This window comes from Ursus maritimus, unplaced genomic scaffold (assembly GCF_017311325.1).
Source record: "Ursus maritimus isolate PB19 unplaced genomic scaffold, ASM1731132v1 scaffold_12, whole genome shotgun sequence".
In the NCBI taxonomy this organism is placed as follows: domain Eukaryota; kingdom Metazoa; phylum Chordata; class Mammalia; order Carnivora; family Ursidae; genus Ursus; species Ursus maritimus.
In genome coordinates this window covers 52036881-52108969 of record NW_024423564.1, presented here as the reverse complement: position 1 = coordinate 52108969, position 72089 = coordinate 52036881, and positions in this window count along the sequence as shown.

The following is a 72089-nucleotide window of genomic DNA, read 5'->3' as shown; positions in this document are numbered from 1 at the left end:
AAGGCAGGAACATATTGTCACTTTGCCACCAGAAGAGGCAGCAGGCCTGGATTTGGCCGTAGACCCCAGCAGAGCACTTAACATGATTATTATTGTCATTGTCATTACCATGTGCACCTGCAGAAATGTAAGGGATTGGACCCTCCAGGTACAATGGCTTGGTTATAACTCCTAACACACATTCAAGTTAAAGGAGCAAAGCAAGCTGTTCTTTTCAGGAACATGATTGATAGGGTGTGGCAGAGAAGGTGGTAGACTAGGAGCCAGGAAATCTGCGTTCTCATCGGAACTCATTTACAGACTCACTGTGTGACCCTGGTTAAATCCCTTAGCCTTTCTGTGTCTTGGTTTCCACACCTGTAAAATGGACTGGTAACAGTTGCCCCGCCCCTGTTGGGCCGTGGACGTTAGTAGATGAGGTAGGGTGGGCAAAAGTCAATGCTCATGGAAAAACCAAAGGAGTGTTACAAATATGCTTTTTTATATTAAAAATTATAGGGTCTTAAGCAGTAGGCGGGAAAGAGAAGGTGTCTTATGAGCTCCTACTTTGGTTTATATCTCTCTGGAGGATTTTTATGACTCTCAGCCTAGTCTGATTCATGGCATGTGTAGAACTCCTATGGAAGTTAACTTTGTGCTATTCAAGAACTGGCCACCTCAGCCTCTACTTGACCAATGGAAACCTTCAGACTCTAACTGCTTGTCCTTCCTTACACTGAGGTGGGGAGAGGGTGAAGCAGAGGGAAGGTAACATTTATGAGTTATTTTACTTAATCTTTACAACACTCGTAGAGGAAGGTATTACTGCAGTTTTACAGATGAGACACCTAAAGCTCAGACGGACTCATTTGCCCGGGGTTTCGTTTTGTTCTTCTTAGTAAAAGATAAGCCTTTTCAACTCTGTAGCTCTAAAGATGTGATTTCTACCCTTTCACAAGACTATAAAGTTAGCAAGCTCTGGTGTCTGGTTAATAGTTTGTCCCGTGCATGCTATTCCAGAGGTAGATACCATGAGTTTAGGGTGGAGCCACGAATTTTGTGCTAAACACCCATGCCTTTGCTACAGAGTTAGACAAGCGTTGCAGAATGCTCTGAATTGAAAATCCACAGACTTTCATAAGGGCTTCTACAGCTCGCCTCTCCTAGGGATATGGGAGGGCTGTAACTGAAGGCAGTGGCTCGTTCTTTTTAGTATTTGAGGAGGCGGATGATAATGATGGGTTTTTACTGAGTCATTTTCATGTGCCCTGCAGGACCAAGCTCCTTCCTCAGGTCATTCACGTAAATCCTCACAGAGCCCTGTGAGGTTGGTGGTTTTGTTGCCCATGTTTCAGAGAAGAAGCTGGAGACTCAGAGAGCTAAGAAACCTTTGTAAGGCCCAGCAACTCCCAGGTGGGCCAGCCTGGGCTGTAGTCCTGGTCTTTTAGGTCCTCACTGTCATGCTCATTTCTGCCTACCCCCGTATCCAATGGGTTAACCCCTGTCATTGACCATCCGGGTTTAGAAATTGGCAATGGCTCTCAGTGGGAAAGAGCTACTTGAAGCAGCTACCACCGCCATTACTACTAGAACAACTGCCAGCTTGCTGTTTTGCTGGTAGGGTCCCCTTGGTGGGTCCTGTCACATCCCATCACTTCACAGGGCATGTGAGATCACAGGGCTGAAAAAACTCTGGGCGAATGCTGTAAAACAGATTGCACGTGACACCTGCCCTTGGATTTCGCAGCGTGGGACTTCAGCCCCACTGAGCTCACAGAATGCTTAATTTACCATCAGAGGACTTAGATCCCTGAAAGGGCTTCCTGCAGACAGTATGACTTTGCAACCTCCCCTGGAGCAGGATCCCCGACTCTGTGGAATCTTGAAAGGCACCAGTCACCGGAGGCACACATCCTAGCCTTGTTTGGGCTATTTACTGAATCTCTCTTAGCCTCAGTTTGTTCGTCTGTTAAGTGGGGGTAATGATAGTTATTGTGAGGGTTAAATGAGCCAGTGGTGCCAGATCCACGGTAGGTGCACAAAGAGACTGCTGTAGCTTCTTTTCTTCTGGTTCCATCAAGCCTGATTTTTCTCTTTGTTTTCACTTATAATCCAACAACACATTCTGTCACTTTATCTCCAAATGATGCCTTAAATCTCCTTTTCTGTACCCAGCTATCACCTTAGTCTAAACCAGTTTTATCTGTAGCCCCAATTCCTAACTTCCTACCTGGCCTCGCACTTGTACTCCAGTTTGACAGAACATTTGGAGTGATTTTATTAAAATACGGGATTATCCATTCTTTTCCTTAACCCCTTCCCTCCTCGATGGCTTCCCATTGCACTTAGACTCAATCTGTCCCCTGTCCCCTACCAATCATTGTGTGGTATGCACCCTGCCCCCTGCCCCACAGTCACCACCAGCCCCTCTACCCCTGTGCTCCAGTCATGGTTCCATGAATGTGCCCAGCTCAGTGGGCTGAGGGCCTTGCTATTTGTCCCCTCTGCCAGAGATGCTGTTTCCCAAGATCTCTGCATAGCTGGAAATGTTTTGTCATTTAAGAGTAGCCTCCCAACTTCTCAATAGAAAGTCACCATGTCCCCTCCTACAATTATTTTCTAACATGCTACTTTGTTTTAATTTTCTTCATGTACTCATCACGACCTGAAATTTTCTTGTTCATTTGTTTAATCATTTGTAGTTTATCTCCCTCAACAAGAAGGTAAATTCCATGACTCTGCTCATGATTCCACCTCTAGTTCTTAGAAAACTGCCTGAGAGAGATGAGCTACTCAGCAAACATCTACTGATTGAATGAGTAAATGTTATCTTTATTATAAATTAAAAATAGACATAAACAAGCTGAAAAATAAGAGGAAGTCTGTCAGGATTTCTTTTCAACCTGAGGTTTGGAATCTGGTGGTCATGGATAGGCCTAATGGGCATGAGTGAGTGGAGGAATCAGCCCATCTTCAGAGCAGGGAGGGTGTGGTAGGAGGGCATCTCCTTCAGCCCCCTGCCTCCAACCGCTATTGTTTATTTATTGAGTTATTCAACAAGAACTTGTTGTGTGCTGGACTGTGTGCTGAAGTCTGGCCTTACAGCAACTGACCATGAGAGATCTAGGCTAGACCTTGACCGAGCTGACCGTTGGTCCAAGACGACTGGCACAGAGCACAGACATTTTCAGAAGAAACAAGTATTCGACAAGGAGAACTGTGCAGAAGCCCAAGGAGGATTTTGTAGTAGGGTCTGCTCTGGAGGATCAGGGAGGCCTCTGCAAGGGAGTGAGGTTTGAACCAAACCTCAAGGGTGTCTAACTCTACCCACGCTTTCTCACGAATTTCTTAGAATCAGCCCTTGTGGAGGGTGCAAAGTTGTGCAGGGGGGCCAGCAAAGGGAGTGTGCTTTTTTGGGAATTCTTCCACCCAGAAGACACCTTTTTCTCTCTTCTAGTTATAAAATAGCCCATAGGTAGTAACGTTGGCTGTGCAGGGATGGTGATCTCCTCATTGCATGTGAGGGACACTGAGGCTTGGTGAAGTAGGTTAGTGTGTCCAGTTCATGCCACCAGTAAGTGGTGGATTAGGCCCCACGTCTTCATGACTCCCAAGCCCCACGTTCTGTTAGACAACTTTAGGTGTACCTACTCCTTAGGGATCATGAAGGATTTATGGTTCAAGATATCCCCTCTTGTTGATTTAGTTTCCTCAACTGCTTGGCCTGTTCTGGATTTTTAGGAGTTAAAAAGTTGGCTGATGCTCCTTTCAGTCCTAACAGAATGTCTCAATATCCATAGTCCTTGGAGATCTCCTGGCAAGTGAGAAACCAAAATGCAAGTAGGTCCTTTTTTGCCAGCCAGCCTAGTGATTTGGCACACTGGACCTGAGTGGTTTTGAACCTTGAGGCTGCCTCTGAGTACCTGTATCCCCAGCCCTGTGCAAGCCACCAAAACTCTCTGTAAAATGGCCAATACAATCTTATAGAGTGGGTTGGGGAAATGCTCATGAAATTGATCTTGAAGTACTTGGCAATTGCAAGTTTCATGAGAATCCCTGCTAAGAATAATTAACTTATTTTGGAGGATGGATTTACTTAGGAAAGCTCCATCTGCAATGAGGGTGGGCCCCTCTTTCCTGTTGCTCCTGGCACGTGTTCTTCTCTGAGTAACACTTGCAGCAGTCTGGGTGGTTTGTCTGCTTAGAGCCATGCAGAAAAATTGGTGGGAAAAGCCAACAGGCCATTGGCACTTAGAAACTGGGGTTGGCACCAGTCACAGTGAGAGTCATTGCTTTTATTAGCAACTTCGTCATTTTACAGCAGGGCAAGGCAGAAGTGCCGAACGTGCAGACTCACGACGCTAATGTGGCGCTTAGGCTACGAGGAGCAGATACCTCCAGCATCCCACAGAAGTCCCTAATTATAGACATAGCACACCTTTCACTAATGTGGTGCTAAGACCTCATTTATATTCTTGCCTCTAGAAAGACTTACTGTCCGTCTCTCCTAGGTCACACGGTGTGGTGTTTGAATTCTAGTTCTGCCACTTACTAGCTATGTGGCTTTGTGGTCACAGACCAGTCTCTGTGTTCTCATTTGTAACACAGGGATGTGAATGGCATCCACCTCACAGAGTTGTTTTTAGGAATAGGCAGGTTAATACAGGTAAAGCACTTAGAACAGCGTCTGGCACATAGTAAGTGCTCAATGGCCAATTGGCTCTCACTGACATTAAACTGTGGCATGGATCTCCATACTGCATCTCTCATTCCTTCCTCAGAGGCCTGTAGGGAACTCCTGGAGAATCTTAGCAGTGTAGCCCACCGCTCTAACAATGAGGGGAAACAATGTGCCCTCACATAGGCCCCTGTTAGAGACCAAAGCTCATAAAAGTCAGAAGGAAGGGCTTGGAAATGTAACACAGCTGGGGAGTCCCAGATGAAAAGGATACATTTTAAAAGACCCATTACAGTTTATACCAAACACACTCATAGGCAGATTGACACTTCCTGCCTCAGGGATGTAGGGTGTTGACCCTTTGTAGTCCTCCCACCTCCATCTCAAGTATCACTTCCTCTAGGAAGCCTTCCTAGAATTCTCCTTGCACAGTCAGCAGTTTTCTGTTTTTTTTTTTTTCTTTTTTCTTTTTCCTTTTTTTTTTTTTTTGTGGGGTGGGGGTGGGTTGCTTCCATAAAACCTTGATTTTAACCTCATTGAGACTGGGATTGTTTGCTTGTCTGACTTGCATATTAGAGTAGGAGCTTCTTGAGGGCAGAGACCCTGGCAAGCGGTCTAGGGGATATCGTGTAGTTCTCACATTGCCACGTCCCCTAGTGCTTGGATATGTTTGTTGAATGAAAAAGTAAAGTAAATGGTAAATAATGAAATGAGAGCTAACACCTACTGAGTGCTTTTTGAAGAGCAGTTCTTAGTCCTCCTTTGCCATAATGGTAACTAACGTTGACTGAGGGCTTCCTTTAGATCTGTATGCTTTCCCTTCAGTAGTAGATCATGTGATTCTCCTAACTGCCCTGGAAGGAAGTCTATTAGTGTTGCCATTTTATTTAATTAATTTATATTCTGAGAGAAAGAGTGCATGAGCATGGGGGAGAGGCAGAGGGAGAGGGAGAAGCAGATTCCCTACTGAGCAGGGAGCCCGATGCAGGGCTCGATCCTGGGACCCTGGGATCATGACCTGAACCAAAGGCAGATGCCTAACCGACTGAGCCACCCAGGCGCCGCTAGTGTTGCCGTGTTATAGGTGAAGAGACAGGGCACAGCGATGTGTGAGAGCTCAGACTGGAATCCTCAGCCAACGATCTGATTCAGAACCTGCCTTTAGCAGCAACATAAACTGTCTCTCGTTGCGAGACTTCGAAGAGAACTTTAGAATTTTTAAAGGGTCCTCCTCCCTCACTTTGAAGCCAGGGATTCTGGCTTATTGGACCCTGCTACATACTGACCTAAGTTAATTTATCCGTTCAAGGGTGGTTACGTTCTTTTTGGTTGGTTTGGGGACTACGTTTCCTCCCAGCAACCTGTGTGACAGTGGAAGCAAGTCATAGCCTACATTTTTCACAGTATAAGCATTTGTTAACCAGCAAGCAGAAAAGCCATCATAAACCCTTTCCTTTAGGTGAATTTCTGTGAAATTCCTTCTCTCTGTCCTGGAGGCCCATTGACCATACTTGCATAAGAAGTTTAGGCAGAGACAAGCATAATAATATTCTAGTCTCAGAGTTGGCCAGTCCTCTGGCTCATCGGGTGATAGACTCCCAGTGTTGGGGACACCGGATCTCAGAATTGTGGACCTAGGTGCTACTCCCAAGTCCCCTTCACGCTAGAGTAGAGATACCCATACAGTGAGACAAGCCAATCAAATTTCTTGAGTGTTGCTCATTTTAGCAATGGAGAATTTTTTTCTTATGGATGGCCCTTATTAGTTAATGCTCATTAATTACTCCTGTGCAGATTTAGACAATATTTGAAGTGATTACAGTTCATCCTTTATATTCTAATTAACCATCTCTCAGTGTGAATTCCTGATTAGGGTACTTGAGATGTTAATAATCACTCCCCCTAGACCATAGATCTTGTTTAGGCTACGTGAATGTTAATCATCCATCCCTCAGAGGTAGATTAAATTTAACTTAGAAACATGCATATATCTTGGGGGCCTGGGTGGCGCAGTCGGATGAGCATCCGACTTGTGGTTTCGGCTCAGGTCGTGATCTCAGGGTTGTGAAATCGAGCCCCACATCAGGCTGCATGCTCAGCACTGAATCTGCTTGTGATTCGCCCTCTCCCTCTGCCCTTCCCACTCGTGCTTTCTCTTTCTAAAATAAATAAATCTTTAAAAAAAAGAGAAACATTTATATCTCACTGTCATTATTGTAGGGCTTAAAATGAATCACAGACAATATGACAGCTTTGCTCAGAGATTGTATAGTGGAAAGAGGTGGGCTTTGAGGTCAGGCAGGATTTGAACCTGTGTTCAGCTGACTCTGTGGCTCTTGCTGTGGAGGAGGGGCTGTGCATGGATGTTTTCCAGCTGCCTTGAGAAACCTAGCCTTCTGCTGGGTATTCATGCCAGCGATTTTTACCTGAAGCTTGAAGACTGGACCTGGGTTTTGGAAGGGCAGGTATGGGGCCAGAAAGAGCTGGTGGTGTGGGCAGTGACAGCTCTAAACCTTCTTTGCCCACCTCCCTAAAACTCATTGTCTCTGCATCTCTGCTAGAATTGCCAGCAGTCCCAGAAGATGCCTTGTCCCTATCCAGTGGCAAGCCCTCTTGTTGAGGCCAGGATCACGCTAGGCTTAATTGACTTGTGTTGAAAGTTACAAGAACTGAGCCTCCCTTTATTTTTTCCTAAATTAAACACTGTGGAAGAATGAGATGATGGGAAATGACCAAGAGCCCCAGTAAAGCGTCATCATAGTGGTGATTCGTGCTGCCTCTCATAGCTGTGGGACCTTGACCAAGTTTCTGGGCCTTTCGGAGTGAGCCTCATATCCTTATATGTAAAACAAGGGCTAGTGACATTGGCCTCAAATGGTTGTGAGGGTCAATGAGATTCTCCATGTAAGTGCCTGGCACTAGGTAGGAACTTAAGCAGTGTTCCTTTACAATGCCAGAAATGAGCCTTGATAGCCTAGTGTGGGTCTCAAACGCTCATTCAGATGTCTGGCTCATAGTAGGTGCTCAGTAAGTATTTGTTCAATGAATGGATGTGGTTGCTCTGCTCTCTTTCAGAGGTTTTCCAGCTAGATTACAGAAGAGTCAAGAGGCCATTAAAAGATCCTGCCTTTTCATGGGCAAAGATGCTCACAGTTATCAAACACCAGCTACCACCAAGTGCTGTACATGTCATTGCAACAATCTTAAAAAACCTTTATTATGCCTATTTTTAAATGGAGAAATTAGAGCTCTGAAAGGCTCAGTGAGAAAGCCAAGGTCACTGACCTAAGTGGTGGGGATGGACTCTGTATCCAGAGCTGATTCCAAATCCTGTATTCCCAGCTACCATACACTTGAGAATGTTGAACCTTTATATCTCAGGTGAGACCTACCACCCACCTGAATTGAACATAGAAGACCCAGAACAAGTCCCACATCTTACAATTCTGGACGTGGGATATGTATGGCTTCTGTATGATCAGCTGCCCTAAGGAAGAAATGGAGGGGAGCAGGGTAAGGGCTGATGGGGTCCCCAGTGCTTAGAAGCTGGGCTTTGTCTCCACTTGCGTCTCCTTTCAGTTGCTGCTTTGCAGGTGTGGGATTCAGTTTGGGTTGAGGGCATTGGTGAGGAGCAATGTCAGGGAGAGCCAGAGGCAGTGATGGCAAACATAAGAGGTTTAACAATAAGGACAAGTTCAATCGCCTATGGGTGACCTACAGTGGTATGGGACCAGGTGGTTACTGTGTACCCTCCTGGTGTGAACCTAGCCCTGCCAATCACTGTATGACTTTGGACAAGGCTCAGTTTGGTCATCTGTATAATGGATCATGATGTGTATGATACCAACCTCATGGCCTCACTGTGTGGAGTCAAAATGGTCTCAGGCCATACAATTTTCAACATAGTACCTGGCTCTAGTAAGCATCTAAACAAATGTTAGGTGTTATCACTGACCAAAAGACCACATTGTACCCTGAACTTTACTTATTTCCTCAATGGATCTTGTGGGGTGATTTTTGACAGATAAAGCTGTTTACTGAATTCTTACCCCCTCACTTAGATTTAGAAGAATGGCTGGGCAGAATCCAATTTAACACATATTTAAATTTCACAGAAAGAAAACATTTGGGTTGGCTTTGGCAGGGTGTCCTTTTTAAAAAAGTTTATTTAAAATTTTTTGTTTTTGGTATGTCAGGGTCTTGAGTGACAGACAGCGTGTCTAATGTCTGGGGCTGAGAAAAGCTAGTTAGAGTCAGGCCTATGGGGTCAAATTGGCCTTTCAGACAGAGCCTGCCATAGATTTTCTGAGGATTTAGACGATGTAAGGGGAGTTAACCCATCCCACATTGTAAATTATTTTTTCAAAGGAAAAACAAGGGAGCCAAGAAACAATTTGTCATGATTCTTTTACATTTGACTCGGCAAGAACTTAGCAATCTGCCATCCATCTCCAGCTCTGTGTGATTGGGGGGAATTTTTATAAACCAAACGTTTAAAAGTAACCTGTTGGGTTTTTTTTTTTGTTGAAATGTAAAATATGATTCAGTAATCCACCCTACCCCCAACACCACCAGAGGAACGAAAACTATTGTCCGTGTTCCTTGACAGCAAGAATTAATTTTCAGCCTTTGGTTAGGGAGACAGTGAGAGGAAGTTCATGTTTATGACGTAGCTGGACCAGCCCAGGAGGTCATTTACTAACATCGGATGGGCCAAGATGCACCTCTAACCTTCTGAAGTTCAGGCCCTGTTGACCACGAAGGAAACCCTATTTGTCTTCAAAGTTCAGCATAAATACTTGAGTACCTACACTCTTCACATTCTAGGGATGAAAATATAATGATGAATAGCTGGCATGGTTACTGATGGGGCCTTAGAACTTCATACTATCGGTGATGATGATGGGAGTGGGGAGGAGGAGAAGGAGCTGCCATTCATACAGCATCCATGCCAGTCACTCTCTGCATCTTTTCTCATGTAATCATCTCATACGGCAAATGCCTGCTTGAAGCAGGTATTTTTAGCTTCATTAAATAGATACGGTAGAGAAAGTTCCCTAATATTAAGCAACTTGCCCAAGTCTCCAAAGGGAACAGATCAGCTTGGGTTTGGACCTCAATCCACCTTTTCAGACTGTGGTGGAAACCAGGATGCTTCACTGTGCTGTGATGACAGCTGATGTGTAAGGAAATCACTAGAGTATAGGGTGGTGTGTGTCAAAGCAGAGGTATCCAATGTGCCTTGGGAACATGGGTAAGAGAGGCTCACCTTTGGCTGGGATGTCGGGCATGGTCTCTTAGACGAGTTTCCACCCAAGCTGGGTCTGCGAGGTGAGTGAGGAGTTTCCACTGGTGAGGAAGGGAGGGTGTGTGTGGCTTTGCCAATAGAAGGCACAGGTAATGGGAGGTTGTGGCACACTTGGGACACGGGGGAAGTGGTCAGGTTTATTGTAAAGGATGGTAACAGATTAGGCCTAGGTGTAATGAACTAGCAAAAATCAAGTTTCTCTAATTGAAACTCCAAAAGTGGTTAAGACACTGTGATCATTACATGGTCAGGTTACCAGGAAGTCCTCTTCTCATTATTATATATAATGTCCACATACTTGATTACTGGGAAAGGAAGCCGAGACTATATTTAATCACAAACTACACAGTGTCAGCAAAGATCCTGGTACCCTGTCTTGTCACTGCACTGAGTAGCAGTAATTTATAGCTTGAAACAGCAGCTGGAGCAGGAGGGAGACTTTAAAGCAGTCAGATTTGTTGATTAACTTTGGTTAACCCAGAGGTCAAAAGCAGTCTCTGTCTAGCACATTAGATAACTTTTGAAATGCTTGACATGTTACAGGAACATCCACACTTGTGATAAAAGGAGTTATTTATGAGGTAGATGAGGTTTCAAATGTAAAAGAAAAAAAAATGTCCTGTAAATTATGAAGGCTTTGGTAACAAACCCCAGTTGGATGTGGCTGGTGTTCCTGAGAGGGTGGAAGGGAGATTAGCCAGGAATAAAATGGGAAAGTCCATTTAAGCACTAACTGGAATTCCAGTGGCATTACCTGCTGATTGAAAGTGACAGTCCAAAGAAATTTAAGTGACCATCATGGAGAAAGGATGAATGCCTTCAGCTGTCCGATTGGAGGCCTTTTGTGTTGTGAGTTGCTATGGAAAACTCTACCGGTGTTTTCCAGCTGATCTGGTATTGTCTAGAAATAAGTGAAAAAAATCAATTGGTTCCAAAGGCATTATCACAAAGCATTTATAATCTATTAATTTCCTGCCTTGGTTTATCAAAGCTAAGAAAGAAAGACGGTGTTCTAAAGTGAAAAAGTAGAAACTTCAGATTCAGCTGCTTTCTTTTTTTTTTTTTTTTTTTTTTAAAGATTTTATTTATTTATGTGACAGAGAGACAGCCAGCGAGAGAGGGAACACAGCAGGGGAGAGGGAGAGGAAGAAGCAGGCTCCCAGCCGAGGAGCCCAATGTGGGACTCGATCCCAGAACGCCAGGATCACGCCCTGGGCCGAAGGCAGACGCTTAACGACTGCGCTACCCAGGCGCCCCCCAGATTCAGCTGCTTTCTGAATTTTTTTTTTTTTTCCTACAGAGTGATCGTTGTTGTATTCAACAATAAAGTACCTGTTTTGGGGGAATAATGATTTTTTTTTTTTTTTAAACACTCTTACCTCAAATACTAGAAGGTTAACATTCTCTGGGAGACATGATTCAGTCAAGAACCGCTTTTTTGGGTAGACATTTATAGCTGCTGGAAATGTAGAAATTGATTAGGAAGAAAGAAATTGCACTTGGCACTGTTTAGACTGTTTTCTTCCTTTTCTTCTTGCCTTCCCTGTCAGCTAGTGTGCACTCAGGCCACATGCAAGGGGGTATGGTGACCTGAGAACTGGCCTTGGAATAACATATCCTGCCAATGTCACTTCCAACTGGAGACCTGGGGCAAGTGCTGTAACCCCTCTGAACCTCGGGGCCTGATCAGCCCCTACTTTAGCTCCTCGCTAGTTGTTACCAGGATGACATGAAGTTCTGTGTATAAGAATTCTCTGAATATTTGTAAGGTACCTATTTGTACCTATTCGTGCAGATGTACAGTGATGAAAGTAAGCTCTCTAAGGGCAGGGACTGTATCTGACTTAGGCCCCTCTATATTGCCATTACCAAGCACAGGGCCATTGGTTGAATAGACAAGGCAATCAGCCATTAGACGACTTGATATCATCGGTGGCCCAGTTCTTAGTACATGTCCAGGCTATTTCCTATCTGAACCTTTTGGTTGATAGTTTTTAGAGCCAGGAGCCAATGATGATGTGGTTTCTCAATTAGGATATGCCTGATAATTGGCCAAAGAAATGGACAAAGATGTTATAATTTTCTGCTTCCTTCAGGGCAGGGGTCATGTCTCATTCATTTTTCTATCTCTTAGCAATTGACAGTGTGATGTTTTGCATTTGCCACTGAACAAAAGATATTTACTAGGTGGAATTTTCCATGGCTCTGGGCCATCTCTTTGCTACTGTCTCAGACCTGTTTCCTCTTCCTGTTCTGGATTGGGTTTTGAAGCTAGTGCAGAACTTTGGCAGGGCTTTGGCTGTGGGCTTGTCCTTCTCGGGCTAGCCTACTTACTGCCAACACTGTTCTAAGTAGACCCTTCCACGGTCCACAATGTGTTTATTACATAATCTCTAACTGCTCACTTGAGAACCAACTGTTCTAACTTCTGCAGATGTCATCAAAGATTTAAAAATATATGTTATATGGCTGAATCCTTATTCACATGTGGTGACCACTTCTCATTTTCTAATGCAAGCTGCCTCAGATCACCATCTTAGACATGGCTGGCTCAGAGAAGTGAATAATCCTAATCCTGAACAGGGAAAGGGAGAAGGAGAAGCCACACTGGCAGGACAGTTGTAAATCAGAATACTAAGGTGCTCTTGGAAGGTGGGGGTTACCTGAGCCCAGAGGCAAGAAATATGACAGAGGAGGAAGTTAGTATTTTGTTGGCATGTTTTGAATGTTCATATGAGACAGATGATAAAGGAGCAACCTGCTAGGTCTGAGTTTTGACTCGTTGCTTCTTCTGGTATTTTGGTAGTTCCTGTTACCTTAGAGCCCATTTAGACAGGCTTGGGGTTGACCAAACGTTCAGAACGCTCACAACCGGTCTACTGGAATGCTCTTCTGCCTAAATACTAACCTCCAGCAGGTTCTCATCTCTCCTCCCAAATCTTAACTCCCTTTTATCCTCCTAGGCTCCGCTGGGATTTAACTCCTCAGAGAAGTCTTCCAGGATATCCCGCAGGGTGTACGTCTGGTATGGTGCTCCCAGAATCCCCTGCACCTGGACTTAGTGACTTTTCTCTAGCACCCAGCACTGTTTGTGGGGATTGCCTTTTCACTCAAGGCTCCTTTAGGCCCCGAGCATGTTGACGTGCTCTCCGCTGTTTTCCTAGCGCCCTGAGAGGTGCCTAGCACTGAGTTGCTCCATAAATGCTGATCGGATTGTTATTTCATGAAATCTCAACTTAGTCCATCATTTTAATCATGCCTTTTAAAAAGCCAGGTTTTACATTTCTGTTTGTTGTTTGTTATTTTTTTTTTTTAATTTCAGAATTTTATTAAGAAACCAATTTCAGCTTTAATTTCATTTCCTAGAATACCCTGGGTCATTGAAGAGAAAAGGGTCAGGTTAATTTTCAGGATGCCTGATCATTCCATAAAGAATTGAGAAGTGGTTCCCTTTCCATCTTATTTTCATTGTGTCTGGCATTGTTTCCCTCACTTTGCTGCACATTGGAATCATCTGAGGATCCAGACCATTAAGTGTCCAGCTCTTGATCTCAGCTTGGGTCTTGATCTCAGGGTTGTGAGTTCAAGCCCCGTGTTGGGCTCCATCTACTTAAAAAAAAAAAAAAAAATTCCAATGCCCAGCTCAGCTTCAAACCAATTAAATGAGATATCTGGGGGGCAGGAACATCAGCAATTTTTAAAGATCCTGGGTGATCCTAATGTGCAATAAAATTAGGCAAAACTGGTGTATGGATTTTTGTTGTTATTTATGAAAGTGGTGTATCAGGTATATAACAACTAAGGAGTGAAAACTTTTTTTTTCCTGAAATGCAGAGAAATGAAGTTCTGAGAAACAAGTTGTGAGAACACATTCTGCATTCTATTTTAATTCAAGAGAAAATGTCCAGAAATAAAGTTATTTTTTAGAATATCAGGAAAGTTACTACTCAAAAAAACAATATAAGTTAAAAGTAAAAGATCCAAAAGGGAGGAAAATCTCTACCGAATGGTCTTCTTTGGGATGTTTCAGAGCCTTTGCTTTAGCGTCAAGGGGTCCTGGGTTTGGATTCCATAGCTCACCAGCTCTGTGATCTTAAACAGGGGCCATTATACCTCTCTGAGCTGCAAATGTGAAAATAGAGATCAAAATACCTGATATAGATGAGTGTGATAAAGATTAGAAATCATGTCCATGGGGGATTTAGTACTAAATGTTGCCTCCTTTTCTCCTGCCTTTCCCTGTATGTTTTGAGTTAGTGGACTCGGCTCCCTTTTCCTAAGCCTTTCACTGGCAATAGGTCCACTGCAAGGGTCCCTGAGGTTTAGAGAGATTCACTTTCCCAAGCACTTTTTGAATTACCAAGGACAATTCAGTGGATGTTTGCACTTATTTTATTGTGAAGGGTGGAAGCCTGAGTGGGAAGGAAAGAAGTTAGGAGCTGGACTTGTGTGTTCTACAGGTGGGAGTGTGTTAAAGGCTCTGTTCTGATATGCCCCCCCTTCAGGAAGAGTCAGATGACAATTTTCTGTCTCTGTAGTGATTCATGAGCTGCGTAGGGAAGGCAGATTTTCATTCAGTCAGTCATCCATTCAATGATTATGTGCCAGGCTAAGAATATAAGTGTCAGTTATACCATTCCACACTCTAAAGAACCAGAGGACCTTCAGGGGGAAAAAAAAGAAAAGAAAAGAAAAGAAAAGAAAAGAAAAGAAAAGAAAAGAAAAGAAAAAGAAAAAAGGTTGATTCCATTGCTGGGGCTGGAAAGGTACAAATTAAGCCTGGAACATTTTGTTGTGCCAGAAAGTAAGCAAACTTGATTGATGTCAAGAAGATACAAGAACCAGCTTGAAGGAGTTCCTGCCAGCCAACAATTTGGTAATGAAATAAATAAGGATGGTAATGGATAACTACCCATTGAATAAAATAGAAATCCATGAGTCCATTCTGTAAGAGAGAGAGAGAGAGAGAGAGAGAGAGAGATACATAGATAATGTGGGGAAAGGGCACAATTCTTCCTTACAGTGTAGTGTCGACTGATAAATATGGAGGAAGTGGTAGATTTGGAAGGTCACCATTTTGCAACCCTACAATTGTTTGGGTAAAAATCATCAATGGATGTTAAATCTGGAGTGGGAGATTTGCTAAGGAACAGGATATTTGTATGGTCTTAAAATGTATCCGCACATATTGCTTATTGGATATTAGTGGGCAAAAGGTAACTTTAGAGAAAGTAGACACCATCTTGGCCAGATGATCAGGCTAATAGAGCCAATGAGAAACAGACAGATATCATGAGGCATCCAGATGTCCAGATCCAGGAATATGATACACTGAGAAGGGCACAGGCTCACTTATGTGGTATTCTGGCCAGGAGTGCATAATCTGAATCTAATCATGAGGAAATAGCAGACAAACCCAAGCAAGAAACATCCTGTAAAATAACTAGCCTGTTTTCTTCACAGGCCAATATCATGAAAGACAAAGGCTGGGGAATTGTCCAAGGTAGGCGTGTCTAAAGTAGGCGTGTCTAAAGAGATGTGACCATTAAATGTCACATCTGGGCTGATGTGATCCTGGGCTGGATTTTGTACTTGGAGGGGGAAAAAATGCCTTGACGGACATTATTGAGACAAATTGGAATATGGCCTCTGGATTAGATGAAAATATATATCAATATTAAATTTACTGAATTTGATCATTTCTTTGGAATATTCTTATTCTTTTTTTTTGAATTGAGATATAATTGGTGTATAACATTATGTATATTTAAGGTATACAAGGTGTTGACTCGATACGTTTATATATTGCAATATGATTACCATGGTAGAATTAGCTAACGCCTCTATCACCTCATATAATTATTGTTTCTTTTATGTGGTGAGAACATTGAAGATCTAGTTTCTCAGCAACTTTGAAGTATATAATACAGTATTGTTGACTTTAATCACTATGCTGTGCGTTAGATCTCCAGAACTTACTCATTTTCTAGCTGCAGGAGTATTCTTATTCCTAGAAAAATACATACTGAAGCCTGAGGGGGCAAAGAGACATGATCTCTACCAATGTTCTTCAGTAGTCCAGAAAAAAATAAATAACACAGAATGAGATAGCAGCTGTGGTGAAATGTTGAAGATTGACAGATCAGGCGAAAAAGGGTATATGGGAATTCTTTAAACTGTTCTGTAAATTTGAAATAATTTCAAATTGAAAGGTTTTAAAAAATATTGCGACACAGTAAATAAGTGGAACCCAGCAATCGGCCATGGCTTAGCTATGTTAGTTTGGACAAATCCTTCAGATTCTCATCCTCAGTTTCCTTGCCTTTCAAATGGGGATAACGTAATATCCATTCCTTTTGCTTTAGAGGGTTGTATGGTGACAGTCTTTCTAATTGCAAAGAGCCGTAGGCATATTTAGTGACATTTTAATCTAAACACTTCCTCGCTTCCTGGGCTCTGCATCGATCTTGAGGCTTTGGCGCCTCTGCTTTATTTACCAGTCACTTGTATTTATAAAATCCTCCCTCCCTCATGAAACTAGGACATAAGGATTATACTACTACCACTACCATTAACAACACTTGCACAGTACTCCGTAGCTTGTATAGTGTTTTCTGTGTGCGGGGCACCATTCCAGTTGCTTTACATGTGTTAGCCTCATTTAATCCTTACCCAAATCCTACTTTAGGTAGGTATGTGTTCTCCATTTTACAGAGAAGGAAACTGAGGCAAGAAGAGGAGACGGAGTTAGGATTCAAACCTAGGCAGTCTACTCTCAGTTAATGCTCTCAGCTAGACCCTTCTCCTCCTCCTCCTCCTCTTCCTCCTCCTCCCCCTCTCCCCCCCCCTTTGTTCTTCTCCTTCTTCTTTTTAAAGTAGGCTCCATGCCCAGCATGGAGCCCAGTGTGGGACTTGAACTCACACCCTGAGATCAAGACCTGAGCCAAGGTCAAGAGTGGGATGTTTAACTGACTGAGCCACCCAGGTGCCCCTTAGCTAGACCCTTCTATGGCTTCTGAAATCTGCACGCTTCCTGGCACTGTCTGGCACAGACCTGATAAATGTCTGTAGACTAAATGGTGGGGAACTGAGTGTTTTAGAAAATGTTCTAGAAATAGATGGACTGACTTAAGCTTTTCACTCTGCCTTTACTAGCTACACTCAGCTTCTCTGAGCCTCGTTTCCCATGTTTGATAAGGACAAGAAATTCTCTTCCTTTTCCTTCTTCTTTACCTTTTTCTTCTTTTCTTCCTTTTTGAACATTTCACCACTGTGAACAGTGCTTTTAACCAGGCATTCTTTCTGAATTGCTTCTATTGTGATTTTTACATTCCATTTTTAATCATGATGCATTATTGCAATTATTTGCTTTCTGTCTCCATCTAGATTAATTTTCTTGAGGGAAAGAGCCATAAAATAACCATTTTATCTTTGTATCTTTGTATCTTTGTATCATTATTGCCCAGCACGATGCATAGCCCTAGGAGCAGGGGCCATAGCACACTTTGGTGAAATTTAGGAAGCGACCCTTCCTTTGGCCAGGTGCAGCTCTGCACGCACAAGGCTTGGTCAGCCGACACCACCTCTGTATTCAGAAAAGCATCCTTTTTCTGGACAACCGCAGTCCTTTGTGAGGAGGCACAGCCTGGCAAGTGGAATATATTTTTACCTCCCACTCTTCCCCATAGCTGGGCACCGTATGTGGTCCTCAAGGTAAGTGATTGGATGCAACGGCCGTACCTATAGGCTGCTCAGGAAATGTCTGTGGAATGAATGAGCGAAAGGATAGGTGAGCAGGTGACACATCTTTTCCTGGATTCCTTTCTGCACTCAGCTATGACTCAGCCAGAGAAGTGATCCCATGGTTGCTTTATCCATAACCCCAGAGACTTACCATTATCTTCTTGGTTAGATTTTTCACACTTAATGGTGCTATCACAGGATTTACCCCTAACTGAAATTCCCAGTCTTAACTGTGAGGATGGCTGCTCCTCTGTAACGGACCTTGAGCAGAAGCCACTTGAAGCCCAAACCTGGGTCAGGGCACCAGCCCCAAATCCACACTGCCCCTCCCAGGTCAGAGCAGATGATCTCGGCATGGGTGTGGCTCAGGGCAGGCCCCTGGGCTCTGTGGCCTTGGTCTTTAAGAGGTGTGCCTCTAGAGGGGGCACCTGGGTGGCTCAGTTTGTTGAGTGTCTGAATCTTGGTTTCAGCTCAGGTCCTGAGATCAAGCCTGATGTGGGCTCTGTGCTCAGCAGGGAGTCTGCTTGAAGATTCTCTCCCTCTGCCCCTCCACGGACTCATGCGCACTTTCTCTCTCTCTTAAAAAAATAAATCTTTAAAAAAAAGAGGTGTGCAGAGAAATGGGTCCCCCAACTCTCCCCAGTGTGGTCTCCAAGTCCTTCCTCAGAAGCCACTCTCCCTAGCCGCAGGAAAGGAAACAAGTTCACTGGGTAGTTGCTGACACTGGCAGGCCAGGTGGCAGATGGGCACTCTGGCTCTGCTGGCTGGAGTCAGAGCATCCTGGTTAATTGGCTCCAGGCTGATCAGTCACACTTGCAGAGAGAACCTTGATTTTTTTTTTTTTTTAAGATTTTATTTATTTATTTGACAGAGATAGAGACAGCCAGCGAGAGAGGGAACACAAGCAGGGGGAGTGGGAGAGGAAGAAGCAGGCTCCCAGCGGAGGAGCCTGATGTGGGGCTCGATCCCATAACGCCGGGATCATGCCCTGAGCCAAAGGCAGACGCTTAACCGCTATCCACCCAGGCGCCCCGAGAGAACCTTGATTTTGTCACCTCAGGTAGAGCTATTTCTACTTTTCACTTGTGACTTATGATTATTGCTTTTCAGTTAAAATAATTTTTTTTTTAAAGTAAGCTGCATGCCCACTGTGGAGCCCGGCATGGGGCTTGAACTCACAACCCTGAGATGGAGACCTGAGCTGATATCAAAAGTCAGACGCTTAACCAACTGAACCACCCAGGCACCCTGAAAATAATTTTCTTAAGATTGCAAAATGCTAAAGCATTTGTTACAGAGAAGCTATAATAATAGACAAGCAAAAACAAAAGAAAGAATACCTGTACTCTCACTGAGTCATAACCACCGTGAATACCTGAGTTTACTCTTCACTTTCTTATAAACACACACACACACACACACACACACACGCACACACTCGCACGCGCACACACACACACACACGCACACACACACACGCGCGCACACACACACACACACACGCACACTCCATAGCCTCACCTCCATTTACTCATTGTGTTTTGGAACAGCTTGGAAACTTTGAGATTATACTGATTGGCAAAAGTGATCAAGTGATCTACAAAGGTAAAGTATTATTAATATATTGGGAATGGAGGTAAGATTATACCTTAAATTCCATAGATACATGATTCCAGGCTATCATTTCTGAAATAAACTTGCTGGAATGTCTTTCTTTTATGCCAAACGTATACTACACAAAGAATCTGCTTCCCAGGAGATTGGCTAAACCATGCACATTGTGTTCCGTCTTTATGATGAAATACAGATTTCCCATTAAAAAGAAAATCTCTTCCTTTCAGAAGGTTGAAAAAGATGATACTTACAGAAAAGGGAGGGAGAAAAAAAAAAAAAGAATCCCAGCTGGTTAAATTTAGGGTGCTGAAAGAGATCCAATTGGCAGATAATCCCTGGCCACGGGCCCACAACATTTTCATTTGATTGTGCATTGGATACATTTTCATTCATTTTAAGCCCTTGCCTTTCAGTATTTTGTTCCTTGGAGACAGGCAAACAGTATCAATAGCTCGCTTGGCCTCTATCAAATGGCTTGATTTACTTAAGTGGTCTATTTCGTTATTCCAGTAAGGAGGGACTTGTATTTGTTGACGCATTTCTGAGAACAATTGTGCAAAGAAATTTAGAGATTCTAACCGTCTTTGTCTGTCCTCTCATTGGTGGCCCTGTTTTAAACTGAAAAATGCTGGGTAAAGTGAGTGTGGGACACTGGGAAGTGGACACTCCGGCCCCACAGACGGGAGACCTGGCTTCTCACCCAGCTCTGACACTGAGACATGGACACATGGTTTAGCCTTGGCTAAATCTCCTAACTGCCTTGGATCTTATTCCTTGTCTGAAAAGTAGGGATAATTGTCTCTTCTCCGCTTTTCCCTCAGGGGTGTTCTGAGGGTAGAATGACCTAATCCAGAGGCGCTCAACCTCAGCTGCACAGTGGAATTACCTGGGGAGGTTTAAAAAATACCCTTTGCTAGGCCCCATCCAGACTGATTTTTAGGTCAGAATCCATGGGTGTGGGACCTGGGCACTGATAATTTTTTATTTCCCAGGAGATTCTAATTTGGAATCAGGGTTGAAAATCAAGGAGATTATACCCTGCATTAAGATGATGCTCTGCATCTTTCTCTCTTTCTTTTTAAAAAGATTTCTTTATTTGAGAGAGAAAGAGAGAGCACAAGCAGGGGGAGGGGCCGAGGGAGAGGGACAAGGAGACTCCCCCACTGAGCAGGGAGCCCCATGCGGGGCTCTATCCCAGGACCCCGGGATCATGATCTGAGCCAAAGTCAGACGCTTAACCGACTGAGCCACCCAGGTGCCCCTATTCTGCACCTTTCAAATGGTGTTACTCGGAAACCTTGATGAGGGGCCCATAAGGCAGTGGATTTCAAACTTTTCTGATTGTAACCTAAAAAACCCCTCACATCCCAGTATACACAGTCATTTACGCATAAACACACTCAGATTCATGGAAATAACAGCTTTCACGGAATAATGCTTTCCCTTTCTGTATGTGACTCGCTCCAACATTTTTTTTTCTTTTCTATTCCATTGCAGTTTAGACTACTCTATTTCCTTTTTTCTTTTCATGCTAGTGGAGAGCCACGGAGCAGATTTAATGATCTGCTAATGAGTACTGACTTGTAGTCTGAAAAACTCTGATGAAGAGTGGCATATTTCTGGGAAACAGGCTTACCCCCTCTTTGATGTTTATTCCCTCGAGTCCCAGGCTGGGACTCCTGGTGCTCAGATCTGCCTCCCCACCCTCCCTCCCACCGACACCTTTACCTGCTGCATCAGACATACCCATCCGGGCTGGCCTCCTTCGAAACGTATTTGGCCCTTAATTGGGTGATTTGGAGCCTTGCTTTCCCTTCCATACTGTAATCCCTGAAATGGTAGGTCTTCTACCTTAGACATTACACCTCACACAGATTGTGAAACAAACTCAACCTCCCTTGTCCATTGGACTATATATACTTCACTGAAGAGCTTCCTTCGCATAAACACAAGAGATTGCAGTTGATAGGCGCGTCTAGCCGCAGCGAGGTGGTGCTGGTGCTAATTCCCGGCTCTTTATTCTGGAGAACTGGGAGGCCCCAGGTCTAATGTGGTGAGCAAGACTGTGTCCCTCTTGTTCTGCCCAGATCCTCTTCTTCCCGTGCTTTCTGCTCCTCCTCTGTGTTGGGTGCCCTTCTGTGTAGGTTTGCTTCAGTTACAGCAAATGCTCAGCTTCTCTCTTTTCATTCATTGACAGTTTGGCCAGCCCAGCCCTGTCATCCTCTATCACATCTTTAGCCCTGACCTTGCCGTTGCTTCTCTTGGTTGGTTTGTGACTGTGGGCAGGTGCTCGACGCTTACAGTTCTCTCCCAGGACATCCTCTCTAATATGCAGCCTAATCGGACGCCCACCTGTTCCTTCTCTCTGCTTTATTTCCATGGGGGCCATAACTATTTCCAAATTTTTATACTATTTAGAAATAGTTTTCCCCCCAATGTCTGTTAACCTTTTTTTTTTGTCTGCTTAATTTGTGCTATCTTCCCTCTAACTTTGACAATGGCACAAAAACAAGTGTATTCAAATTTCCATGTATAATAACTGAACATACTGACTTGTTATTCTCATTTTCTAAAGCAATGTTCGAAGAGAGATTTTATCATTTTCCATGTATGAGAATTATATATAACAGGCTCAGAGCAGTGAGGTGACACATGGCTCTGAAGTGTAAGAGGTGGGATTTGAACCCTGGTCTTTAGCATGGCTCCTCTCTTCCACAACAGGGTTCTGTATGTCTGTGACAGGCAGTTCTGGCTTCCTCAAGGCGTTTTTTGACCGAAGATGGAAAGACTGATAGAAAGGGTGTCCTAGCGCCAGGCACGAGCCTGGTCAGGGTTGAAGTGATGTGTACCCTGATAGGCCTGAGTCCCAAAGTGGGTAGTTAGGCTTTACCAGACCTGTCACGCTTCTGAAACCTTACTTTTGGGGGTTAGCCTGTCTAAGGCTACCGTGATCGACCAACATACACCATCTTGCCTGGCAGTGGAGGCTGACTTAGGCTGGGAAAGGAACCGTGTGAAAAAATAGATCCACCTCACCCCACCCGTGCTCTGCAGGGGATGCAGGCAGCCCTCTCTCAGACGGCTAGTCTCGGCTGTCTCGGTTCCACGGTGATAGGCGTCCTGAGTAAATACTCTGATAGACTAAACACACGTTGCCCGCGTTGGCCCGGGGAGCAGCCGTCCTGGGAGCGCTCCCAGTGCAGTCCCCTGTGTGGCAGCCTGACTTGTTAATCATCCCACTGGCAGGCTGGCCAGGATGGAGATATTTAGCTTGGGACTTGTGCGTTACCCTGTATGCTAATGTGAGCATTCTTAGAGCTGTAATTTCCGTTCGGACCTCCGCGGACAGTCCTTATAGAGAATGCAGACATAAAACAATTCCTGAAATGTCAGGAAGAAATTGCATCTAATGGGGGGACCTCTGCCAAGGAAAACGTACTTCAGTTTTCAGACATTCCCATCCAAACAGGGAATTTTGAAAACTGCTCTTAGATCTGCACTGGGGCCTGAGCACTTTAATAAGCTGTAATGCCCATACCAGCTACATCCACCATGTGCCCCCCTTGGTGATGGGGCAGGAGGCAGGACGTCGTGGCCGAGACCCGTGCGAACTGGTATCACCCAGAAAGCCTTCCCAGGGCTCAAAACAAGAAGATTTACAATGGGAACAGATATAAATACCATAATGTCCAAACTGCATCTGTTACAATGCAGAACATGATCTCCAGTTGGGTCTTGAACCCCTGGCCTTCCTGATACCTGATACTGATGGCTAAGAAGCATGTCCTATAACCTTTAGAGTTTTGTGTTCAGAGACACAAAACTGTGTCTTGTGAATAGAGACCACTTAGAATAATAATAATGCATTGATAATATTTGCTATCATTATAGATGTCTATAATACGCCAGGAATAGGTACTTTACCTGCATTATCTCACTTAACCCTCTCCATTCCATGGCAGCATAAGTATTGCTGTTGTATTCATTTTACAGAGAAAACTGAAGCACAGGATGGTTGCATACTGTGCCCAAGGTCACACAGGAAGTAAATGGCTGGCCTGGAATTTAAAGATCACGCTCTAGAACTGTGCAAGGTGATCCCACTGGGATAACAGAAAAGAAAAACAAAAAAGGAAGTATTAGAACTTATATTTATCCTTATTTTTTTATTGTAGCCTATATACATTTTTAAAAAAGATTTTATTTATTGATTTATTTGTGTGTTTGAGAGAGAGATAGAGGGAGAGTGTGAGCAGGGGGAGGGGTAGTGGGAAAGGGAGAGAGAATCTCAAGCGGACTCTCTGCTGAGCACGGAGCCTGATATGGGACTCGATCCCATGACGCCGAGATCATGACCTGAGCCTAAATCAAAAGTCAGACACCCAACTGATTGATTGAGCCACCTTTACATATTTCTAATTGGCGACTATATTGTATAAAATACACTCTGATAGTACAGAACCACATAAAAGTAAGCTCTGAATAAATATACATATAATGAAGGATCGTGGTCAGATATTTTTTACTTACGGGTCAAACAAATTTGGAGATCATTGCATTTGAGCACTAAGTCCACTAGAAAGAAGAGTTTCTTTTCTTGAGAAGTAGCCGGTATTGATAATATCATGGGAGATCTGATACTTCCAGAGAGTGTAAGCTCCCTGAAGGCAGGTGTTTTTGTCTGATTGGCGTACTGCCCTATTCCCAGGACCAGACCTAATGCATGGTAGGCACTTAATATAAAAGGTGGTGATGAAATTTGGAAATGTAAGTGAACATCCCTAATGAGTAAGTTACTGCTATCACATTATAATACATTGTATGTTCAGTGACATGGCACAGTGTGTTTAATGAATTCTCCTTCACTGAGAAGGCAGAGCTGGACGTGCTGTGCAAAAACTATAGGGAATGTGGTATGATTTGTTCAACCCTGAGCAAGCACTAACCTTTTCCATGTAATGAAGGCAGGGCTGAGGGCTTTCATAGAGAAAGGGGTTATGACAAGTTAGGGGCATGGAGAAGGCAGAGGGGAAAGCCAAAATAAAGGAATCACATCCAAATTCAGTTTCATGAAGTGATTTCAGTGATCTCCTACTGCTCCTCAACTGCTCACTGATAAGCTTACTTGCCTGCTGCCCTCCCTGTATCGCCTCAGAAAAAAGGGTTTTGCCCAAGGTGAGGTACTAAGGGAAGGTCCCAGTGAGAAGGTAAGATTTGAGCCTGGCTTTGGATAGGTGGAGAAGAGGAGAGCCACATTGGAATAGTGTCTAGTGTACAAATCTGAATGTGTTTTATTCTGTGGGGTAGCCTGGTTTTATGCTCATTTTATAAATGAAGAAATGGGGGCTTGGAGTGGTGAAGCTGCTTGTCCGAGCTCACACAGCCAGTTTTCTGGTTATGGTGCTATTCTCTTTCTGCTGCACTCCATCCTGGGCTACACAGCATTCTTAGGATGTGTCTGGAATCTTTGATGATACTCGATTTCTTCTAGGTGTTAAGAGCTTATTGATTCTCTCCTTCAGCATCCTGTCTGGCTCTTTCAAAATGGAAAATGTTGCCTATCATTTCCAGAAGGGCTTATATTTCTGAAAGGGAGTAATTTGGGAACTTGAAGACTTTGGTAATCTTTTCTTTCTTGAATGCCCTAGTCCAGCCGGTGCTGTGACTTGTACAGATCAAGGAAAATCGGGCATGTATGTGTGTGCATATGTGTTTGAGTGGTGGGAGCAGATGCTTTTGTTTTTCATTATGAAACATTGATACGCAAGTAATGAATCATGGAACTTTACATCAAAAACTAGGGATGTACTGTATGGTGACTAACATAATATAATAAAAAATATTATTAAAAAGAAAAGAAACATTGATAAACCTACTCACTTATCCTGAGTTGGTCCAGTTGTTTTAACCTTTGTCTTATAAATATCTTGAAGATCCCTTTCTCTTGGAGTCCCCATAGCAGTTTCCAAATTTGGCTGCACATCTAAGTCACCTTGGGTGCTTATTAAACACACAGAATGCCCTGCCAGCCTCTGGAGATTCTAAGGCAAGGTCCCCAAATAATGGTGGTAGCCAACATCATGGGTAGACTTGAGGGCAGCCATATTGGGAACCAGTGGGCTACCCTACACTTAAAAAAGGAATTAATGATTTATGTCTCATAGAAGTTCAACTAGTCTGAAACCAGACTGTTGGAAGCAGAAAATGGCACTGAAATATCATCAAAGCTATGAAGTTAGTTGGGGGAGATCACCACTCATCATGGGGAAGGATGATGAAAATACAACCACAGATTTTCATCAAACAAATAAACAAACAGTAAGCATCATCAAATTTACTAGAAAATCCCAGAATCCACAAATATAGTATGTAAAGCCTTTGATCCTTTCTGAGTAAGTTCTTTCTGGATATTCTGCTGAAATTTTTGAGTTATTGAAATAGAAGGAACCCAGTGAGAGCCACAAATAATTTGTTGTCTTAGTTCATTAACAACAAAATGTCATGGCCCACCTTCTCAGAGGTCACAAGAAGTCACGGAAAAGAGGAGGGTTAACCACCAACTTTCTTTGCCCCTGATCTTATTTATCACTTGGGTTTTCAGAGAATGGGGAGATGGCTGTTGGGCTTGTTTTATTATGCAACAAATTTTTCAGAGCATGGCTATGTGGCAGACATTGTTCCAGGCTCCATGCACTGTTGAACTAGACAGTCTCTCATGAGTTGACATTCTTGTGGTGAAGATGGACAGTAAACAGGTAGATGAAATGTTAGTAAAGATCATATCAGTGCATGATAAAAGACATGAAGAAAACAGTGATGGAGGGGGACTGAGGAGAATTCTTCTTTAACCACTTTGAATGGAGGCTTGGCTGACAAGGGAAGTGCCATCTGAAGAAGTAGGAGAGAGTGGTCCTGGCAAGGGGAATGTGTAGTGGAGGATTTCCCAGGAAGCTCCCGAAGGTGATGCTCTTGGCTCTGCCTTACGCACCCTCCAAGTCCCTGGGAAGGGCCTTAGTTATTCTGTGTTTGTAATTTTTCTTAAAGACACACCCCACCCACCTACCCACCTACCCCTGGTTTTATAAGCTTCAGACTCCACAAAAGCTAGACCTACTCTCGGGAATGTGAAGTACAAGGGTGCTGAAGTAGGGATGAACTTGGAAGAACCTAAACGAAAACATGAAATTAGTGTTGAGAAATCTACGCTTAAGTTGGAGTGTGATGCTAGATTCATTTATTCATCCATTGGTTCACTCATTCATTCACCCATCCAACATTAACTCATTGAGTAACAGGCATTGACAACCAAAAAACAAATTAAATCCCTGTCCTACTGGAGCCTACATCCTAGTGGAGAGGGACAGAAAAAAAAGAAATAAATACATGTATAATATGCCAGATGACAATGGTAAAAAGTAGCAGGCTAAGAGGGACACAGAGTGTGTGGTGGGGAGGTAGGCAGCAGGGCTTACTGTTTTTTAAGGGATGGGCAAGGAAGGCCTCTCTTGTAGTTTCCATCCGGAATAAAATCTTTTTTTAATATAGGATACAAATATTTTTATTAACATTTGCTATATGAATTCAATCTATTTTTTATTTTACCCTTTTTTATTATATTTTGTCACTTATTAAAATGGTATTTTATTTCATTTCATTTCATTTCATTTCATTTCATTTCATTTCATTTCATGTTCAATTAGCCAGCAAATCTAAAGGAGGAAAGAGAACAGGCCGTATAGGGGAAGAATATTCCAGGCAATGGAACAGCAAATAGAAAAGCCCCAAAGCAGGCACATGCCAGGTCTTTGTGAGGAAGGCCCTAGACATAGAAGAAAGAAGGGCTAGCTTATGGAGGCCTTAGGGAAGGAATTTGGATTTCATTCAAAGAGCAGTGGGCAGCCTTTGGAGTACCAATGCTCTAGAAACCTAAGGAAGGAGAGAACATTGGGTGTCAGAGGCCTCAGAGTTGACTTCAAGTTGGGTTTAGAAGGATCCAGTAGGATAGGCTAATAAAGAGAAGCATAAAGAGAAGGCCAAGTAGGAGCCACATCAGGAGCCTGGATGAGGAACTGTGAAAGGAGACCTATTTGTGGGCCAGGTGACAGGTGAGCACTGGCTGGAGCTAGAGTTCTATGTGGGTAAGTACTGGGGATGAGGTTGCAAAGGCAAGATTTGCTTGAATCACGGAGAGCCTTGAAGCCAGGCCATGTAATTTGATATTTATAATGTGGATTCCTGGATGCCACAAGTAGAACAGTGATGACTCCAAAATTTCTGTCTAGGAACATTTTGGGGCTAGCTTTCTGGTTAGAGATAGGGGTGATGGAAAGGGGCAGAGGATTTGTCTTAGAGCCAGCAAGCAAAAGTTTTTACTAGATTGTATGTTTACTTGAGGGTGGCTTTTGGGAGGGGTGGTGGTAAAGATTTAAGGTATTACCCTAAAGCTACGCTGCATAGTAACCGCACTGTTTTTACTTGGATGACATCCCTATTTGGGGTTACTAAGGGGTAGGGGGCAATGAAAATTATGGGGGCTTAACCCTTGGCTCTTTCTTGGGAGAATGAAAATTACATAATGGAAGCTGTGCTTCAGGAAGGTTGCCAAGAGTGAGTGTGGGGAGGCATTCATTCGTTCACTCTCCAGGGTGCCAAGTGGCAGAAAAGAACTTGAACGTTCCTGAGTTCACACCCTGTTTCTACCACTTACTAGCTGTGTGACCTCAGACAGGTTTTTATTGAATTTCCTAGAACCTCAGGTGTTTTTACCTGTAAAATAACAATAATGATATCTACCTCAATGGTTGCTATGATTAGAGATAATGTGTATACACTGTCCAACCCAGGGCTTGATAGCACCAGGTGCTAAATAAGTGGTGGCTCCTATGGGGACACTGGAAGCAGGAAATAGTTACTACAGCAGCATAGATTTGCTACAATAGGGGCCTTCAGTAAGGTGGGGGGGGGTACTGCAAGCAGAGGATAGTTTTGAGAGTCTTTGAAGACCACCTTAACTAGAACTGGGACCTCAAAGGAGAGGCTGTATTCAAAGATAACATGAAGGTTTTCAGCACAGAGAATAGGGACCTATTTGTGCACCTCTCCTCCCCTCAGAGAGAGAAAGAGAGAGAGAGAGAGAGAGAGAGAGAGAGATAACTGAAAAGAAAGTAGACTGGGAAGAAGTCACAGTCCAGGTTGAATCTGAGAAGAGCCAAGAGGAGATATGTCTCCAGTTGTGGGGAGAGACAGTGGATCTCAGGAGTGGGACCTGAGCTAAGCAAATGGGTTTAGAATCATCATCACTGTGACAGAGTACTAGTCAGGATATAAATTTGGTTGCTAAAACAAAGACCCCAAACAACAGTGGCTTATACAAGAGAGAAGTGAGCATAAGCCACTCTGCGCTTTTCAGTCTCTTCTTCTTGTTCCACCTTTACTGATTTGTAGTCTTCATCCAGATGGGCCAAGATGGCTTACTAGCGTGCCTACCTTCCATCAAAAGGGAAGGGGTCACAAGGGTGGAGGAAGGGCATACCTACTTCTCACATTCCATTGGCCAGACTTCATTATATGGTCACACCTAGCTGCAAGGGAGGCTGAGAAACAGAGTCTTTGTTCTGTGGGAAGCCAGATTCCCAGCTACAATTCTACTATTTTGGAAGAGGTGCTGGGGCAAGTAACTGTCTCTGCCATAGGTACTGTTAAACAAAGACCAGAGGATAGGTGAGGTCATGAAGAAAAATGTGAGATGGGAGTAATGAGATGGACTTTTTAGTTAGACTCTCTGTTATGGCAATGGAGGGATCTAAGAAGCTAACAGAAGAACATGGCAGATGGACCAGTAGGCAAAGCAGGCTGGTGTAGTTTGAGGGATGGAACAGTGGACTGCTGTGTCAGATCCCACAGAGTCCAAGGGAATTGGCCTGGTGATTAGTAGCTCACTGGGGAACATTCTTGGTGGTGGGGGGGGGGTGGGAACGGGCAACGTCTAACTGTAGAGGTAAAGCTTGGACAAGTGGAGGCAGCGGGTGAGTCCTCCTGGAGAGGTTTGGCAGTCAGAAGGACCTCGGAAGAAGCTGGAACCCCAGGGGCCAGCCAGGTTAAGTGAAATTAAGTTCACATGTCTGAAGGGGTTTACAGATATTAATTTTACTTTTTTTTTTTTTAATTGGGAAGAGGCTTTTAGAAAAGAAAAAAATCCTCTTAACTGAAAGGAACTAATCCTTTTAGGGAGTTTGCTAATGTAGACATAAATTTTTTTCTTTGGCAGTTTTTTTTTCTCTCCCATCTCCTTCAGATAATCTTATCTCAATTTTGAATCAGAAATCTTATTTATAGCTTTTCTAAAGAGAATTATTTCAGTGGGGCCAGATTCTTTGCCCTTTGGGCTTATTTTCTTTTTAAAAACAGATAAGTTATCCCTCCTTTTTCTTCGGAGAGACAGTTAAAGTATTAATTTAAAAACAATGATTGTGAGCTGAAAGGAGGAGTAAATCAAAGTAGGAGAGATAAATTCAGCTGGCTTCCTGTTTTTGTGTTTCTATTTCTTCTTCTGGAGGGAAACTAAAAATGCCAAAATTCCATCTTTCCCTCAGGACCAGAAAGGAACTTAGCGCAGCTTACATCCTTAACAAACCTGGAGTCAGTGGGGAATGGTGTGTCCTTCTCACGCTCTTTCCTCCACTTTCCATTTCCCCTTCCCTCCGCCATATCTGATTTAGATGAGCACCTTGGCATTCGATGCTCTGAGACAGCCAGACACAGGTGCTTTCAAGAACTGTGGTAATTGCCGTCACTCCTTCCTGAGTGCCTACTGTGTGCACTACATTGTGTTGTGGGCTCACAGACTTCCTCGCTGCAGCCTCACTTCTGACTGTCATCCCAAATTCAACGATGAGGAAACTGTGGCTCAGGGGCCTCTTAGCTAGAAAGGCGGCTGAGCCTGGGTTTGAAGGCCATCTGCATCCCAGGCCGGTATGCTTCACGTATAATTATCTCCACGAAGATTTGGTCGTTGAGTACTTGTTTGGGAAGGGAAGGCAGAAGGGCCGCTCTGGCACTCCCAGCACCCTGGTGACTGGCTCTGGCAGCCTGGCCCCGCGGACGCCGAGGCTCCTGTCAGTGGTGGCGGTACTGGCGGAGCCAGCCGTGCTCAGGCTCGTGTGGTCTGGAGCTTGGATAAAATGGCGTCCGGAGCCTCTGCAAGCTTCAGCACACACCGGACCTGAGGAAAAGGCGCTGTCACCAATGTTCCGAAGGCACGCAGAAGGCATCTAGACTGAGGCCCTCTCTGGAAACATTCCTTCCTCACCACTCTGGCAGGATGGCTGGTCCTCCTCAGAGTGATTGCTGCCAGCCTCAGAAAGGCAGAGGTCGTTCCTGAAGAGGCCAGGGGAGTCACTGATCAACACAGCACAGCTCTTGGGAGGCTGAAGAGAAAAGTGTGTGTAACCAGGGAACCCCCAAAACGAATATTCCCTGGTATTACGTACAGTTCCTGAATCTAACTCCCAGTGTTGTTGAGGAGTAGGTGAGTTAATACGGGTGAAGTGCTTAACATGGTACCTAAGACATTAGTAAGCATTCAGTAAGCGTCAGCTATTTGTTATCAGATGCGCCCAAGGCAGTGGCCCAAATTCCACCCATGTCCCTTTGCTCCCACTAACTCAGTGTATCTGAGGGATCCCGTATCACCTTCGTGTATTTACTTTGTGAATTGCTTATAAACATCCTGATACCTTGTGGAAGAAGCTGGTGGAATCAACTCTGTTGAATATATTTTTAAAACTCATTTTCAAACGTTTTAAAAGTAAGAGAAGGTTGTGGTGAAAGATTTCAAACCTGACTGAAGAGTATAAGGTAAGAGGTACCTCTTCCATCCACCCTTGCCCTGATTCCCAGTGCCCTTTACCATTTTCTTGGATATCCTTCCCGAACTTTAAAACATGCATATGCAGATGTACTGGGTGTGCTGAGAAAAGGTAATGTCTTTTTTATTAATTAGCTAGTCTTCTTCAGCGCTGACTGCTTGCTAGTTATGGTGGGGCAATGGAGGTGAGAAAGGGATTTGGATTCAAGCCTGGGCCTCTGGCCTCGTAGCGTCCTCTGCTTTGGGTTTGGCTGGGCCAGTCTTGGGCCTGTGTCTGTTGAATACGTCTGTGGCTGATGAACTTGTAGGCCACGTTCCCAGTGGAAACCTCACCCAGATTATACATCACGACCCATGTGGCCAGCTGTCTACTGTCACCACTGGCTCCTGCTACATCTTCCTGAGAGTCAAGGACGGCCTTGAAGTGCCCTCCTGCAGCTCGAAAATGCCAGTGTGATGTGCTGATGCACTTGCGTTTGGTACAGGGCCTCGGTATGGAGGTCCCTCCTGCCTTCTGAGAGTTCCTGGCTGGAGTGTAGTACATGATCTGAGAGCCTTCTGCTTTCCCCTTAACAAGCATGACTCTGCCCCGCTTTGCCTTTCTGTAATTTCAGCCCACTGTGGGGAATGAGGATCCATGATGCCAAGAAGTGTCTTCTTTCTTCTTCTCACACTTCCCCTAAAGACAGGAGGGGACTCCCTTTATATCCGACTCTCCTCCTGCTCTGCTCCTCCTGTGTCCTAAGGTCATACTGGTGGAATGGCTGCTAGGAAGGAAATGAAAGCACATTGGTTGCATGTCTTTAAAACAGCACAGCCACTGCATGACTCACTATGTCTGTCCGTCAATCTAGCCATTCATTCATGTATGTAACTTTTCCCTATGAAGGGTTTTGCAGCTTGCTTTTGCACTGATCAATATCCCTTGATGATCTCTCCACTGCAGCAGTTAGAAGAGGTCCTCCTGCCTTCAAACAGCTGTTTAGAGTTTTGTTGTATGGCTATATCAAAGTTTATTTACTCATTTTCTTATTGACTGACATAGATTATTTATGGTTATGCAAGTATGTCTGAAAAACACTTCATGCTCTCTGCTCATACTTTCTTTCTTTTTCCTTTGCAAATTCTTTTATTTGTCACCTCATACACAAACAACAGTGTGTCAGTTAAGAGTTTCTTATTCCTGGTGAGTCCTCCAGCTGCTGCTCATTCTTTCTTTACACTTATAATCCTTTGCTTGACAATTTTGACAACAGAAATACAGGACTGTGGTTTCAGGGGAAGGAGGAGCAGCAATGGCATATGAGTGTTCAAATCCCCAGGTGCATATTTTTTCCTTAAGTGCATATTCTGAGTCCTGGGTAAGAAAAGCACATTTTCAGACAGGATTGGCATTTCTTCTTCTTTGCCCAGAGGAAAGGAAGGAAAGTAGAACTATATGGCTGAATGGGTAGGATAAACCTGAATATAGTGACTTTCATGATTTGAAGTTTTATTCTCACACATAAAAGAAGTCTAGAAATAGGTGACGAGTCCAAGGCTCACATGGTGGCTCCATGAAATCATGGCTCCTCCTATCTTTCTGTTCCATCTACATATATGTTACCTCCATAGCATGTAGTTCCATCCTTAGGATCACAAAATGGCTGCTGGGGCTTTATCCATCACACTGCATTCCAGGCAAGGAAAAGTGGAAGGGTAAAGGTCAAATGAGGCGTGTGTCCACTGTCCACCTTTTTAGGAGCTTGCATGACCTCCCACATAGCACTTATCTTTATATCTCATTGGCCAGAACTTGGTCACATGGCCACACGTAGCTGCACTGGGGTTCTGTTAGTAAGGGATGAGGGAAGAGTTGATACTGGATAGGCAGCTAGCAGTCTCCGTCTTGTGTGGTTTGATCCATTGTTTGAATTTCTCATTTCACCAAGTGCTGACATATATGGAATAGTAGGTGCTCAGAGCAGAGATATGAAGTAGCTTAAGTTTATATCTCTTTGACCTCTCCCATCACCTAGGTTTCTGCCTCCTTCCTTTTAGGGATCTTGTCATAAACTGTTCTTCCTGAATGATTGGGGAACTTCAGTGTAGCACTTGGCCATAATGTAGAAGTAGATGATGTGTTCAGTTTCTTTTCCCCAACCGCCCTTTAAAACTTCCAAGTTCTGTGTGCCCTCTTTGCTGGGCACAGTTGGATAGCGGGTTTGCTAACTGAAACAATATGAACGAAGGAGCTAGGAATTCACAGTTTACCATTCCAATGCCAACTTCCATTGCTCTCCTCATTCTTCCAAATTCTTACCCTGCAACCCTGCTGAATTCCCTTCCTTGGGTTCATTGTATCCTTTAATAAGTTCAGACACTAGCCCAAGCTGGCCCTTCTGTCTAGGGTGTCCTTTTAATTTCTTCACCCCCTCTCCAGCCCCACTGCTAGCATACTTTGCTCACTTTAAATGACCCCGTTCAAGCATCATTCTTGCAAGAAGCCTTTTCTAAATTTTTTTAGGACTTTGTTTATTTGAGAGAGAGCGTGCATGTGAGCTGGGGGAGAGGCAGAGGGAAAGAGAGAAGCGGGGAGCCCAGTGCAGGCTCGATCCCAGCACCCCGGGATCATGACCTGAGCCACAGGCAGACGCTTAACCAACTGAGCCACCCAGGCACCCCTCAGGAAGTCTTTTCTAATTCCTTAGCAGTAATATCCTCCCTGCTGAACTCACAGTTCCTTGAGTGCGCTGCTGTCACAGTTTATCACACTGTGTCATTATAGCTTGTCTTCCCCCAGTAGACCCTGAGCTCCTTGAGGGAAGGACATTGACTTTACCACTCAGCCTCTTATGTGTAGAAGAATCCTCATTACTGTTTGTGGGATGAATGAATAAATGAATGAATGAATGAATGAATGAATGAATGACAATGTTCAGTTCTTCAATCCAGAGGAAGACTAAGTAAGAATTGCCCTGATGGAAATTCTTTTTGGTGATGGAAGACCTGTATACAGCTATATCATGATGAAGATGCCTTCCTACTTTGTCAATGCATATAGCATGTCTGAAATTGCTGTGATTCTAGACCTTCGAATAGCAGTGCTGTGGTTAAGATTGTCAAGGGAGAAAGACAGTCTGAGTTTATGCAGCTGAAGGGATTCGTGAGACCCCATGAAGAAAATGCTAGGCTTTCTATCATGGTTTATTTTTAAATAGGAACAGGTCTGTGGCACTAATCCCATTTGAATTCTGGAGCTCTGTTTAGCAGAAAGATGAGCCAGGGACCTCAAGTTACATTTGTTGTTAAAGTTTGACCAGACACTTGGTGTAAGTGTGTGTCATGCATGACTTTGCTTAAGTAATTAACATTCCTGTCAAGCCTCCTTAAAAGGGTCCTGTGTTGTAGAGCCTCTCAAAAGACTGGTTGAAAACCTTTGAACTCCCAGCCTCTCCATTTATTGCCAATTACTGATATGCTTAAGTTTCATTTTTCTAAAAAAAATACAAAAGGGATTAGATCTTGTAGGAGAAATGTTTATCCTTAGGAGAATTAAGCTTGGAAAATGGGGCAATTTTGAAATGAAGATGTAAGTATAGACATGGTATTAGAGGATGTGGTGGTGGAAAAAGTCTAAAGATCGTTTTTAAGTTAGGAAAAGAGAAGAATTAACATGACTGTGAGAACAGCTTTCAGATATCTTTCGAACTATGAGGAGGCTAAGCAGTTTGATGCACCAGAGGGCTGAACTGGCATTTAATTACCTCCTCTTTTTTCTTTCCTTTCCTCCTTCTTCCTCTCTTTCCTCCCTTTCCCCTTCTTTTCTCCTTCCTCTACCCTTCCCTCATTTATTCCTTCTCCCCTTTCAACTCCTATTAGATGCCTTTAAGATCGAGAGATCTGTCAGAGCACGGGATGGATCTAACGTGTTGATAGAGGTCCTCTTGAATGAATGGAGGAAAGGATGGGTGCTTGCAATGTGTCAAGCACTGGGGACTACCAAGACAAAAGACATAATCTAGAAGCGAAAAGTCACAGTTCCCTGAAATGTGGAGACATCGTACATGGAGATGCATGCATGGGGGCTGCTAAGGGAGCAGAAGGGGAGGGACAGCATCATTCCTAGCTACAGAGGAAGAAGGAGACAGGGCAGAGAGCCTCTTTACAGCTGGTGATGATTTAACTGTGTCTCAAATAGTGATTAGGTGTCCATCAGGTAAGTGCGTGAAGGGAGTGCCTCAGGTGGGACCAGGCATGAGCAAAGCCTGGAGGTGAGAGCATCATCGCATAGGCTGTGATCCCACATTGTCTACCTGTGGGGAAGTCCAGGGCAGTGGTGGTGGGAGGTGGTGCTAGGAGAAGTCAGTGGGGCCCCCCAGTATGTGCCAAGTGAAAGATGTGGGTTTTGTCTGGACATAATGGCACACATGATGGATCTTAAGCAAGAAGTTTTAAGGGTGCCTTTGAGGAGGAAAAAAAAAATCGGAAGCTGTTCATTAGACTAGATAAGATGGTTCAGTAAAACCAGGTGAAGGCCCAAACTTGGATATGGTAGAGGATGAAGAGAGGAGATAGATTTGAGAAGTATTAGGACTTATTGCCTGATTACCTTGGTTGACTAGGCAGAGTATGGTGCCTTGTGTACTAGACAGTCTAGTGAGTTTCTCAATAATAGATTACATGTGTTATCTTTATACTCTTAATACCTAGATCAGTACCTCTACCTAGTAAAGGTTTAATTTTAATGATGTTTATTTAATGAGTGTTTTAATTAATTCATTAATTATGGTAACCCACATACCATATGTGTTAAAGAGGGCTGGTTGCCTCCCGATATTCATTTCTCTTTTAGAAAAAGAACTGTGATTTGTAGCTGTGTACATGGCCTCCTAGCTAAAAAACAAACAAACAACAACAAAAAAAACCAAAACCCTACATTTTTCCAGTCCCCTTTACACCTAGGTGTGGTCATGTGATGAAGTCCTAGCTAATGAGATCCAAATACAAGTGCTATTTGGAACCCCAAGAAAGTCTTTCGGAAGAAGAGGAAGCACCCTTGGCTTCTCCCCTTCCACTCCCTCTTTCTTCCTCAGTGTTGTCTAGAATGCAGATTTGGTGTGTAGGGTGCCAGCGTCTATCTTTCTGAGGATGGTGGAGCAGTGAGATAGATGGAATCCAGGTCCCTTCTGTAAAGACTGACATAGCAGTCTGAATTCAGCTTATTCATTCCACCTGTTCTTCATCAAATAGTTATGAAAGTCCTATTGTATGTCTAGTGCTGTACTAGGAGCAAGGGAATCAAAAATAAATAAATCACACTCCTTAACCCAAAAGGAACCTACAGTTGATCTTCCAGGGTTTTGAAAGAAGAATTTCCTTCCTTTCCTACTTTTGAGGTGAGTGCAGATCAACTTGTGAATTTCATCAGTTTGTACAAAATTAATTGGGCTAGTCGAAGAAAGCCCGCAGCCAGGCACTTTTGATTGCTCACCCATATGGTGCTGCTAACACACGGTGGCCTGACTTGGGTTGTGAATCTTGGTTTCTGAATGTATGCTGGCACATCTCTACTTGGTTTGAGTTTCAACCCTTGGCTGTCTGGGCTGGAGGCTTTGGCAACTTTTAGAAAACAGTATGAGTTTCTCAGTGGTGCATGAAGAGGCTCACAGCTGAAAACCTAGGGAAGAGGGTTCACTTAGGTGTTAACTTTGTGTTCAGATTTCCCCATGGCCTTATGCCCCAACAGGTACAAGGAAATAGAAGATTATCTGGTATGATTTGCTACTGTTTCATGAGCCCTTCTTAACACTTTACGCACCTTACCCACCATCAGTTATTTTATTCTATCGACTCCGTGAAGAAGTATCATCATCTGTACTTTACAGATGAAGAAATTGAAGTTTGGAGAAGTTAAGAAATCCCAGGTCTTCATTACTCCAAAGATTCCCACTGAATTCTCCTTCCTTAGGTGACTTTAGATGTATACACTTATAATGTGTCCCTGGTGAGGCTAGACAGGAAGGGCTCTATAGACCACCTGGCTTCTCTGGACTCGCTCATGGTGACAGTGGCTAGTAGTGGCTGGCTATTATCACACATAGTGTTGTCACTGGAAACTTTAATAACAGTGTTCTTACATTTAACATTTTCCCAGACCCATTACATTTGTTTAGGAAAACACCCAACTTGTTAAACCTCTCTGAGCAAACCGATTATAATTTGTAGTATTTTTTTTAAAAGAAGGAAAACTGAACCCTGGGTTTCTGGAAGCCCATAAAGGCGATGTGAGGACTCTTCTCCCAGGGACTTGCGGAGTTAGTTAGACATCACAACCTCTGAGAATCAGAAGTGTTTAGAGGGATTATTTTATGCTCTTGTGCTTTTATTGCTTCATTCAGTATAATCCCAGTGTCTCAGTCTGTTCGGGCTGCTGTAACAAACACACACACAAACAAAACAAAACCCAAAAAACAGCATAAACTGGGTGGCTTGTAAACAATAGAATTTTATTCCTCACAGTTTTGGAAGCTGGAAGTCCAAGATCAAGGTGCCGGGAGGTTCGGTGTCTGGGGAGGGCCTACTTCCTCTCATAGATGACTATCTTTTTGCTGTAACTTCACATGGCAGTAGAGGTAAGGAGCTCTGTGAGGTCTTCTGTATAGGGGCCCTAATCCCAATTATGAGGGCTCTACTCTCATGACCTAATCACTCCCAAAGGCTCTACCTGCTAATTCTATCATATTGGGCATTAGGTTTTATCATAGGAATTTTGGGGGAATGCAACTATTCAGTGCATAGGACCCAGAGTTCTACTTCCTGTATCTAGGGACTCAGTTCGTATTAGATCATTTGCATATTAAAGATGATAGTTCCTTTTTGGAGACTTTTAGCTTTCAAATTAGTTAACAAAATAACAAATTAAGCTTGAGGAACTCTAAAGTAAATATGGGAAGCAGTGGTTCTAAAAATTAATATCACCAGGGCTTCGGAGTCTGACAGAATATTCCACTTTCCCTGCTAGCCAGTTGTGTTGCCTTGGGCAAGTCACTAAATCTCTCAGCCTCACTTTATTCCTCTGTAAAGTGGGGATATGACCATTAGCGGTCATACCCTCATAGGATTGCTGTGGGGACTGAATCCTACAGTGTAGGTCCAGCTTGAGCTCAGTGCCTGGCATGGGGTGAATGTCGAATGCCTGTCACCCACAATTAGTTTTCATTATGATCTTCGCGCTCTATCATGTAATGTCTTGGAGGTAGTAAAAACTAGTTAACTCTTTTGGACGTTGCCAAGCAAGTAGACGGGCCTCAAATGCTGAGCAACTGGAGACGCTGCTTTGTGGGTTCAGTTACCGGAACGGTCAAAGCGACAGCCGGAATCTCCTCCATTGAGCGCCAGCTGTGCATGTCAGGATAGGCCTCCTGGGTCTCCTGTGTGTAGCGCCCTCACGGCCTGCAGGATACGCCCGAGCTCAGTGTGTTGACAGAGTCAGTACTGCGGCTTTTCACGAGAACAGTCTGTTCTACCCTGAAGTCTTTGAGTTTTGCACGGGGATAAACAGAGGCCTAGGTTTGTAAAATTTCCTGCTGGGTAATTTGGGAGGGAGGTATGACCTACCTGAGGACTGCAAAAACTTACCTTGTCTGAGGTGAGTTTTTAGATCGGAGGAAGCTCAGGGAAGGCTGCCTGACCCCATACCCTCAGCTCACACTCTGGCCTGTGGGTGATACTCTCCACCAAGAAGTCCTAATCTAGAGCCACTTTTTTTTCTATTTTGTAATTAGTGACTTTTTTTCTTTGTTTGACTGCCTCTGAAAACCTCCAAACTGAGAAACAAAATAGTATTGTTTCAGGTCAGTCATATTTTAGTTTCCATTTCAAGTGAGGGAATTGGCACTGCGTATCGTGAAACTAATTTCCTAAACTGGAGATTGACCAAGCATTGAACCAGTTGGTCTACAAGGTTCTTAACTTCAGATCAATTTCCTGTGCCAGATCACACCCACCTTGCCAGCAAGCCTTCATGTCTTGTTTTTCAAAGACCTTTCTTTTTCCAACTTATATGGTTGCATTCTACTTTGATTAGGTGCTGCCTAATCGGACTGGATTCTCTAAGCTCTGTGACGTTTAGTTATTTGGCCCCATCAAGTTTGGGATTTTCTCAAATTAGTTCCTAAGAGGACTTGCTTTGATTTAGTAGAAGCTCAATCTAAACGAATTACTGTAAGTGAAGGGGTTAGAATGGCGCTCCACACGTAGTAACCGCTCAGTAAATGTGAGCAATTATGGTTGTTTTTATTAATCTGTTATTTTATGAAACCTGGTGGATATAATTATTTATGTCCTGTATCTAGTTTTGGGAGTGAGTGTAAGAAATTCCCGTTCCTTCTAAAGAAATAACATAATTAGAACCCAAGTTGAGAAAAAAACAATTCTTTCCTAAGATGGAAGATGACAGAGTAGAGATACTGTCCTTCAGAGGAAAATAGATAGAGTTTCCTTTAACAGCTCCTCCTATTGTTCTCCCCTTGCAATCCCCTGTCACTGTCATCAACCCTGTTGTTCACTTCTGGATTTCCGGAACTTTACAATGTCTGGTATTGCAAGATGGTTAGTAAGCATTGACCTGACCTAAAGTTACCTGCCCTCATCTAATTCTGCCATTTACTATTTTTGTGGCTTAATCACGGGAGTGGGAGACAAAGTCAGTCTTTCTCTCAGGTCTTCAGCTTTCTCGTTCATACAATAGGAGAGGGGTTTGCCCTAGAGGATATCCTGAGTCCCTCCTGCCTCTGGCATGTCACGATCCCTTGTGCCATTCAGCTCCTGTGGCTGCTGGTATGCTATAACAGGTTATGAGTGGACATTCATGTGAAGATGAGATCTAGTTCTATATGTGTTTTTTTTTTTTTTACACAAGTTTTTTGTTTGCTTGTTTTTCAATCCTGAAAAGAGAACTAGGCAGAAATCAGCTTAGGAAGTTCCTCTGCAAACTAATGAATCATCGAACTTTACATCAAAAACCAGGGATGTACTGTATCGTGACTAACATAATATAATAAAAAAATATTATTATTAAAAAAAACCAAAGTGATGCATAAATTCCTCATTGTGTTTTATACCTTTAGTTTAGGCCTTTAAAAATTGGTAGGAGTATATGTATGTATGACTATGTGAATATATCTGTATATACTCTTGCATCTGTTTGTAATTTACAGGTAGACAGTAACAATTTATTTTACTTTTTTGTCTTCACAAAAAGTGTGAAGTGTGTGTAGATTTTTCATTTTGTATGTGATGGCCACTTGTTCCAGCGGCATTTGTTGAAAAGACTCTCTCTGCTCCATTTATTGCCACTGCCCCTTTGCCAAATAACAGTTGAGTATACCTATGTGAGTATATTTGTAGACTCTCCGTTCTGTTCTATTGATTAATTTGTTTATTCTTTTGCCCATACCACTTTGTCTCGATTACTGTGGCTTTGCAGTAAGTCTTGAAGTCAGGTATTTTCATTAGTCTAACTTTGTTCTTCTCAATATTGTGTTGGTTATTCTGGGTCTTTTGCCTCTCCATATAAACTTTAGAATCAGTTTGTCAGTATCTACCAAGTACCTTGCTGGGGTTTGGATTGGGATGGCATTGGGTCTATAGATCAAGTTGGGAACGACTGACATCTTGACTGTATTGAGCCTTCCTATCTATAAACATGGAATATCTCTCCATTTATTTAGCTCCTTGATTTCGGTCATCAATTTTGTAGTTTTCCTCACATAGAGGTTATACATAGTTTGTTAGATTTATGCCTAGGTATTTCATTTTTATGGATGCTATTATACATGATATATATTTTTTATTTCAAATTCTACTTGTTCATTGCTAGTATGTGGGAAGGCAGTTGATTTCCCTATGTTAACCTTTTATCCTTCAACCTTGCTATAATCACTTACTAGTGCCAGGAATTTTTTTTTTTTGTCATTTCTTCAGATTTCCTATATAGACTAACATGTCATCTGTGAACAAAGACACTTTTATTTCTTCCTTCCCAATCTATACCTTTTATTTCCTTTTCTTGTCCTGATTCTTTACTTAGAACTTGCAGTACAATGCGGAGAAGTGGCAAGAGGAGACATCCTTGCCTTGTACCTTATTTTAGTGGGAAAGCTTTGAGATTCTTACCATTAAGTATGTTAGCTCTAGGTTTTTTGGTAGATATTCTTTATCAAGTCGAGCAGGGTCTAGAAAATTTTTCATTTCAGTTTATTGTACTGTTCTACCCCTAATTTATTTTTTTAAAAAATATTATTTATTTTAAAGAGTAGGGAGGGGCAGAGAGAGAGGGAGAGAGAGAATCCTCAAGCAGACTCCCCACTGAGTGCAGAACCCAATGTCCCGGGACCCTAAGATCATGACCTGAGCTGAAATAGAGTTGGATGCTTAACTGACTGAGCCCACCCAGGTGCCCCTCTACCCCTAATTTCTATTTCATTTTTAAAATAATTTTTATTTCTTTATTGGTATTCTCTATTTGGTGAGACATCATTTTCATATTTCCTTGAATTCTTTAGACATAGTTTCCTCTAGTTCTTCACAACCCCAAGATCAAGAGGTGCATGCTCTACTGACTGAGCCAGCTGGTTACCCCAGTTCTTATTCGTAATAGCTGATTTAAAGTCTTGGTCCAACATCTGGGCTTGCTCAGGGGCAAATTTATTGACTGCTGTTTCCCCCTATGTCTGGCTCACACTTTCCTGTTTCTTTGCATATCTCATATTTTTTGTTGAAAACCGGGTGATTTTTTAAAAAGATTTTATTTTTAAGTAGTCTCTACCCCCAATGTGAGGGTCAAACTCACAACCCCAAGATCAAAAGTTGCATGCTCCACTGACTGAACCAGCCAGGTGCCCCCAAAACTGAGTATTTTTTTTAACGATTTATTTGTTGGGGTGCCTGGGTGGCTCAGTTGGTTAAGCATCTGACTCTTGATTTTGGCTCAGGTCATGATCTCAGGGTCCTGAGGTTAAGCCCTGCATCGAGCTCTGCACTCAGCATGGAGTCTGCTTGTCCTTCTCCCTCTGCTCCTCCCTCTGCTCTCTCCCTCTTTCATAAATAAATAAAATATTTTTTTTAAATTTATGATTTATTTATTTTAATTTTAAATTTTTAAATAAAAATATTTATTTAAATATTTTAATTGTAAAATTTTAATTTTTAATTTAAATTATTTAAAATTTAATCTAGAATCAGAAGTGTTTAGAGGGATTATTTTATGCTCTTGTGCTTTTATTGCTTCATTCAGTATAATCCCAGTGTCTCAGTCTGTTCGGGCTGCTGTAACAAACACACACACAAACAAAACAAAACCCAAAAAACAGCATAAACTGGGTGGCTTGTAAACAATAGAATTTTATTCCTCACAGTTTTGGAAGCTGGAAGTCCAAGATCAAGGTGCCGGGAGGTTCGGTGTCTGGGGAGGGCCTACTTCCTCTCATAGATGACTATCTTTTTGCTGTAACTTCACATGGCAGTAGAGGTAAGGAGCTCTGTGAGGTCTTCTGTATAGGGGCCCTAATCCCAATTATGAGGGCTCTACTCTCATGACCTAATCACTCCCAAAGGCTCTACCTGCTAATTCTATCATATTGGGCATTAGGTTTTATCATAGGAATTTTGGGGGAATGCAACTATTCAGTGCATAGGACCCAGAGTTCTACTTCCTGTATCTAGGGACTCAGTTCGTATTAGATCATTTGCATATTAAAGATGATAGTTCCTTTTTGGAGACTTTTAGCTTTCAAATTAGTTAACAAAATAACAAATTAAGCTTGAGGAACTCTAAAGTAAATATGGGAAGCAGTGGTTCTAAAAATTAATATCACCAGGGCTTCGGAGTCTGACAGAATATTCCACTTTCCCTGCTAGCCAGTTGTGTTGCCTTGGGCAAGTCACTAAATCTCTCAGCCTCACTTTATTCCTCTGTAAAGTGGGGATATGACCATTAGCGGTCATACCCTCATAGGATTGCTGTGGGGACTGAATCCTACAGTGTAGGTCCAGCTTGAGCTCAGTGCCTGGCATGGGGTGAATGTCGAATGCCTGTCACCCACAATTAGTTTTCATTATGATCTTCGCGCTCTATCATGTAATGTCTTGGAGGTAGTAAAAACTAGTTAACTCTTTTGGACGTTGCCAAGCAAGTAGACGGGCCTCAAATGCTGAGCAACTGGAGACGCTGCTTTGTGGGTTCAGTTACCGGAACGGTCAAAGCGACAGCCGGAATCTCCTCCATTGAGCGCCAGCTGTGCATGTCAGGATAGGCCTCCTGGGTCTCCTGTGTGTAGCGCCCTCACGGCCTGCAGGATACGCCCGAGCTCAGTGTGTTGACAGAGTCAGTACTGCGGCTTTTCACGAGAACAGTCTGTTCTACCCTGAAGTCTTTGAGTTTTGCACGGGGATAAACAGAGGCCTAGGTTTGTAAAATTTCCTGCTGGGTAATTTGGGAGGGAGGTATGACCTACCTGAGGACTGCAAAAACTTACCTTGTCTGAGGTGAGTTTTTAGATCGGAGGAAGCTCAGGGAAGGCTGCCTGACCCCATACCCTCAGCTCACACTCTGGCCTGTGGGTGATACTCTCCACCAAGAAGTCCTAATCTAGAGCCACTTTTTTTTCTATTTTGTAATTAGTGACTTTTTTTCTTTGTTTGACTGCCTCTGAAAACCTCCAAACTGAGAAACAAAATAGTATTGTTTCAGGTCAGTCATATTTTAGTTTCCATTTCAAGTGAGGGAATTGGCACTGCGTATCGTGAAACTAATTTCCTAAACTGGAGATTGACCAAGCATTGAACCAGTTGGTCTACAAGGTTCTTAACTTCAGATCAATTTCCTGTGCCAGATCACACCCACCTTGCCAGCAAGCCTTCATGTCTTGTTTTTCAAAGACCTTTCTTTTTCCAACTTATATGGTTGCATTCTACTTTGATTAGGTGCTGCCTAATCGGACTGGATTCTCTAAGCTCTGTGACGTTTAGTTATTTGGCCCCATCAAGTTTGGGATTTTCTCAAATTAGTTCCTAAGAGGACTTGCTTTGATTTAGTAGAAGCTCAATCTAAACGAATTACTGTAAGTGAAGGGGTTAGAATGGCGCTCCACACGTAGTAACCGCTCAGTAAATGTGAGCAATTATGGTTGTTTTTATTAATCTGTTATTTTATGAAACCTGGTGGATATAATTATTTATGTCCTGTATCTAGTTTTGGGAGTGAGTGTAAGAAATTCCCGTTCCTTCTAAAGAAATAACATAATTAGAACCCAAGTTGAGAAAAAAACAATTCTTTCCTAAGATGGAAGATGACAGAGTAGAGATACTGTCCTTCAGAGGAAAATAGATAGAGTTTCCTTTAACAGCTCCTCCTATTGTTCTCCCCTTGCAATCCCCTGTCACTGTCATCAACCCTGTTGTTCACTTCTGGATTTCCGGAACTTTACAATGTCTGGTATTGCAAGATGGTTAGTAAGCATTGACCTGACCTAAAGTTACCTGCCCTCATCTAATTCTGCCATTTACTATTTTTGTGGCTTAATCACGGGAGTGGGAGACAAAGTCAGTCTTTCTCTCAGGTCTTCAGCTTTCTCGTTCATACAATAGGAGAGGGGTTTGCCCTAGAGGATATCCTGAGTCCCTCCTGCCTCTGGCATGTCACGATCCCTTGTGCCATTCAGCTCCTGTGGCTGCTGGTATGCTATAACAGGTTATGAGTGGACATTCATGTGAAGATGAGATCTAGTTCTATATGTGTTTTTTTTTTTTTTACACAAGTTTTTTGTTTGCTTGTTTTTCAATCCTGAAAAGAGAACTAGGCAGAAATCAGCTTAGGAAGTTCCTCTGCAAACTAATGAATCATCGAACTTTACATCAAAAACCAGGGATGTACTGTATCGTGACTAACATAATATAATAAAAAAATATTATTATTAAAAAAAACCAAAGTGATGCATAAATTCCTCATTGTGTTTTATACCTTTAGTTTAGGCCTTTAAAAATTGGTAGGAGTATATGTATGTATGACTATGTGAATATATCTGTATATACTCTTGCATCTGTTTGTAATTTACAGGTAGACAGTAACAATTTTTTTTCTGCCAGATCAAAGAAGGTTAAATAATAATTAAGTTGTATTTGACCTAGTAATTCACTTTTAGGAATCTGTTTTAGAGAAATGACATAGAATGTAGGTATTTTATGGGCACAGTTACTAATAACAACCTTGTAGTACTGAAAAACTGGATACAAAAGAAATGCTTAGCAGTAGGGGGGTGATTATAGAAATTTGGCCTATAACAGAATACTATGTATATATTATATATATTATACATACATATAATAGAATATGTATATGTAATAGGATATATATATATATATATATATATATATAATAGAATACTATATTAGGTAGCATTATACAAAGATTTTTTTTCAGTGTATAGAACAGGAAAGGAGGGGCGCCTGGGTGGCTCAGTTGATTAAACGTCCGACTCCTGATATCAGCTGAGGTCTTGATCTTGGGGTCATGAGATCAAGCCTGGCATTGCGCTCAACACTGGAGTTTCACTGGACGTGAAGCCTACTTTAAAAATAAAAAAAAAGGAAAGGAAATAACCTCAAATGATAATAATGATTATTTCTGGATAGTGGGATTATGAAATATTTTTATCCTCTTGTTAATGCTTCTCCTTCTAAGTTTTTTAGAAATCATATTTACTATTTTTCTTGTGAGAAATCTTAAATATAGAAACCTTATCTAAATACAGAACTTTGTTTAAGTATCTAAATATTTAGATATTTATGTAGTTGATTATTTATATATTTAGATAAATCTTACCTAAATATAGAGGAACCTTACCTAAAATATGGATATTCCCGTATCAAACACTAAAAACAGCAGTGCTGATTTCCTTGCATGCCAGAAAAGAGTGAGATGAATTGAACAATCCCACCGTCAACTTTACTGTGCACACGCACCAGTTTCATGCTTGGCAGCAGGCCCCTCTCTAAAAGGCCCTAACTGTGGCAACCGCCGGACTGCCTGGCTGGGGTCCATGTCCATTGCCCTGTGGTTGCAGGCGGAAGGAGAAGGTCACCCTGTACATAGTTCTGCTGGTGACCATGGCGGCTCAGCCAGTGTGTGTCCAAGTCTGCAGGAATTCACTCAATCCAGAGTTCAGTTTACAGAAGGTGGTGCAGACCCAGGAAATCATAAAACAATTGAATAATTTCCCATTAAGTGTTTTCTGATGAGCAGTATTAAACAGGCCCTTTCTTGGAATCCTGAAGTTATAGAGCAGTCAAAGAACCTTGCATAGTACTTTACTCCAAATCCTGGATTCTTCTCTCCGTTCAGGGGGTGTGGGGGGCGGAATCCTGTTTGGAGTCATCCAGACTACTGTGGCTGTGCCACTTTCTGGTTGTGTGATCTTAGACAATTTGCTCATTCACTGAAGAACTAGTCACGGAGTTGCTGCTTTTCACCAGGCTCTGTGCCAGGTGCTGGGAATAAAATAATCAACAAGATGAAGGACCTGCCCTCACAAAGTTTAATGCCCTCGGGGGTGGGGGGAGATATGGACACGTTATTTCACTTCGTAGGCAACCCCTGTTTTTACCTTTCCACTAAATTTGGCTGTTCCTTGTGGTTTGGTCTTTATTTTGCAGTCTCACTTGGGAGTTTCATGCCCTCCGATCGCTCCAGTGACTGCCTACTGAATGATGACTTCCCATCTATGCTTCCAGCCTGGGACATACGCTACAGACTCATAGAGTTGCCCTTGAGAGTCTAAGGACCATCCAAAACCCAGCCTATCCAAACCTGAATTTGGTGTCATCTCCCTGTCTCCGCACCCAAACTGGCTTCTCTCCTGTGTTCCCTGTCTCCATGAATAGCCCTATTGTCCATCCCATGTCTGAACCAGAAATCAATCTCTATACTTCCATTTTCTTGTCTTCCATCCACATCTAAGGCCCACCAACAGATTCCCTCTCCTATGGAGACAGCATTCATTTCAGTCCTCTACTCATTACCCTAATTTCTGCTTCTCTTCTTCAGGTTCATTTCTTCACAGTCCAGACAATGGATGTAACTGTGATGACATCATTCCTTGGCAAAGCACCCTCTTCTGCCTCCCCAGTGTCCTCAGAAGAAAATCTAGTCTTTTCAGCATGACCCTGCTGACTTTTCCAGTCACATTGCCTACTCCCTTCTTCCTTAAATCAAGTTTCAACCAGTCCTTCCCTCATATATCTGGACCCTACTCCATTTCGTTCTTTAGATCTTGGGTCAGATGTTATTTCCTCCAGGAAATCTTGCTCAAATTCCCAAGTCTGGGTTGGCTACCTCTACTTCTTGTTCCCATAGTCTTCTATCCATCACTCTCTTTATCATTGTTAGGACACTGCTTGGTCCATCTCTCTCACCAGAAGACCATGGGCTCTGTGGGGGCACAGACATCACACTTTGTGTTTCTTAAATCTAGTCCGATGAGAGGTAATCAATTCCTTATAATAAATCTTAACAAACACTGATTAAAAAGAATTCTATATTTCTCTCGACCATATTAATCTGGGCATAAGGACAAGATCAGAATAATAATAACAGAACAATTGTTTTGTTTTCTTGGTCCTTCCTTGGTCCAAACCCTGGATATACCTCTTTCTTCCTTTAGAAGATGCTCCCGGCTCTCTGACAAGCTGACCTCGGGTGGTCCACTCTCATAGGCCCTCCCCGGTTGTGGCCTAAGATCAGCCACACTTAAAACTGGAATAAAACGAACCATACATGGAGCTGCTATATAAGATTCTGAGGAGGAGGAGGAGAAAGCTGAAATAAGAATAACACCTGGCATTCATTGAGAGTTCCTTATATGCCAAATACCATCTTAACTGCTTTTTATGAATTATTGTGATCCAACAACTCTAGGAGGTAAGTAGGGTTATTCCCATTGTGTAGATGAGAAAACTGAGGTCCAGAGAAGTTAAGTAACCCGCCTTAGGGCACAGAGCAGAACACGGCTGGAACCAAGTCTGGCAGTCTGATTGCAGGGCCCACAGGAGTAGCCAGCATGCTTACTGCTTCCCAGGCTGAGCTCTAACGCTCTGACCTGTGTTTCTCTGGTTCTCAGGAGCAAAAGCTGGGTCTGTGGGCGTTAAGGCCTTCACTGTTATGGGTCTTCCTCTCCCTCAAACACTATCCCTGATTGCCCTTGGACCCAGCCAATCCAGGTGGGGTCAGCCCTTGTCTCAAAGCCTCTGTGGCGCCGTCCTTACCTTCTGCAGGGATATGCGTAGTCTTCATGGAAGGCAGAATAGCAGGGTGGAATAGCAGACTTGGAATTGAGACTGCCTGGGCTCAAACCAGCCACTTATTAGATAGATAACCTTGGGCAAATTATTTACCCTCCCTATGCCTCACTCTCCTCATCTATAAAATGAAGATACTAATAATATTATGGAACCCATAGGCTGTTGTAAGGATTACTGGAATTAATGTTATGTTACATGTTTAGAGCAAGGCTTGGCACATCATAAGCCCTAAGTGTATGCCTTAGTGTTTTCATAATTTAAAATGATCTTGTTAATATTTACTCAAACTGTTCTTAGGAGGCTTTGAGAATTAAGCACCAGGGTAACTCTACTATTGTTCAAGATGTAGAAATCTACCAGTTCTTTCATTTCATTATGGACTTTAAATATATATATATATTCCAGAAAGTTAAAAATAAATCATCTGCAAAACCCCACATGAAAAGTTTTCATAAATCCTGTGAAAGTTGGGCCAAGTTTAAAGATCAATGCCTAGATTGATTTAAAACCCTTTATTGTGGACATTCTAATGGGGGTGCTTATAGAGGGAGGATCTGAGATGGTCTGGCTACCAGTGTGTGTGGGGGGATCACTGGAACCATGGTCTTTCATCTACCTGATGGATGTGAGTAAGGAATTAGTTTAGGCTTAAGGGGAATCTGAAGATGATAAAGCCCTTATCTTGCTCACACCAACAGTTGTGGGCACTATACTGTATATCATCAGATTCTGGGTTCTTAGCCTGGCGTTCATGATCCGCACTCCCTGTCCTAATCAAACCCACCTTGCTACTCTACACCCTTCCACGCTTACCCTTTCTTCTGCCTAGAATTTTCTCACTCGTCTCTCAATAAGACCCAAGCCTGTGTAGGTCTCAGTTAAAGCCCATTTTCTTCCTGAAGCTTTTTCTGAGCCCTTTGGCCTGCTGTATTCTCTTCCTTCTTTGCACTATGCCTACCTCTCATGCATGTTTTCACTTTCTAATTTCGTTGTGCTTCTAGAGGATTTCCCACTAGCCTGGGTTCTCCAATACATTCTCTCATTTAACTCTTAAAACAATCTTGTGAGGTGTTGTCATCCTTACTTTCCTGATGAGGAAGCCCAGGCTCAGAAATGTTAAGTGATTTGCCTAAAGACGCAAAGCTAAGTCAGACTCCAACTCTGGTATTCTTTTTTCTGTGCCAGACTCCTTCCTTCAGGTCATACGCATATCTTGCTCAATTTTGTACCCCCTGAAATATGTAGCACATCTTCAGGCTTAATACATTTCTTTATTCATTCAACTCATGTTTATTGAACCTACGATGTGTTACTTAGGTCTTGGGCCCTGGCATTAAACAAATAGAGATGTTTGTGGGAAGAAAGAAGCTAATGTGGTTAATGGCATTTGTGTTTCACTTATGAAGTGCATTTCCTAGGGTTCACAAACTCAGATGCCAACAGGATGGGCAGGTGGTTGAATTAAGAAGGTTGGATGTAATCTATTATGGAGTGATGTGGATTCATGCTAACTGGACATCAATACTCTGTCTAATGGGAGGTGACCACTACTTAACTCCAGCCAGTTGTTGCCCCATTAGAATGTGGACCTAGCGTTATGAGATTTTCGGGTGTTTCAGAAAAACTGGAAATCCGGACTTACTTGTAAAATTTCCTTATATTCAATGTTAGCAGCTAATTTAATTTTTGGAAAGAACTAAAGAGCTAAACAACACATGGCTGGCAGTGACCACTCACCGCCTTGAAAGGTTGCATATGGAGCTTTCCGCGCAGCTCCCAGTGCCCACACTCCTGAGGCAGGAGCGAGTGTTGAAGAAGGGTCAGGCCCTCCTCTTCCTCCTGGTCCTCAGTAGCCTGGTTGCGGGTCTGCCTGGCTTTGCAGCAGGCACACCACCTCCTTGCCCCTTGCCCTCTTGGCCTGTCGAGGGGGTGATGACTGTCCTGTCTCTTCTGAAGAGATCGCTGACACTGGATCTCACTCTCTAATTTAGCTCCTTGTCTTCATTGTGATGAATGAGGCTCAGCAGATGACAAGCAGAGATCACTGGGCAGAAGATCAAAAGCTCCCCCTGGGCTGCCTGGAGCATATTTATGACTCTGCTGCTTTGGGAAGTTCCCCCCCATGAGAATGTGGTGTCTGTGGAGAGTGAACTTCTCCCCCCTTAGATACTTCTACTCAGTCCCAGTGGGAAAAGAGAGATTTGTGCGGGGGCTATACCAAAGGAATCAGGGACAACCTGTTTGGAATTTTCTGTGTCTGGTGCACTTTGTAAAATAGGGTCCAAACTAAGGGACCCATGGAGTCACTTCCACTTTGTGATTCAGTAACTATATGGGAATATCGATACTTGTTCGAAGTATTAATGGAGGTAGTTATGCTAAGGGACTCCTGCTTCAGTAAATCACATTGTCCCCAATATTGTGGCACATGGTTTCTTAAAACATGATTTGAGGAGCTTCAGCAACAGACATGCTGGAGGTTTGTTGAAAGTGTTAATTCCTGGACTTCATCCCAGATCTAGGAATGAGGTCTGGGAATTTGCATTTAACAAGTATCTCGAGATTCTCATGTGTGCAAAGATTAGGGGGCTTTGACTAATGATAACAGTGATAATGATGAAAACAGAGCCCCAAGTGTTGTAAGTGCTATACATTTATTCCTTACAACATGCCTGTGAGGTACCTGTTTCTCAAAGCGTGACATAAATATCACTGTTCGCAATTGAAATTTTGCATGATGCATAGATGAACATTTTTTTTAATTTTTAAAGTTTTATGTTTAACTTATATATAAAACACGTGTGTTTAATTAACCCAATAAACACATAAGATATTATATCTTAAATGAAGGCTAAATTTATTTGAGTAAAAATAATAAATCAGTTTAAAGGGAAATAGCAAGTAAATAATAGTTCCAATAACAAAAACTGTGAAGGTAGGATGTGAATAATTGAAATTTATGATGTACTGAGATGAGTAAAAAAGCTCTGAATTGAGCCAGAGGACTTGGATTTTAATCTAGAATTAAATCCTTACTAGCTGTGTGCCTTTAAACAAATCTCTTTCTCCTGGAGACCCAGTTTCACTTTTCTATAAAATGTAATGAGAATAATCTGACATTATGCAATTTACTGGTCTGTGCTGAAGAATATATGTGAAAACATTAAATAAAAGAGCACATTATAGTTGGTCAATAAATATTATTAAATATTAATTGAATTATCCTAAAATATTAATTGAATATGAGTCTTTACTGTAAACATTACTTGACTGTTCCTAAGAATGTATTGGAAAGAGAAACTCTTATTTTCTCATGTCTTTTTTGTTGTTGTTGTTGTTAAAGCTATGACTTTACCACACTTACTAAATAGTTTAAGGGGAGAGCACTGAACTAGGAGTGTGAAGACTTGGGTCCTCATTTCAGTTTTGCCTCTGGTTATCTATGTGACATCCAACATGACATTTTGCTTCATTGTACCTCAGTTTTATCATCTATAAAGTGGGTTTGCACTGGAAGGCTTCCAAGGTTTTTCCCAGCTCCAACATTCTCTTTGCATCAGAGTTATTTCTTTATTATCTGAAATAAGTGGAGGACACTTAGCATAGATTCAGTATCATTTTAGCCCAGTAGGTGATTTGCCAGAGCTGCTTGACTTCCTGGTTTCATTTTCTGGTGTTCCTTTGGAGGTGTGAAGGAATAAAAGCGAATGGCTGGCAGAAGGAAGAGGAAAAAAGCGGACACTGGAATAAGGAGTCTGGATTCCCCATAAGTTAGAAATAGCTCCCAAATGAATAAAAGTTGATTATGTGTTTACAGTACTATCGTTTAACAAAACTGCATGTCTTATCAATGGAATCATGCTAGCATTGGACTAGAGAGTGATTCTTAAATTGTGTCTCTGTATTTCTTTCTGCCTTAGACATAGCGATGAAATCTGGATTCTTAAAGTGGAAGCTCTTTAGTCTTTACAAAGTGAATTAATAACTATGATGGCATAATTAGCTGCCTGGGTGAGTTCTCTGAAATGAAATTTTTTTAGGTCAATTTTTTTTTTCTTTCTTTCTTTCTTTTTTTTTTTTTTTCTTTCTTTCTTTCTTTCTTTCTTTCTTTCTTTCTTTTCTTTCTTTTCTTTCTTTTCTTTCTTTCCTGTCTACCAGTTAAGCAGTTATGCAGAGCTCTTTCTATTTCATGCCCGGAAGTATCAAACAGAAAAATCATGGGATGCTGAACTTGCTGAACACACACGAAGCGGTGCCACGGTGTCCTCACCCTGTGCCAAAACAAATTTCAGAGCATTATGCAATTTCTCCCTGGCTTTGAGATCCCACGATCCTGTCTGAGGCTGATGCTGTATAATCTGCCGGGGCAGTGTTCCATCAAGCATTTCCTTGGTGGGTGATATCTTGTCAGTGGTAGGGACCTGTGAGTGGGAAGACCAGAGGCTTCCATCATTTCAGCCTACATCCAATGTCTTGCTGTGTTCCCAAGTTCATGCTGAGGATTGCTAAAACAGATAGCATTTAATTGGCTGAAGCCTAAATCATGACTTGCAAGGGTACATTCATTCATTTGGAAAGTATTTTTGATCCTCCACTGGGCTAATAGTGCTGTGGAATTTTAAAAAATGTATTTTATATAGTTTCAAAAACAAGTATATGGTAGAGCTTTTGCCCTGGAGAAATTAACAGTCCGTTGGCGAGCCAAGGCATGCATTCACAAGTTAAATAGCAACAGATAGGAAAACGAGGTGCCCCGCTATGCTCTAGCGGTGGAGGCAAGGTAAGGTCACGGAGTGTGAGGACTGCTTGGGTGCCCTTGTCTAATTCTCTCAAGTCGCCAGTTAGGAAACTGAAGCACAGAGAATTTAAAAAGACGGCCTTGAGGAAACAGCCAGGAAAGGATGGAATTGGGGCTTGAATGCAGACATCCTAATGCCCTCTGACTCTTTTCTGCTACCCTGAGACTGCTGAAGCATATAATCAATAATTTTGGAAAAGCTGTAGATGCTCAGAGGGGAAAAATTGGCCCACTTTTTAAAAATCAAAATTCCGGTATTACTTCAAGAGACGCATAGAAGCAAAGAGACACAACTTTTTAAATTATTCTTTTTATTTTTTTAATCCCAGCATAATTAATCTACAGTGTTGTATTAGTTTCAGGTATATAATATAGTGATTCAGTAATTCTGTACATTACTCAGTGTTCATCACAGTAAGTGTACTCTTCATCCCCTTCAATGGTTTCACTCATCCCCTCCACCCACCTCTCCTCTGGGAACCAGCTATTTGTTCTCTCTGGGAGACGCGATTTGACTTGATAAATACAATATACACAACTCTCTAGTCCAGTGGCAACATGATGCCATTAACTAGACATGCATTATTGTCAAACTGTGGCACTGTAAAACCATCGTCAACTTTTTGATGAGGAGTTTCTAGCACGAGGAGAATCTAGGTCCCTGGCTTCTCAGTGTTTTCTTTTTCCCTCTTCCTTTTGTCAGCCATTTGATTTTCTTGTTCATTAGCACCTTCAGAGGGTTGTTGCAGCTCTGGAAAATTGCCTGCCTTCACCGTATTTCCTCCTCAATAGAGATGATAGTTAGTACTGACCTTGTAGAATTGTTAAGAATAAATGGATTCACGTAGCTTAGAACAGTGCCAAACACACGGCAAGCGCGATGGCATTCTTCATTGTCTTCGTCTCCGCCATTATCTGTGTGGTTCGATCTTGCTTGTCCCTGCCTCTGACACGCACTCCTCTCAGGCTACACAGCTGTAGTACATACACTGTCCCCAAATTCTCACCTCCTTTTCCATATCTTAGTTCTTAATAAGAGTGCTTCAGTTCAGCCTCCTGAGAAAATGCCACTTTTGTTGCTGATGACTGGCCTGAACAGATTTTCATACCATTTAGCACTGGGAGTGCCTTAGGGATCATCAACAACAGCACCCTCATTTAGAGGTGAGAATACTGAGCCCTGGAGAAGTTATTTACCTATATATGGTGGACGTACATCAGGGGTTATGGTTAGAACTTGGGAATCTTGACTTTAATCCCAAATCATTCCTTTTATGTCTATATTGAGGGAGAGGAAGATGGAATGTAAGACATGCTTCACAGAGATAGTCGATGCTGGCTTCTTGAAAGTACCATTGTAATGACCTGTTAAAAGGGCAAAGCTGTTTCTTTTCATGATAAGGGAGAATAGTACCTTGAAAAAGGGAAAAGGGCTGGGGTGCCTGGGTGGCGCAGTTGGTTAAGCGCCCAACTCTTGGTTTCGGCTTAGGTCATGATCTTGGGATCTTGAGATCCAGCCCCGCGGAGGGCTCTGTGCTCAGTGAAGAGTCTGCTTGGGATTCTCTCTCTCCCTCTGCCCCTCCTCCTCAATCCTCCACTAGCTTTCAAATAAATAAATAAATCCTTAAAAAAGAATTAAAAAAGGAAGGCCTCGCTGGTGGTATTTATGAAGTCTGGAGATTTGTGTTAAGATGGGTGTTTGAATCCAAAGACTTGATTGGAGTGTGTACAGATCAAGCTACAATAGTTTAGACTGAATGACTACAGCCATGTATGAGAGAGATGGAAGGGAAGCAGTCATGCCGTGCTCTCTGTGGAAACGTTGACCAGTTTGATGTGTCTTAAATGGATTTTTCACGAAGTTATCTGCAACCTTTATCTTTCTGGCCAAGATTTTCCTGAAATAGTGACGTCATGTGGATGAAGGTAGTGAAATAATAAAGTCATATGAATGTGGACAGTAAGATGTTGGTGTAGATAATTTTGGTCTCAACAATAATTACATGCTTCTTAGGCACCAACTTTGTGTCAGATTATTCATGTACTTTTTTTGCTGAAAGTTTAATATGGGCAAAATCCATCCCATGGATTTTGTAGGTTATTCTGTCTATAGTTACCACATATAGGGACTGGAGCATGGTAAACAATCTGTAAATAATTGCAAAATGTTCTAATTTTGTTATAACATTATGCTTTAAAACACTATACAGTTGGTATCATTCTATGACCCTGAAATTTCATCTCTGGGTATAAATGCCCAAGAAATTCTCATATAGTTCCATAAGGGAACATATACAAGAATGTTCATCCTTGCATTGTTGGTGGTAGCTGGGAATCAGAGACAATCTGGATGCTGATCTGTGTGAAGGTTCTCCAGAGAAACAGCACCAGTAGGATATGTGTATACTCCATCTATGTATCTATCTATCTCTATCTATAGATAGATAGATAGAGAGGGACTTATTTTAAGGAATTGGCTCATGTAATTACGGAGGCTGACCAGTCCAAAATCTGCAGAGTGGGCTGGCAGGCTGGAGGGAAGAGCCAATGCTACAGTTCTATTTGGAAGGCTCTCTGCTGGCAGAATTCCTTCTTACTTGGGGAAAGTCACCCTTTTGTCCCATTCAGGCCTTCAACTGTTTGGATGAGGCCCACCCACATTATGGAAGGCAATCTTTACTCACCATCCACCAATTTAAATGTTAATTTCATTTAAAAACACCCTCACAGAAACATCTGGACACTGTGGGTCACCCAAGTCAACACAAATTTAGCTATCACACCATTCCTGCAAGATTAGATAGGTAAAGTTTAATGGATGTAGACCCTGGGGTACCATATCAATAAGTGTCCCAACAGGAAGTTAAGGGATAAACAGGGACAGTAAGTTACCAAGGGACTATCAAGTAGGGAAAACCCTTATCACCCCTAGACCCAGAGGATAAGGGGAGAGAATGGTATTGGAGCCTAGTGAGACTACAGCCTTAGAGGGGAGGTGTCCCAGCAGAAGCTGGCTGTGACCTTAAAGGAACCTACTGCCCAATTCTCAGTAAGGCACCAGATGAGATGCTCTCCAGAGAGAGCATGCTGAGACCCTGCAGGGTGACAGCTTATCCACTTGACCTCTCCTCTGCCCTCAGTCTTCTGTTGGTGCCTCCCATTGGTCAGACGCAACCAGAAAGAAGCCAGTAGGCCTGGGCTCTGGTAGACGTATCTGTAAAGATCAGCCTTGGGGGCACAGAGCTAGGCAAAGAATGATCGAATGGCCCAGAAAGGGCCCAGGACCAAAGGCCAGCAGACAGTGTGCAGCAGTTAGAAGTCATGAAACAGAGAAGCTTTTAATGACATGGGTGAATCTGAAAGTATAATGGGTGGCAAAAAAGGTAAGAAAGAGATCTAAAACACAATTGCAGTTACAAAAATTGAAATACATACGCCTCAAGCTACGATGCACATTTGCCAGAGTATTTGGGAGCAAAGGCATACCCATCAAACACTGTGGGATGGCTGCCTGTTGTAGAGGCGAGGAATGTGGATTTCAGGGGATTAACCAGAAACATAAATAAGAAAGCGGTCTTTCATGGACCAGGGTTGATAATGTGCTATGAATGAGGGGAGGGATTATCTCAACCCTCTGTGTCAAAGATCCAACTTTTTCACAAAAACTGAAAATGTAGTTGGTATTAATTTCTCTGTGACAAGGATAAGGCAGCTAAGGCCTGAGGGGTTTGAGGAGCCAGCCTTGAGGTTCTGAAGGTGGTGGGAGATCCCTTCAGGTAACGAGAGGCCAGAGCCATCCTTGGTGCCGACCCTTCGGTCACAGTGCCATGACCCACTTTCCCGAGACCCCTGCTTCACGCAATGCAGTGATGGGAGACCTGTGTGCACTCACCTCACTGCGGTTCATTTTTGTGCTCCTGCCTGGCGACCAGTGAGGAATATTTGGAGTTTGAGGACTTACCTTAGAAAAGTACCACCTTTGGCCTTACACCTATCCTTAGCCAAAGCTTCTGTAAATGGCATCATTTTGGGGGAGGGAATTGTCAGGTTGGGCCTGAGCAGACACACACTTCAGCTGTTATCTGCAAGGTCACTTTCAGTCTCTTGCTTTTTTCCATCTGTCAGCGGGCGTCTTACTTGGTTTATGTTAAGCTTAGAAAATGAGGTTTGGGTTTAGCCAGAGGGTGGATGGCCTCACCCACCTGGCTCTGGAAGAAAAGGCTGTGGGGATGGTCTTAGCCACTCTGGGGCTCTGTGTAAGAGGTCCGAGGAGCGCTTGCCCCTCAAAGGACACTTGTCTCCAGGGCCAGAGTGTTGTCTGCCTAGGTTTCCAGGACAGGGCAGTTCTAGGAATGGCCTCGCAAAAGCTGTTGTGGTCATACTAGCAGACTATGAGAGGAGAGCAGATGACATTTTGGATTCTGGGAATCATTAGAAGAAAAAACACATGCTTGCGTGGCTCACTCCCGCCGCCACGCCAGAGAAACCCGAATCAGTTTAGAGTGATTGATAACAACGATAGTAGTGGGTGATTAGAAAATCTACTACTATCATTTGTTCATTTATTCTACGGGAGGCACAGTGCTCAAGGTTGATGTGTGTGTTCTCATTCCATCCTCATGACAATCTTGCATTTTACTGATGGGCAGACCAGAGTCAAACAGGTAAAGCAGCTTGCTGAGCCCGGGACGGAGCCAGAAAGTGACTCAGGTCCCACAGCTCCCGTAGCCTCTGCTCTTTCCTCACAGAGGTTCTGCCCCAGCTCCAGTGGTCTACTCTGTGCTGGTTCTGGGACGGGGCGACGTGGGGCTGGAGGCCCAGAGAAGGTTGAAGCTTCACAGGTGGAGCTAAGTGGAACCTTCCTGAAGTCAGGATTGATGCTTGTCTCAAAGGCAGGGATTTCTGTTGGGGTTGTTCTCTCCTATCCTTGCCTGGAGAGTGGTCCTGTCCTACCTTCAGAAAGGACTTCAGATGAGAAGGGAGCTCATGCAATCACATAATCTGGATACAGATCCGCCAGTCTGGGCTGGCAGGCCCTTGCGAATGTGAATATGGCTCAATTTTGTCAATCTGTTTTCAGTACTGTGCTCTTGCTGCCTCCCCTTTGGTTTCCTTTTTTAACAATGTTTTGTTCTAGTAGCAAAAGATACTAAAAATAAAAATGAAAGCTCATCATCATAATAATCAGTGACAGACACTGTCCTAGTCGTGTTAGGATCTCATTTGATCCTCTGCATAACCTTGTACATTATTATCCCCAATTGGCAGATGACGAAACCGAGGCTTGAAAAGGTTAAGAAACTAGTTTAAGATCACACAGCTAGAATATCGAGGAGCAGGGAACAGAACCCTAGTTTGTCTTCCTTCAAAGCCCAGGATACTTTCTGCTTGACCACATTGCCTATAAAGTGGGGATGGTAATAATAGTTGTCCTGCTTGCTTTGCAAGCCTGTGGTGAGAATCAAATGAGGCAGTAATTGGGAAAGCACTTTGAAAATTGCAAAGCACTATATAAATATATGGTATTATTCTAATGTATCACTGGCCTACAAAAACACCGCTCCAACATTTCATTTAGGAGAAGACACACCAGACCATTATTCAATAAGATAACACCACATGTGATCCTTTTATCATTCAAAGAATGTTTACGAAGTCTACAAAACCAAAGCCATTAGGAAGGTCTTGTTTTCTGGGTAGGCTCAGTAAACTTGGAGCCAGCTCAAGAAGTCTTTAAAGAGCCAGGAAGTTAAACTGAAGAGACTGCATTAAGCGTCAGAGAATTGGATGTCCTTTCACAGACTTGGGGAGTTTAAAATATATGCTTTTGATAAATTCGAATGTTCCTAGGAGTTGTTTTCGAGGAGTTGAATGGCAATCTCTTTGGGACTACAAGGAGCTATAATAGTAATACAAAATAATAATGACGGTAATTACAACCAGGTGAGTAGTGGGACGTGCCTTAACTATATAACCAGACTTCCTGGTTAACTAGATACATAACCCCCGGGCAAATTATTTAATCTGTGCCTTAGTGTTCTTACTGGTAATAATAGGAGTAATAAGAGTACCTGTCTCGTAAGGCTGTCGTGATGATTAAGTAACTAATTGGAACAGTGCCTGGCACATAGTAAGTCCTCAGTGAAAATTACCTCGTGCTATTATTATGATTTACAAAGCACAGAAAACATGAGCAACACAAGAGGAGAATATTAAAGATACTAAATTCAGCTATAATCGCGAAGAGCATCTAGTGTGCTAGGTAGTATGCTCCACACTTTAAATATTATCTCTTTAATCATCATAACAACCACCACAAAGAGATTTTATCACCCCTCATTTCACAGATACGGAAGCTGAGGTCCGGAGGGCAATAGTCTGAATTGCTCTCTAAGAGTTCTTTAGTTTTCGCTAATTCCCCAAACTACCAAAGCCTGGCAGCTGGAAGCAAGTCCTCTGGCCCTGGATCTGGTCGATCCTGAGGATGAGGAGAAGTCCTGCCCAGTGCCCTAAGCACTACCCACACAGCTGGGAGGTGGGCAACCAGGGGAAAGGAGACCCCTCTAGAAACAATGGCTAAAAAAGTTGAGGTTGGCCTTTCCACGCCTTTTCAGGGTTCTAGGCTAATCTGTGGTTATGCTTCTCACTTAGGGCTATTCTAGAAGCTGCTTTGAACCAGATTTTAAGTTTTAAAAAATATTCAGTAAGGTAGGAGTCCAGGGCTGACGGGCTTACTCTGCAATACCTCAGGATTTCCAACTGGGTTGATACAGGGCGATATCACATCAGGCCACAGCTTTAAAACTTCCTTTAGCTCCACATTGTCCAAATGGAAAGTGTGCTGTTCTTTGTTATCATGGTAAGATGGAATAAGGTTGGCCTGCAGGGTCCAAGAGCCCCAGGTCTGAATCTGGGCTCTGTCATCACGTAGCTGCATGAATTTTGGGCGAGATTAATTTTCATGTGATAAGCAGTTTCCTCATCTATATTGTTGTAAAGATCAAAGAAGATACAAAGGGACGCAAAGTACCCGATCCCAAGTAGCTCACTAAACTATGGTTTAGTGATAACGTTCTCTTAGCAAGTCCCATATAATCCTTTCTAAACAAGCCTCGGTCTATTTGTTAATAAACTCTCTATGTGCCGTATAGTTCATGAGGACCATGTTGAAACATGCTATTCCCAAATATGCTACAGAAATGAAATCATTTATATGGAATTGCCTAGCTTAATGCCTGGGACAAAATGGGCTCTAAGTAAGATGGAATGAGTGAGAGTGGCCAAAAGTAGGAGATTGGGTATTGAGAATGTTGTCTCCTAAAGGGTCCCCAGATTGCCCTGGGAACATCAAACTCAGGTAAGCCAAAATGTGGGGAGGGGGGAGGAGGAAGGGGTCTGATTAATGAGAGATCATTTTGGGGCCTGTATACTGCTGTCCACTCCCCCGTAAGTATTTTCCCCCTCAGCCATCCCCAGGCCAGACCACAGCCAATCACATTTAAAGCTTGTTGTTTGTCACCCTTGAATGAGTGCCATATGGAATAGGATGAAATTAAGTGCATAGTGATTGCTTTGTGGCTCTGAGAGAGACTTGTCCCTGGCTAATTCCACATTGGGTTTTAGTCCTGTAAATGTCATTAGGGTCTCAGAGCTGGCTGCTCCTGCTGACTTCATGGTGACTTTTCTTTTCTTTTCTTTTCTTTTTTTTTTTTTTTTCCCAAATATAAGCTCCCCAAAGAGTTCCTGTGCAGAGAGCCATTGAAGGGCTCAGGCAGCCTTCAAAAGTTGGTTTGCAGATGCATGGGAATGCAGCCTCTCCTGGAATTGCATTCAGGATCCTAACTTAATGTGTCTTTTAATACCGATGTTTCTTTTGGTCCTTTTCCATGTATGCGATAGCTGGAAATAGATACACAAGATGACGTCTCCTTGGTTTCTGTAGGAACACATTTTATATGTGGCATTGTCAGCTCATTAACTGTTCCACCTAAGTGAATTTTCCAACTAATCGAAGCATTCCCTATTAAACGCCAAATGGTTTGCTGTTTAATGGAAATCTTTCTTAATGGATTGCCCACACACCTCTGTCTTGCTAAAAAAGGCTACCTTTCCACAATAATGCAGCTCATCATTGTGGGTTATTGGCTGGTGCTGTTAAGCTTTTTGAGTCCTTGGGTCTCCTTTCTTTCTCCTTAGAGTACTTTCTAGTTTATCTGCCTACATCTCCTTTCCTGCTCTCAATTTGTTGTGTCTAGTCAACTCTGGACTGGGAAATCTGATAACTAAGCTTGTGAAAAGTGCATATAAATAGCTTCTGAGTGAAGATCTTTTGAGCATTTCTAAGGAGTAAACCTTGAGTGCATAAATTGAGGTTGGTTCACCAAAACAGAAAGAGCCCTTACGTGGACAATATTTTTGTCAGATATTTATTTACCTAGTCTGCCGAATTTGAGTCACAGGAACCCAGTCCAAGTGTCGACTGGGACCTCCACGTTACTACTACCTAAAGTGCTTCCTTTAAGTGGAATTTATGAGACCTTCAAAAGATTCATTCGGTCGTTTTTTGTTTACTGCCAGACGCTGAGCTAAGCTTTGAGTGTCTACACAGACACAGTCCCTACCCTTGGGATTCTTTGAATCTAGGTGAAGAGAAAATATAGAAATAGATAAACTTGAAAATGGTATGAAAGGGTGTGTACAACTCAGAGTATACAGTATCCATACAACTCAGAGAAGAATGAAGGACAAGAGAGCAAATCTGCTCCCTATCTACCTCCTTCTTTTATTTCACATATTGTATTTCTGTATTTCTTACATTCTTCTATTCCATAAACATTTATTCAGCGCCAACTATATTCCTTGCACTGAAATTGCAGTAGTCGATAAAAAAAAACATGATCCCTTTTCTAATTTGAATATCGGAGGATGAATGGGGAGGAGGGGCAGAGGGATGAAATGGGCAGCCCAGTAAAGAGCATCAAGGAATGAAAAGGCAGAGTGTGTTTGGACTGGTGAGGTGTACTTTAGCATGGCCGGAGTGATGGGAGACAAGATGATCAAGGACTTTTCATGCTCTGCTGAAGACTTTGAACTTATGTGCAATAGATAGATGATGCCCAGAGAAGGTTTCTAACCAGGGGTTTCTTAATAAAAGTGTGGCCCTATGGCAGTGAATTATGACATGGAAGATGGGCACCAGCACAGAACCAAACCTGTACCATCTAATAAATTATACATGCTTCTCAACTTTACTTTTAGGCTTAAATTCTGGGTTTTCAGCTCAGTGATCCAGAATTGATCAACAGCATTTTTTGTTCTTTTTTTCCTCCTTGAATGCTGTTCTGCAGTCTAAGCAATCAGAACCTGTAGGAGGTAAGAGAGGCTGCCTGACTCTGGGAATGGACTAATAGATGAGCTGGCCATGGTTTTTCTGTGGAATGATTCCAGTGGAATTTATTAATGACTGAATTACATCCCATGTTGTCCTGGTTCTTAACCCAAATCATGAGGATTAAATGAGATAATGAGTGTGAAATTCTTATGCCTGACCCATAAACACTAAATAAACAGCAGTTGTTTTTAGGCATCCTTACTCTACTTTGTCAGGCTGCCTGACAATTTAACACGCTTTGCCTTTTTTTTTTTTTTTTTTTAAGGTAAGTGGACTCTTGGCTTATCCCCACTATTCTGTTAGCTTCTCAACTTTGGAGACTGTGAATGTTAATTAATCTTTGTATTATTCTGACTTTTAATTGAGATTATTTAATGTGTCATATCCTGATCAGTAATGCACACACACACACGTGCTTTCAGAGAGCAGCAGAAATTCAGTTTAAATTTATCATTGCGTTTCAACTGGAGGAAAATTTGAGGTTAGTGTTCCTGGAGGTTTTAACGAGAACAACATTCTCTTTGCATTATCAATGTTCCTCAGTCCTCACTTGGCTACAGCAACTACCTCTGGCTTCAGTTAGCTATTTACATTCCTCTATTTTTATATAAATTGTGCTATATTAGCATATATTTCACACTGTGACCTAGTGTTTCCCAGACCCTTTAAGCCAAGCTCTTTGTACATTCGTCAACGTCAACGGAAGTAAAATTGCAAATTGAGTACAGACTATAGTCCTGCTACATTGCCCACTCTGTCATGCTGAAATGGATCCCTTGTTCTAAGAAGATTTGCTATGAAATACAGTCTATTTACATTAAGAAGACCTCTGTATATTTAAGGCATAATTGTTTCAGGGCCTTCATTAATTCTTGAACTGCAAGACCTGGGTTTTCTTTTCTTGTATCTTTTCTCTAACAATGGTAGTCAGAGGTTTCAAAAAAAAAATAATAATAACAAATTGGTTCTCATTAAAATGGAGCTGGAAATGGTTTTCTGGTAATATGCTTTACAAACAATGAGAGAATCTGATTGTAAATCAACTCCAGGACCCAGCTGTCTCCGGGTCCAGGCTAGGAAGCTCCAGGATAAAAGGTAGTCTGCATTTTTATGGAAAAATAAAATAATTTTTTACTTCTGTAATTGATGAAGTGCTTATCTTGTCATAGAATTTTAGAGTTGGAAGGGGTCTCAGAGTTTATTTAATCCAGCCCCTTCCTGGAAAAATAATCCCTTCCTCAGTGTCTCTGACATGTGGACATCTAGTCTCTGCTTGAACACTTCCAGCCATGGACAGCTCACTCCTTTTAAAAAAATAGTGTGGTTAAATAATGCATAATATAAAAATAATGATTTTAACCATCTTTGTGTATACAGTTCAGTGGTATTAAGTTTAGTCGTACTGTTTTGTAGCCATCATCATTGTCCATCTCCAGAAATTTTTCAGCTTTCCAAACAGAAACTGTACCCATTAGACAATAATGCCCCATTCCATCCTCCCCCTCAGCCTCTGGCAACTGTAACCTGACTTTCTGTCTCCATAAAGTTGACTACTCTAGGTACCTCATGTAACTGCAATCATATCATATCTGTCCTTCTGTGTCTGGTTTATTTTACTTAGCATAAAGTCCTAAATGTTCATCCTTGTAGCATGTGTCGGAATCCCCCTTCTTTTTAAGGCTTAATACTATTTCATTGTATATATAGACCACATTCTGTTTATCCATTCATCTGAAAATGGACACTTGGCTTGTTTCCATCTATTGGCTGTAATGCTGCTATGAACATGTGTGTACAAATCTATCTTTAAGTCCCTGCGTTCAGTTCTTTTGGGTATAGATCCAGAAATAGAATTGCTGGGTCATATGGTAATTCTATGTTTTAAGTTTTTGAGTCACTGCCATACCATTTTCCACAGTGGTGACACCATTTTATAATTCCGCTTGCAATGAACAAGGGTTCCGGTTTCTCTACATCCTCACCAACACTTGCTCTTTTCTGTGTTTTTTTTTTTTTTTTAAACTCTTCTTTAAACAGTATAATATAATTGTAGGAGCATGGACTTTGGCTTTGAAACCTGGCTCAACCTCATACTGATTGTATGAGTTTGGACAAATTCTTTAATCTCTTTGAGCCTCAGTTGATTTTTTTGTAAAATGTAAATAAGGAACTGATGATGATGATGATTAACCTTATAAAATTATGAGGATAAAATGAGATCTTTCCTCTAAAAAAATACTTAGTGTCTGAAAATAGCAGACTATCAGTGAGTATTTGTTTTGGTTTGTTTTGTTTTCGATTTAGTGTTTTTGGTGTCATTGATTAGTCCATTCTATTTCGGGGCTGCTCTGATTGTTAGATTATCCTCTTTATTTTCAATTAAAACCTGTTTTGATGTAACTTTGGTAACTTGTGGAACAATTGCCTGCAATTCATCTGTCCTGATTGCATTTTTTTTTAAGATTTATTTATTTGAGAGAGAGCATGAGTGCACGTGCACTCAGGCACACACGTGCACTCAGGCACACACGTGTTGGGGAGGGGCAGAGGGAGAGGGCGAGAAAGTCTTAAGCAGACTGGGAGCTGACCACGGAGCCCCATTTGGGGGCTCCATCTCACCACCCTGAGATCACGACCTGAGCTGAAACCAAGAGCCTGATGTTTAACCGACTGTGCCACCCAGGAGTGGTCTGATTCCGTTCTTTACAGCCTCACAGAATAAATCTTATCTTCCTTGCACATATCACCTCTCTGATATTTGAAAACAGCCATCAGTTATTCACTAGTCTTCTCTTGCTTTGGCCAAACATTCTGGGTTTCTTCATTGTTTCTTGAGGAAGTGGTGTCTAGATCTCTTATCACTTGTCTCAACTGATTCTGGACCGCAGTTTGTCTCAGATAATAGAGTGACTGGGAATTTCACCATCTCTCCCATTCTTTTGGCTTTGCTCCCTAACAGTGATGTCCATATGGAAGAATGGATGTGTGGATATTGGCGAATCACTTCAACAGACTAAGCTGGCCCTCATTTCTTTCCAGCATTTCTTCCTCATTGCTCAGAATGCCTCATGTCTATAGTGCTTGCTTTTTCTTCAGTTTTGGATCAGTTGTGAATCATTTCACATTGTCTCCATCTGTTTTTTCTTTCCCAGCTGTCAGCTCCTTAAGAGGGAACAGGTAGTCCCTGCTCCCATATATATTCCTCCTGGTCCCACCAGCACACAGAGGACACAAGGGCTGTGTTTTTGAAAGAAAAGTGAGTTGCACTCTTGGATATGGAGCTGTGTATTCTGACATAGTCACAGCATCCTTTGAGGGCATTGGCTGGAAAGAGGTCTTTTCTATTGTTGAAGCGAACACCTGAAGACTTGCCCAGGAAGAGAAGGATGGGGTGGGAGGGTATTTTGGCTGAAACTCCAAGGAGTACTTTGAACTTGGGTCATCAGACATGAAAGTCTAGGGAGGGCTTGCTTTACCCCACCCCACCCTGTCCTTTAATTCATTGACTCTTCAATGCCAAGCTAAATTGCCAGTTTCCAAATTTGCCCTTAGGAGGATGAATGGAGTGCCTTGGAAGTAGTGGTGCTGTTTTTGAAGGGACCTGAGCAATTGAAAATATTCTGCATATTTCTGATTTACATGCCTATCTCATCTAAGTGTCTTTTCTTTATGAGCTCTTTAGCATCCAAGAAGACTTTTCTGTTTCATTATGAACCTTTTTTATCCTGAAAAACCAAATCCCAAACCTCTTTTCCAGAGAAGGGAAGTTGTATTTTTGTCAAGGATAAAATATTCGAATGGCACTCTTTTCCAGCAACTCAACTGTGTGTTTGAAAACCTAGTTCCTCATGTATCATGTCATATGTTTACATTTAAAAAAAGGTAAAAGCCAGATTCTCTTCCTGTCTTTAAAAATGAAAAAAGTGATGGGGAAGGGGGAATAACTCACTTTCTTGGCGTTTTAATAGAGTACCCAGAATCCCTCTAACGTAAGGCACTATTATAGTTGAAAGGCATGTTAAAACTGTGTGTGAGCTAAAAACCCTACCTTTAGGAAAGGACTAGCAGATTCACTTACAATTGGTATACATGAGCTTTATGGCCTGGGTTCTGTGACTTCTACTTTACCCACTCAGAACATTGAAAAATATCTATAGTTCACAGCCATTTTTCAAATATTTGGGGTTGCCAAATTGCTGACATACAGCTAAATGAGGTCTTATCTTGCAAGGTCAAGGCGATGTGGTCACTTCTTAGTTTGCCTGTTTACCATATATGCATTTGGAATGATGCCATGCATGCCTCGTGATGAGCACCCAGCAGAGGCATTCTGCAGCCGGTGGTATAGAAAACCAGCCAATCACCAGTGAATGAATGGCAGAGAGACAGGCTATGTTCACCGTTGTCTCCCATGTCTAAGTTGGGCTCTGGTTGGTTTATCTGTACAACAGATTTCACTTTTCTTACACCGTGATTGAGTTTCCTATAGGAAATGTGACTAGTATGGTTGTCCCATTAGTGTTGTATTTGCTGAAGTCTTCCTCTCCCTCTGGCTCTTCCTCCTGCTCATTCCCATCACTGTAAATCAGTTCCTGCACCTTGGACTCATGTCCTCTTCTGCTTGCCAGTCAGTGAGAATCAGCAAATATTAGGTACCTAATAAGAGCCTGGCACCGGAGGATGTAAAGATGAGTACTCAAAAGAAGCAAAAATGAATGTGCAGCAGGATATAAAGAGCTGTTTGTAATGCCCCAAATTTGCTCAGCTCCCTGGTACAAAAGAGCCTTTTGTCTGCCTAGCTAATGTCTACTTGTTCTTGAAGACTCAACTCAACAGTCAACGTCCACTCTGATGGTGCTCTTACTCTGGGGTACCATAACATGTTGGGCATGCCTTGAGAGAAACACTCATCAGACAAAAGAATAATCATCAAGTACTCTCTCTTTTTTTTTTTAAACCTCTCCCATTTTGCACGTGCTATAAAAATTTAAAAGTACAAAAGGGTATATAGTAAAAAGTAGGTCTCCTCATCCTTGACCTGCAGCCCCCAGCTCCCCTCCTCAGATGTTGACATTTCCCAACTTTTGTAAATCCCTTTTATAACTATTTTATATAAATATGTATCTAAATAAGAACATATATTTATACATAGAAGAATATGTATATATACACAGCATAGGAATGCACATACATATTATATACAATATAATGTATACCTACAAATACAAGAATACACAAGCGTTTTTTTTTCTTCTTATACAAGTTGTATTTTTCTCTGTATATGGTCAGTACTTTGCTTTTTATTTTTTTAAATAAATTAAGGTTATATTTAGGTGATTTTTGTTTCCAAATCAATATATACAAAGCTTCTTTATTCTTTTTAACAGTTGTGTTGTTTTCCACTGTAATTTATTTAACCAGTCCCCTGTTGCTAGACAAGTAGGTTATTTCCGATCTTTTTCTGTTATAAACAATACTACATTGAAAATATTATATAAATATAATTTCATACATGTTAGAGGACATCTGTAAGATACATTCCTAGAAATAGAATTGCTGTTCACAAGGCATTTACATTTAAGATTTCATCAGTTGCCAAGTTGTGCCAACTTATACTCCTACCAATATAAGGGTGCCTGTTGCCTCATGTCCCTCTCAATATAGTGAGTTATCAAACTCTTTTAAAATTTCTAATCTGATTGGGAGGAAACGACATCTCATTGACATTTTACTTTACATTTCTTACGTTGCCAGTGAGTTTAGTATGTTTTCATGTGTTTAAAAAAACACATATATTCCCTTATCTGTAAATCGTCTATTCATTCCCACTTACCTCTTGCATTCGTAGATTTTTTTTCTTGCTTATTTGTAGAACTTTTGCTTCCTATGTTATGGCAGCTAGCCTTTTGCCTTTCGAGTTGCAATAATTTTTTCTTCCCTGTTTCTCATTTGTTTTTTTGATACTACTTTTGCTTTTTGCCTTGTAGAATATTTTTAATGCAATCAAATTTATCATCTTTCTTTTCATGGCTTTTAAATTTTGTGTCCAACTTTGAAAGGCCTTTTTCATGCCAAGATTGCCGCATAAATTTTCCCTAGGAGCTGAGGATATACTTGCTGAGTGGGGGCCTTGAGGCAGCGGGTCAGAGTAAGTGAGGGCAGGAGAGCAGGCCAGTGAGGAGGGCCTTCTAGAAGATGATGTCACAGCATGGGACCTCTACTGTGGACTCCAGGCAGAGGCAGCATGACAGGACCCATCAGGCTGCTTCTCTGTCCCAAACAGTTCCACTGGCTGCAACAAATTCACCCAAATACCTTGGTCATCCCTGACTGGAAATGGACGACTGCATTCCACACGGGGAAGGTTTACATCTTCTCTGAGCAAAGCAACTATTAAGAACATTCTCTTATCAGCCAGAGATCAAGTAGGCCATCTCGGTAGGTGACACACTTGAGTGAACAGGCCGCCCCATCCATCATGTGCACAGTAGCATCGGTCGTTCCTGTTCACTGAAGTTGACTAGAAAGGCCTCCCGAAATGCTTCTGTTGGACAGCTCTGGGAGGAGAAAAAGCCATCCTTTTCACCAAAGAGGGGCTCCTTGGTAAACACAAAGCACTGGGTCTTGCTCTGCTGTGAGTTCCCAGGCCTGCAGCCACAAATACCAAGGCTGCTTCAGGTAGAACTACATTTCAGATGCAGATATCCATCCCTGGGAACCGCCTCAAACTGTTTTCATCGGGTTTGAAAACCAAAACAGTCTTGGTAGATTGATGGTGGAAGAGAACAGTCACACAAGTAACTACATGCAAAATTATTTTTCTTTCCGATAAATGAATAAAAAGTGTGTTGCACAAGAGGATGACCAGCTCGCCCACTTTGAATAGCCGTGGCTATCAGCTCTGGGTTGGTGGTGTGGGAAGAGCATTCCTTCCAGATCATTGTTTGGAATGGGTCCTGTACTTTTGCATCTCTTAAATCTGATCAATTGAGCCACTAACACACAGCCCTGTCAGATGATGGTGGCTCCCTCTCACAGGCTCTTTAAAACAACAAAAGGAAGCTCCTCCCCCATTTGTCTCTTATTTCTGAATGCACAGGAATATTTGAAATGTGGTTAGTTTATTTAGTGGAAAGACTGTGGGCCTTGGAATCAGAAAGACTGGATTCAAATCCTGGCTTTTTCACTCTTTGGCTTTAGGTGGATTCCTAACTTCACTGAACCTTGGTTTTCTTATCTTTAAATGGGTATCTGTTACCCACACATAATCCTGTAAAATCACCCCAAAACTTTGTGACAAGGATTTATCTCATGAGTCAGTATGTTGGCTGCGTTGTTCTTTGGTCTGGACTAGACCGAGATCTCGGCACATCCTGTTAGCCAAAGCAACTCACAAAGGCCAGCCCAGATTCAGGTTGGGGAGGTAGACTCCATCTCATTATGGGAAGAGCTACAAAAAGGTGTGGATAACAGGGAGGAATGACCTGTGGCCGTTTTGCATCCTACCGTGCTGCCTTATCCTAATAAATGTAATAATACATGAGGAGTGCTGCTATTATGTCATATATTATGTATATATTCAGAAAACATTTGTTAGTGCCTACTATGTGTATAATGCAACAGTTGATGCTCTGTGTAATGTACAGAGAGGTAAGACTTCATCTCTAGCCGCAGGAAACATACAATTTGAGCAGAGAAGCACACTAAAGCGATTGTAGGTTACCTTACAAACTATGAAGTGTCTTAATGGAGGAATAGATAAACCTCAGAAGAAGGAGAGATTGAACTAAGAGGCTCTGGGAAGGGATTCTGGTCCCAACTTAGGCTTTGCATAATGTTTCCCTCTATTTAATTTTAATTATTGATCTCCTTAGGCTATCAACAATGACATGGTACAGGAAACCCAGTCCAGATGGGCAAAAACATTTTAAACTGGAGCAATTTGAGACAAATTGAGTATTTGAAAATTGCCAGCCATCTAGACCCTACACGCCCAGGCTAAAATGGCCGGAGCAAAACCATCTTACTATCTTGTAGAATAATAGTAATCCTCCTAAATTTACCTCTCTGATTAAAATAATTTCTACCAATCCAAGAGTCCCTCAATCCCATTAACTTAAATACTTGGTTTCCAGGGCCAACCAGAAGGTAGAAATTATACTTTCAATAGATTTTTTTCCTGAAAGTAGTTCTTTTTAAAAATTTTACTCCTCACTCTTTGGAACTTTGAAATGATTGAATTAACTGTGTGGGAGGGAATTAGAGAAAAAAACAAACTTCAAAACTGGTGAAGCATCTTCACCAGCAGAGTAATGGAGAGCCTGCGTGGAGCCAGGAGTGGGTGAGGGATGACCACGGCTACCTTCTCCTGGCAGTTGATGACAAGCCAGGGGACCTTAGGCAAGTTCTCTGGCTGAGTCTGGGTTTCTTCAGCTCCAACCAGGGTATGATTATCTCAGGCCTTGATCCTTCACATGTGGAGTCATGAGCTCATGTCTGTTCTGTGTACAGACTTTCTTGAAAGGAAGAGTGCTACCTAAGTACAAGGTATTTGAGTTACTGTAAGGTGCTTGGAATCTTAATAGCCTTTTCAACTGCATCCAAAGTGGGCTTCTCTTTATAAATGCTTTAAGTGGCTGAGAATCAAAGCTGAAAAGGGTTTTGTTTCTTTCTCCTTCTATGTCTAGGATAGGATGACTGCATATGTTTAGAGTGTGCCCAATTTGCCCATTTGGAAAAGAGTTCCACAAACAGAATTCCCAGCCATTGAGATCCTATGTAACGTAGATACTGGATGAGACAATACTACTTCGTTCTTTACAGGATAATTTTTCTCCTAAGAGTCTAATTGGCTGAATCATTGGTCAACCAATTAAAAGAACCTTCAAGTTGAACATAAACACTTGGCTTTGCAAGTCATTCAAGAGGTACCAATTTCGTTCTTGGTTAATATTCATTGAGCTGTCTCAATATTAAGGTTGCTGACCACTTTGGAATTTTACAACAAATATGAGTTTCAGTCTGCCAACTCCCTTTCCCCTCGATTCTTAAATTATATTTATTAGTTTAGTTAAACCTTTCTGTGTTTTTCATTTTTTTGCAGACATATCCTTATTTGAGTTTCCCTAAATTGGTGGTTTATAGAAGACCAGTGCTAGGGTGGTTATGTAAGACTCACTCAGGGAGATTTGGTAGTTTAGGGATAGGGGTCCCAGAATCTGGATTTGTTTAAAGTGCTCCCCAGCAGGGTTTAGGAATCAGTGCATTAAATGCCCTTCAAGCTCTATCTATGGTAAGTAAAAAAATTTTTACTCAATAGTGATAGCTGCTACTTTACATTTTACTGGGCACTGAACTCATCTCCAGATTATTTTC